Source organism: Perognathus longimembris, chromosome 2 (genome assembly GCF_023159225.1).
Source record: "Perognathus longimembris pacificus isolate PPM17 chromosome 2, ASM2315922v1, whole genome shotgun sequence".
NCBI classification, from domain to species: domain Eukaryota; kingdom Metazoa; phylum Chordata; class Mammalia; order Rodentia; family Heteromyidae; genus Perognathus; species Perognathus longimembris.
The window spans coordinates 44701744-44772119 of NC_063162.1; the positions used below are offsets into that span (position 1 = coordinate 44701744).

The window sequence follows — 70376 nt, forward strand, 5'->3', positions numbered from 1 at the left end:
GATTTAAGCTTTTAAGGAAAGGACCAGAACCCTTAACCTCAAGGGTGGGGAGAGAGTGGGTAAGACTGGCAGAGGTGTGAGAGGCTCTGGCCTTCAGGGAGTTGTAAAAGTCCCTGCTCCTCCTCAAAGACACAAATGAGAACTTTCAACACGGGTAAGATGTCTTTCTGGCTCTCAGTTATTCATGGGAGAGTAACTTGTGCTGGTTCTCAATTCCCCTTCTCTTTCCTCAACAAACACCTTAGCAGGGCATGCTCCCTTCCTATCAGGAAGCAGGCTCTCTTTTTACCCTTTCAGGTAGGGCACTGCCTCCTTCTCACCCCCCTGTCTTACTTTCTTGGGAGGAAGGGTTGCTGTAGAGCTCCCAGGCTAGGTCCAGCCTGGTCACCCTCTGCCTGTCTCTCTGTGAGCCTGTGTCCTAGGAGCTCTGGGCTGGCAAGGATGATGATATACCCAAAACCACCACCAGAGGCCCTACCCAGCACTGCCTGAGCTCACCACCTCTAGGCCAGGCAATTCATTATTGAATGCCGCCAACCCAGATTACTGTTTCCCAAACCCTGGCCTGGAAGAAGAAGAAAAAAGCTTGAGTAAAGCTGAGACGATTCAGAACGCAAGACAGACTCACAGCCACCTGTAGTCCCAGGCTGAGGAAAGGCCGTGCAGGAAGGAGCCCAGTCAGAACCGGGCTGAGAGTGTGTCTGGCTTGAGCCTGAGTGTGGGCATGGGCGTGCGCTGCCCGGGAGGAAGAGGCTCTGGGGACACAGCTGGACATCACCAGGCGCAAAGCAAGGGATCTCCATGACCGTCCGGGAAAAGGACTAAGCACTCTCCTTCCGAGAGGGGCCAGCAGCTGGGGGGTGGAGAGGGGGCTGAGCCCCACCCTCAACGCTCACCTGCCCTGCACGCGGCACTCCACAACTCCACTTCCTTATTCACTTCTTGCACACTCATTTGTACTTTTTTTAATACCTTCGCTGTTGATTCCAACCCTATCTCTCCACACTCTTCCTTCGTGACAATAAAAAGCCTCCTCCTCCTTCTATTATTATTGTTGTTGTTGTTATTATTGTTGTTGTTGTTATTGTTATTGTTATTACTAGCGGTGCCTTCCGGGTACTCGCGATAGACTCCCTCGTTCGGTCTCGGTCGCCCCTCCAGTGCTCAGGCTCCCACGTCCCTCTCTGTCCCCCTCTGCGCCCCGAGTCCGGAGCCTCACGCGAACTCATGAACAAATCTGCCCTCCGGGGTCTCCAGCCTCGGCCCCGCCCACGCCCCGCCCACGCCCCGCCCCTCCCGGAGGCCGGGCCGCCGCTTCGCTCCCATTGGCCGTCCCGACCGCGCCGGCTCCAGGGCCGCGGCCGTGATTGCGGCGCGCTGGTGTCAGTCTGTCAGTCGGAGCGGGGGCGCTGGTGGCCGGGCGGGCCGCCCAGCAGCCGCAGGTGGGGCCTGGAGCGGCGGCAGCGGGACCCAGCCGAAAAACCCCGCGCCTGGAGCCGCCAGGATGCCCGGCGGGGACTCGGAACAGGTGCGCTACTGCGCGCACTTCTCCTATCTGTGGCTCAAGTTCTCGCTCATCATCTACTCCACTGTGTTCTGGGTGAGTGACCCGGGCAGCGCCCGCGGGTGGGGGCGGGGGTGAAGCTCCCCCGAGTGCCCGGATGCCAGGCCCGGGGTCCGGTCCCGATCTGGCCGCCCAGAGGAGGGCGCGGAGAGTTGGCGCGCGCTCCGCGCCCCGTTCCCCGGGAATCCGGACTTTCCGGAGGCTTCAGCTGCGCGCGGATTCCCTCCCCAGAGCCGGCTACGCACCTGCACCGAGGACCTGGCGGGGCGGGCGGGGGGTCCGGGGTGCCTGCGGAGCCCGCTGCTCCTCGACCGGCGGCTGCGGGGGCTGTGATTTAGTGTGGGCTGCACCCACCATAGCTGCAGAGTTAGTCTCCGCATTTGTCTGTGAAGTGGTCAGGTTTGGTGCTTGAGGGTCACCTGGAATCCAGGTCTGGTCCCGGTTCTTACTTTCCCACGCTCCCGGGGAAGTTGAGCGCGCCCCGTGGTTTCCCCGTCGGTGGAAGGAGGCCGCGCGCGCCCTGGGCAGGATGCGATGCACTAGACCTGCCTCCGGTCCTTGGAGGTGGTCAGTTACTGTTTCTGCGGTCATCGGGCTCCTCTGTCTGGCTGAGGAGCAGGACGGCAAGTGCTCCCACACGAACCAGCTTTCCAGCTGCGTGAACTTGAGGAAGTCACTTCATCTCTCCGGACTACCCTTTCCTCATCTCTCATCTCCAAATGGAGAGAGATTATTTTTCACCTTTTAGGATGCATGTGGAGCTGGAATGGAGCAGGCTGAATATGCGGAGTGCTCAGGTGATAGCCATTCATATTATTCTAGCCTCCAATGGGAGCATGAGCCATGTGAGCTGCCTCTAGAGACTGAGTTTCTATACGAAATGTGGACACCTGTTTTTGTTGTTGTTTTAAAATGTAGTTTTATTGTTATTATTAAGGTGACGTACAGAGGGGTTACCATTTCATAAGTCAGGTAATGAATACATTTATTTTTGGATATCACCCCTTCCTTCCCTTTCCCTCAGCTTCCCCCTGCTTACATGTTATATAGTTCATATTCCACACAATGGATACTGAATACCATGACTGACTGCATTTATTCATTCTTCCTCCCAAGAAATGAGGACATCTTTCTGCTTGGTGGACTTCACTTTGCCTCTCTAGAGTAGCCTTTGCTCCAGTATATTACAAAGGCAGACTCTGCAGAGCTCCTAGGAAGGTCACTGGCACCTATACTCTTGGAAACCCTCCCTCCGTGTGTGTATGTGGACAGATCTCTTAAGCAAGCAGGAACTGCTGGACTTTTCCTAAGAACTGACTATTTATAGTCAGGCATATAGTTATATGCCTGGTAATTAGTTGATCCTGATTCTTGTCCTTCTCTGTTCAAGACTCACTGGGCTGTCTCAGGCAAGCCTGTGTACTCTCAAAGATCTCAAAACCCTGCACTGACATTTCCATCTAGCGAAGTCTAGATAAGCTCAGGGCCAGCTTACAACATAGTTCAGGTAATGTGGATGAGAAGTAAGCAATATGTTGTGGGGCTTGAAGATGGCAGAAGGTTGGATGTGGGGATAGGGTGGGTGATTTGAGCTGTAATTTAGTGGCTCTCCTCAGAAGTTACATCAGAACCAACCAAAGAGTTGTTGATTTTTTTTTTAATACTACAGATTCTTGCTGTGGCCTAGGTATGTGTATTTTCTTGTAAACTGTTTCTGCTGAGGTCCTCACAGGTCTTTTCAGTCCACGTCAATTCTTTGCTGGTTTTGTCTGGTCTGTATGTTCTTCCTGTGGGTCAGAGTTAAAAGAAAAGGCCAGAATTAAAAGGAAAGGTCACACTTGATGAAGTGGGAGGGTAGGAATTCCATTTCTGGCTGCACTGTGATCCTCTGGGGAAGTGTAACCACTGGGAAGTCTCTTCATCTCTCTTCCCTCACCCCTACTTATCATCTATGAAATGGATACAGGACATGTCCCTATCCTCTGCTTGCACTTCACTGAACTGGTTTTTAAAGTAACCACATGGAGCTGGGCTCTGGTGGCTCATGCCTGTAATCCTGGCTACTCAGGAATCTGAGATCTGAGGACCTCAGTTTGAAGCCAGTACAGGCACGCAAGTTTATGAGACTTTTAGCCCCAATTAACTACCTAAAACCCAGAAATAGAGCTGTGTTTCAAGTGGTAGAGCACTAGCCTTGAGCATAAAAACTCAGGGACAACACCCAGGCCCTGAGTTCAAGCCCCAGAACTGGCACACATACACACAATAAAGTAACTATATGGGAGAGAGGGGACAGGGAAAGTACTACTCAAAGGAAATTATGCAGCTAAGTACACCAAACTTGTCTTTTGCATCCACCAAAGAAGACTACTCTATGGCTTTTGCTTTGCTTCTCTTGGAGAAGAATAAGACTCAGAACTTGGACTTTCTTCTCTTTATTCAAATAATGTTTCCTTATTTCTGTCCCTGAAAGTATTTCTACTTAAAAAATCTCTTGGCTCATGCCAGGAACTCAGCCATCTGCCTACTCTGCCAGGGCAGCCCCAGGTGTCAGGGTTTGTCTGCAGGGTGGAGGCCCAGAGGAAAGTAATTTGTTCTGGATGAAATTTGCTGTTAATTAGAAACCATTTGCAGAAAAGCCCATTATCTTGGTGTCATTTCTAGCCTCTGGCAAGCAATGGGGTGGAGGCAAAGGTTAGGTCACTTGTTTTATAAGCCTGCTTTAAGCCTGGAGGGGCCTTAAAATTTACCATAGCTATGCATTCTAAGTAAGACCACTTTTCTTAAAAATTACTATGGAAGCTGGGTGCTGGTGACTCACTCCTGTAATCCTAACTGCTCAGGAGGCTGAAATCTGTGGATCGGGGTTAGAAGCTAACCCAGGCAGGAAAGTCTGTGAGATTTTTTTAAAATCTCTAATAAACTACAAAAAAGGCGGGGGGGGGGGGGGCAGAAAGCTAGAAATGGAATTGTGGCTCAGATGATACTTAGGGACAGCACCCAAGCCCTAAGTTCAAGCTCCAAGGACTGGAAAGTGCATGCACGTGCGTGCGTGTGTGTGCGCACGCGCACACACACACACAGATTACCACTGTTAGGAAATACATGCAATAACACACAATTTAAAAGGAGCAAGGCATGGTGAGGCATACCTGTAATCCCAGCACTCAAGAGGCTGAGCCAGGAGGGCCTCAAGTTCAAGGGCAACTTGAACTACATAGCAAGTCCATTAAAGAAAGAAAAAGGCAGGAGGGAGAATGGGGAAGAAACAGTGACCCTCTTCCTTTTCCATTTTCCTGTTTAGGAGCAATCTCTTTCCAGTTTCATGTAATCTTTTCCTGCACAATCCTAGGCAAAGGATGTCCTAGGTACAGACATGTATATGTAGCATATATTCTGGTTTTCCTCTACAGAATGTCACACAGTATGTGCAGGGCCCCCTACATTTCACTTAAATTTAAGTCCTTGTAACATTTGGGTATGTGCCAAGGGCACCAATTTCCATTTGATGGCCATCTAGACTTCACTGGAGGCTAGGTCACAGTTTATTTTTTATTTTTTATTTTTTTTTTGGCCAGTCCTGGGCCTTGGACTCAGTGCCTGAGCACGGTCCCTGGCTTCTTCCCGCTCAAGGCTAGCACTCTGCCACTTGAGCCACAGCGCCGCTTCTGGCCGTTTTCTGTATATGTGGTGCTGGGGAATCGAACCTAGGGCCTCGTGTATCCGAGGCAGGCTCTCTTGCCACTAGGCTATATCCCCAGCCCCTAGGTCACAGTTGATTTAACCCTGCCCCAGCTAGGCAATTCTGCAGTGCTTTTCAATCTTTTGCTACTACAGGGGATGCAACGGCATCTTTGAATGTGTCATTTGTATATGTGTATATATCTACAGGGTTATTCTTAGATGTGCAATAATTAGCTTAAGGGGTGTATGGGTGTATAAAATAGGCAGAAATATATTTAACATAGGTCTGTGTAGTTAGATGGGTTTTGGAAAGCTAACTGTACACCTGTGCAGTCAGCTCCCAGGTCAACCTTCCTACTCTCTTCAGTCACAACCCCCTCCCTGCGAAGCCAGTTGCTCTGGAACCCAGAGCAGTATAAATTAGCACTGCTTATTTTTGCAGGGATCAAACCCAGGGCTTGAGGCCCTGGCTCTTCTACTGAGCTACATGTGCCCCTAGCCCTTTAATTTTTAAAAAATATTTTTAATTTTTTTTTTTGGCCAGGCCTGGGTCTTGCACTCTGGGTCTGGGCACTGTCTCTGAGCTTCTTTTGCTCAAGGCCAGTTTACCACTTGAGCCCACTTCTGGTATTTTCTAAGTAGTTTATTGGAGATAGGAGTCTCATGGATTTTCCTGCTCTGGCTGTCTTCAAACCACTGTCCTCAGATCTCAGCCTCCTGAGTACCTAGAATTACAGGCATGAACCGCTGATTTTGATGTTGTTAAACTTAATGTATTTCTTTAAACTGACTTATTTTCCAAGCTTAAAGTTATTTTTAAAAGAAGGCATCTGGCTGGAAAGTGAAAGAGGCGCAGATAAGGAGGGGAGGGGAGGGGAGGGAATGGACAACAGCAGGAGGGGCGAGGGTTAGCAGAGCATGAATGAGGATACATATGGTTGTTGTAGTTTATTTGCATATATGAAGATAGAATGATGAAATTATTTTTAGAAGGGAGTGTGGGATGAAGGAGAGGGAGAGAGATTATGGTTGATCAGGATACATTGTATATATGTGTCTATGTACAATGTAACAACAGAGCCCCCTTGTAGGACTAATGTATGCCAATTAAAAGCAACACAGAAAAAAGAACTATCATTGCTGCCAATGGGAAAGCAGCCCCCCTCATCACAGACATCAGGGAAAGCAAGTGACTATACAATTCTGGCTAGCTGCCTGTAGGTGCTGAAGTTGGTGACCCAGAAGCACCCCCCCCCCCCCGTTCTGTTCAAAGGGCAGATTGGCCAATGCTTAAGTGGCTTTGAGACAACCTGGCACCACACCTGAGGCTGGCTCCTCTGTGGGACAGGAAGAGAAGAGGCTGGAAGGTAATGAAACAGGGAATGAATGTCAGTTGTTAGTGAACACCAGTCAGACTGTGAGTGATTTGGGGGCCTGGAATAGATGCATTCACGGTCGCTCTGTGGAGCCGGCCTGAGCTCCCAGGTCTCCTCCTCCTTGGTCCCTTCAAGTGCTTGGCACCCATAGTACCAAGAGCCTCCTCTTCCGGTTTGCAGGGTGAATCATTCTGACCCAGGCTCCCGCAGGGCTCAGGGAACACACCTCTAATTTTAGCCCTGCCCAGGGTGTCCCAGGGATCCGTTTACTTAACTGCTTTTCCTTTGCTGGCCTCTGGGCTCCTGGAGGTCAGGGGTGTGGCTCATTCTTATTCTCTGAATGCCAAGCTTGAGTTTGGACACCCAGTAGGTGCTCAGGGAGGGCTGATTGAATGAGGCTGATGGAATCTCACAGACATTGACAAGGCAGGGATCCGACCTGGCCAGAAGCAGAGCTGGGTGTGCAGCATTGGTGGGCAGATTTGCAGAGCTGGCAGATGTCACAACCACTTTCTCTCAAGGATGAAGGATGCCCAAGCCTGCTACCTTGGCAATGGGTAGTGTTTCCAGTCTGGGAAGGGCACTGGGGCTGGAAGTGTTGATTAATAAGGAAGAGAAGAACAGGGTGACGATAGGGGTGGGGTGGATGTGGAGGAAAGGGGGGCAGCGTAGGTGCTGCAGGTTAGGAGGGTTGGAGGTGGCAGGAACTCTTTTGCCCTCTCCATGGAAAGATCTGTTTGTACAGCATAGACTCTAAGCCTGGATTCAAAGTGCTCGAAGGAGCACTTCCAGGCCAAGCAACTTAGGCACCAAACTTCCATGTGCCTGCTCTGCCTTATCAGTAAAATGGATATTGAGTTTGCTCAGAGCCGTGCCTGGCACCAAGCAAACACCACTCTACTACCTAAAACGCTGGCATTTTCCTCCCTCCTTCTCTGTGCCAAATGTTCAAGAGCCTTATAGGAGAAAGAGACAGGTCCTTTAAGAGACCTCCAGACAGCCCTCTTGGACTACCTGAGAGAAAGGGAAGGTTTGCCCGAGAGCCCCAGAGCAATCAATGATCGATCAAGAGCAGGACCGGGATGACCTTCTCAGTCCCCAGCTCTCCCTGCCACCCGCATGTGGGGTAAGGGTGGGAGGCGCCTTCTCTGAAAGGAGCCAAGTGCCCCGCATGGCACGAGGTAAGATAAAACAGCAAAGGAAATATATTTTGTTTCTGGCAGAGTTTTTACTTTTGGAAAAAGAGCTCTGTCTTGTAGAAAATAATACATGCATCTGGTTAAGAGTGGGGGGAAAGCAAGCAATTTAGGATATCATGGTGAAAACAGAAAGTTGCCTTGCTCTGTCACTGGGAGAGAATTACAGCTACCTGTTGGTAAACTTCTTCCGGACATTTTGTAAGTGTGCATAGATGTTTTATTTCCTTTTTTTTTTTTTTCTTGGTTCATTGGGCAGGGCTGGCCATCTTCTTGTTCTAGGCAGACACTTCAAAGAGCAAGTAGTAAAATTCCAGCTGCAACTGCGGTGACCTAAAGAAGACAGCTGCACCTAATGGGCTGGTGGGGAGGGGTCTGCAGCCCAGGGACAGCTGAGGCACTCAGAGGGGCTCCTTCTGCCTAAGGCACAATAACAACCAGGCAAGGGGGATGGAGAGCCCTCCTTCCTCACCATGCCTTCATTTGTAGCACAGTAAATTAAGGCCCAGAGACAATTTCCTTATACTTTGCCTGTATTTCTAGGCACAAACCCTTCTTTTTTTGCAAAGAAGTGATTGGCTAGACCTGTGGGACTGGGCCCACACTGGGGCTTTTGGCCTTGGAGAAGCAGACAGAACCACCTGCCTTCCCACCCAACCTCCCAAGCTCTTCTCTCTGAGTGACTCACCATGCCACTCTGGGGTGGGGCTCACAGGTAACCAGATAAGAGCTTGATCATAAGTTTCTGAACCAGCCGGCTCTACTTGTCTGTGGGTGAGCCAGGACAGAGGGCATTGGGGGAAAAAAACCCAACCCTTCCCCAGAGAGAACTCTGGATGTGAGTGGGTTGGAATCCATGTCTTGTTCAGAGGCATCTTTTTAGGGTGGTTGGGATGGCTCAATTACTCATTCAGTCGACCAATAGTTGTTGGACACCTAATGTATGCCAGGTACTGTGGTAGCACAGAGAACAACAGAATAAGACAGGCTTTATGGACAAACCAGTTATGGGAAGATTTCCTGCTAAGAAAGGGGTTAGGGAGGGAGGAAGTAGGGAGAGCTTTGAGTTCCTACTTTAGATGGAATGGTTAAGGAAGGCCTTAATGAGGAGCTGACAGCTGAAGTGCTGAGAGACAAGGAACCAGCCATGGGAAAGGTCAGCTGAGAACATTGCAGGAGGAGGGGACCGTAAGAGCCCTGAGGTAGGCAGGCAGGCAAGGCTGGAGCCAATGAGGAATGTGAGGGACTGTATGTGGATAGAAAGGGCAGCGGGGTCCTAGTATATGAGGAGTTTGGGGTCCTAGTGCCTGGGAGGACAGGTTTACTGCCAGGACTGGCTATGGAGCCAGTGCTAGCTGCTTGGTGTGGCCTGCATGAGGGACACTTATCTGAACTACCTAACTTATCTGTGGATACCCAGGAGAACTGTGGGAAGCTCCTGCAAGATGAGAGGAACAAAAGCATGGGGCCCTCTCTAGGGCCACATACCTGGGGAGGACAGAGTGTTTCCTACATCTCAGGGGAACCAGGAACAAAAATGTGGTGGGGCCTCTGGAACCCACCTTATCAGAGGAGGGACTTTCCATGGGGATGTTCTGTCTGCCTAGAGCACAAGGTAGTGATTGTGCCCTCAAACTGAAGTCTGACCCCTTGGGGTACATAGGCCTTTTCCCAAGACTTGGGCCCTTCCTGCTCCTTAGTCTCTAGGGAGCTGAGAGGGCCATGGTTTAGCCACAGAGGCTGTGGGCACACAACAGTCATGTGGACCCAGGCACACTAAGACACGTGCTGTAAAGCACTTCTGGAAGCCCAGGCAATGGAGTCTGGCAGGACCATGGTGTGATACTATATGGCATCAGATACAGAACATCTGCTCAGCTCCAAACTATGCCTCTGGGCCAACTGAGGTGCCACAGGGAAGCCTAAGATGTCACCATCCCTGACCCTAGATGGTCAGTGCCCCAAGGCGACAAGTTGAAATTGGACAGCAATGGCCAATGTGAACTATGCTGCCCATCATGGCTGCCAGAAGCCTCAGGAAGATGGAGGGCTGAGCTGGGATAAGGGGAGGGGTGGAATCTTGCAGGCTGGGGGTTGGGCAGGCCAAGCCCAGGAGGGCCCAGCCCTGGTGGGCACCAGAAGGAGCAATTGTTGGGGAGAAAGAAAACAAATTCAGATAACTGGGTGGCTAGGAACAAGTCTGGGAGAACTCTACCTCAATTTTTTTTTTTTTTTTTTGTAAAGGGGAATAAGCCTTGTGCCTCCTGCAGGAGTAAGGCCTAGCCTGCTGGGCCCTGGACTGAGGGTCTCATGTGCTAGGTACCACGATGCAGATGCCAGGAGGGTTGCCATCTGGGATCCTCATATCAACTCTGTGAGCCAACAGGATGAGGACTTGGTCCTGTCTTCCAGGTACAGGGACCAAAGCCCTGAGAGGGGAAGTGACTTGTTTGAGGCCACCATTTGCCTATCTCTGACACAGAGCTACTTCACTGGGAAAATAGAGGGGTGTTTTGATTAAATTTTTTTTATAAAGGGACATCTTAGCTTGCAGGAAAGCAAATATTTGCCTGTTGGGCAGGATGAAAACAGCCTTGGCTCAGTCAGGCTTGTTTTTCCATGTTCGGAGCCTTCCTGCTTCCTGCCTGGGAGAGCCGGAACCATCACCGCCCAAGGCAGCTGGCCCGCCCTCCCAGAATGATCCCAGGCCTTCCCCACCCCTTACTCCTTACTCTTCCTATCTTCTTCTCCTCCCCTGCTGCGAGGTGCAGTGTGGGAACCCTTTGCAGTTGCTGGCCAGGGATCACGTCCATGCCAGGCACTGGGTGCTGGGTGCTGGGTTCATGGTCACACAGATCATACATAGATTGAAACAATTCTGTAGGGGCAGTGGAGTGGGACACTAGCCTCTGAGGCTTCTGAACTTCTGACACTAAAAGAACTTCTAGGCTAGGGGGACTCGAGTCCATGGCTGGCAGTCTCCTGTGCTGGGAAGTGTCACAAGGTCACACAATTATGTCCTCTTGTTAGAGCTGCTGACTCAGTGGTCCTGGCATTCATCCGAGGCCCATGTAACTGTCAGCTTCCCCCCAGGGGACACAGCAGTGGCCACAGCCATGGTAGTGCTTTCGGGAGAGGGAATTTTTCTCTCTGCAGCTGGATCCTGAATGATGTGCAGAACCTCTTCCTCTCCTCCCTCCACCCCCGCCCTGATGTTCTGGACAGTTTCTCTGGGCTGGAAAAGGTGGAGAGAGCACATACATGACCAGGACAGGCCCAGAAAAGACAGAACATTCCACCAGCTGTGGAAGAGGAGTGGAGTTGGAGATGCAGGGGAAGTTGGGGGCTCATCCAGGCAAGGAAGTGCTGGTGATGCGGTGGCTGGAAGCAGGGATGCGGGAGGCTCAGGAAGGCTGGGCTTCTCTGGAGGACCCGGATGTGTGGGGGCTGTGAAGCAAGAGTTCTATAATTTTGTTTTCCCGTTGATTATCTTTAAAATGGTCTTTCATTTGCTCTAAAGACAGTGTTTCTGTGTAGTTTGTGACTTGGAGAAGTTTCCATAGACTGAGATTGAGTCACAAACTTCAGGAGTGACCTATGATTAGTCTTCTCCCTTTAAATGATGTCTCAGTTTGAGAGCTATGCAAGGGTGTCATGCTGGAAGCCAGCTGGGTTCTCACCAGTGCCAACACTTGCAGGTTTTACCATGTAGGAGCCATGTGCAGGGTGGGGTCCATCTTTACCAGCAAGGTGGGAGCTGGCCTGGGGTCGCAGCAATGCGCTCTGGCCCCCAGGGACTGACTGGTTAGTGGAGGGTGAGGATTCATCTCTGACCTTGATGTCTCTGCACTGTAGTGGGGTGAATGGTAGGCCCCAACCTCAAGCACCTGCCTGTGTCTCCGAGCCCGTGAATGTGACTTTATTTGGGAAAAATCTCTTAAGTAGATAGAATTAAGTTCAAGCTGTAGAGGTGACATCATGGATTACCCGGGTATGCTCTAAATCCAACAAGTGTCTTTGGGTGTGTAAGGCAGCAGCTTTATGAGAGGGGCAGCGATCTGGAGGCAGGGGCAGACCAGCCAGGAATCCCCAGGAGCCAAGAGAAGCTGGAAGGCACAAGGAAGGGTGATCCCTGGAACCTTGGGCAGGGATGGGGGTTGGGGTGGGCCCCTGCCTTCTCAGACTCCCAGAGTCCAGGGAGAATGAGGCTGTTGTTATAAGTCACCTGAGCTGTTTCTTCCCTGCCAGGTTGCTTCACTAGGGAGGGGCTTGGCTGAACAGGGTCCCTAGTGTGTCTCTCCATTCCTGCCCTGCTCTGAACACTGAGGGGAAGGAGAGGCTAAGAGAGGAGTAGGTAGAAAGGAGGGAGGCTGGAGCCCTGCCCATGCCCCCCATATCCCTACCTACAGTCCCAGAGCCCCACCCACATATGCTCCCTAAGCAGGGGGCATACAGGCTTCATTGGGGTTTCTTCTCTACATGGCATGCTCAATAGAGAGGAGTTCTGACCGGGGGGGGGGGGGGGAATGCAAGTTAGCTCTTAGGAAGGAATAACTGGTTCTGAAAGCAACAGAGTGTAAACCACCCAACACACAGGGCTATAGAATATTTGGGGTTCTCTAATAACTGTCGTAATCAGAGTGTCAGCTTGTTACGATGGTCAGGTGGAGGGGTTTAACATGAAGCCTGGACTTGTAGCTTTCCTGGACAGCTAGGGTCCTGGCATACCTCTGGTCTACCCCTGCTGTGTGGAGAGATGGAAAATGAGCCCAAGGCCACAAATTAAGTAGCCTTGGTTCTAGAACCCTGGCCAACAGGACAGTGTCCAGGCTTCCCTGGCCTGGTGGGCACCCTCAGCCGTTGAGTGCTGACATCCAGCAGGAGTGTCAATGGCACTGCTACTGTGATGAATGTTCCCAGTAGGGCCAGCACTCAAGCAGCAAGAGCCCAGCTCATGCCTCTGCTTGGTTCTTGCCTGGCCTCTGACCTGGAGTGACTGCCATTTGCCTGGACTTGTGGTGGGTGGTGGCACCAGATGAGCCAGATTTGCCCCTGTCCCTTGAAGCTGGCACTGGTTGAGCTCTGGCAGGGTACTCTGACAGCTGCAAGCTGGGGTGATCTAGGCCTGGTCAATGGCTCCTGGGTGGCCCTGTAGAGACACTTGGCAGAATTTGGCTCAGGGATCCCAAGACAGGGGAGGGGATCAGCCTTCTGTAGGAGTGGAGGGTGGGCTTACAATACATCAGAGCATAAGCAAGATGAGCACAGCACTGGTTCTGGGACCATAGACCTGAGACAGGCTGAGACCGGTTTCTGTCAGTCCATTGCTGTGCTCCACTGAGATCTCCTCTGATGCTGGCCTCATATAGTATTGAACTTGACATGACTTTGCAGCTGTGAAACCCTTCTGTGCTGTCCCATGTGTTCTGATAGACCCTCCCACACATCTGCATTCTCCTCTGTTGTCTTTTTAAAGCTCTGGGTCTGTTCTGAGCCGAGCTGCTTTCTAGACATTCTTGGGTGGTGGCCCTGACCTTGCTCCATTGCTCTCAGAGAGGTGAGGTGACTCCATGACCTGCTTCAGGAGCGGAGTGGGATGTTGTTCTTCTGCAGAAAAGAATTCCATTCCATTTTCTTCCTTTCTCTTTCTATTCCTATCTTCTTCCTTGCCCTTCCCTCACTTCCTTTTCTGCTTTATTCCCTTCCCCTCTCTTCTTCGGTTCCTTCCTTTCTTCTTCCCTTATTTTATTTTAATTTAATGTTTAATTTAATTTGTGTGTGTGTGTGACAGGGTCTCATGATGTGATCCAGGTTGTTCTTGATCACACAATCCTTTTGTTGCTGCTGCTGCTACTTCTTCCTTCTTCTCTTTCTCTTTTGCCACCTTCTTCTTGCCAATATCAGGGCTTTAACTCAGGGCTTAGCTCTGTACACTTGAGCCACAACTCCAGCCTGGCATTTTGCTGGTTATTTTGAAGATGAAGTCTTGTAGACTTTTCTGTCAGGGATCACTTTGAACCAGGATCCTCTGGCTCTCGGCTTCTGAGTAGCTAGGATTACAGGCATCAGCCATCAGTACCATTCTGATTGGACTTTCTGGGTGCTGGAGTTACAGGTATGTGCCACTACACCCAGTCTGAGAACTTTTCTTCCTTAGAGATGTTGTTTGCTGGTTAATTCAATTGTTTAGTCATTTGTCAAACATTTTCTTGGCATATGGGGGCCTCTGATCTCCTCAGGTTCTGCTGGAGAGGAGCTACCCCACCCCCACCCTCCAGGAAGTGGGCTGACTGCTGCCCAGTGTGGGAAAGGAAGGGGCTTCCCAACGCTGAGTGTCAGAGGCCCCTTGGCCTAGGTCCCCTTGAGCTCCCTGAAGATGCAGGAAGGAGGAAGTGGAGCCAGCAGCATCATTGTCCCTCAGAACATGTTCTTTTCTTTTGGAGAGGATAGGCAGGGCGTGAGAACTCCCCTTATTGATGAGAGGATGGGGGTGGGGGTTCTAGTGGAGACAGCACTGGCCCGGGAGGCTGGAGAACTGGGTCACAGCTGCTGCTCAGGGGCTAATTCACTGTGAGACCTTGGGGAATGACAATCCCTCTCTGGGCAGCACAGTTCAATCTGCAAAGTGAAGGGGTTAGGTCAGGTCAGTGCCTAGCTATTCCTTATTCCTGGTAGATTAAATTCCAATATGTATATAATAGGTATAATGTATATTTGAGAAAACAATGAATACCTCAAAACAGTGAGTTCACAGATATTTTGGTTAGGGCAGGAACATATTTATTTTCAAAAAAGTCATTTAAAGAAAACTATCAGGTCAATAACAGCACAGGTAGCTGGCCCACACTGAGATGTGTGGAGAGATACATGGACGTTCCTAGTGGGTGTGCCTCCACTTGTCTAGGATCTTTGGGGCATAATCTATGCTCTTCTTATTGGAAGAAATTGACCATGCCTTTCCTGGATGTCAGTGGAGAGGGTGAAGGGCTGCCCAGAGTCGCACAGCTTCTAAGTGGTGGAGTGTCTCCAGCTGCCACCCTCTTTGCATCATCACAACAACCCAGCCCTCAGGTGGATGCACCAGGGTCTTTTCCTCCTCTCGCAGCACTGGGGTTTCACCATCAAGTTTGTTTGCACATTCTCATCCTAACTCCTTCCTTCCTTCCTTCCTTCCTTCCTTCCTTCCTTCCTTCCTTCCTTCCTTCCTTCCTTCCTTCCTTTCTCTCTCTCTGTCTCTCTCTCTGTCTGTCTCTCTCTGGTGCTGATCCTGGGGCTTGAACTCTGAGCCTGGGCACTGTCCTTGAACTTATTTTGTCCATGGCTAGCACTCTTTGGTTTTTTTGTTTGTTTGTTTGTTTTGCCAGTCCTAGGCCGTGAACTCAGGGCCTGAGCACTGTCCCTGGCTTCTTTTTTGCTCAAGGCTAGCACTCTGCCACTTGAGCCATAGCGCCACTTCTGGCCATTTTCTGTATATGTGGTGCTGAGGAATCGAACCCAGGGCCTCATGTATATGAGGCAAGCACTCTTGCCACTAGGCCATATTCCCAGCCCAATGGCTAGCACTCTTTCACTTGAACCATAGTGCCACTTCCAGCTTTTTGGTGATTAATATTGGAGATAAGAGTCTCACAGACTTTCATGCATGCCCAGGCTGGCTTTGAACCATGATCCTCAGATCTCAGCCTCCTGCATAGCTAGGATTACAGTGTCCACAGCATCCTAATTTTCTTAAAGCAGAGAAGGAAGGATCTAAGGGGCTAAGCCATCTTCCTCTGCTGTCCTCCCCTACCCTCCTCCTCTGCTGTTCTCTGGGTCTTTCCCATGCATAGTGAGGCACATGTTCTAAAGCTCTGGGCATCCTGTTTCCTGGTACTTCACTTGGATGTCTAATAGGTAGGCTCCCTTTGTAGCCCATATTTAGCTCCTGTTAGGAGTTGGTGAAATACCTGGTTTGAGCAATAATGCCAGTCCAGGCAAGGCCATCCATGTCAGGCCTCCTATATATCTCTGCCAGCCACCAGCAGGAAGACAGTTCAGATGCAACCAGGCTTGTTGGGAAATACCAGACTTGCTTTCTTAACTTGCTTGTGAAACACTCTAACAGAAAAGGCAAAAGAATGATGCTCTGGAGCAGTTCATTACCATCTAGAGTCAACTCTGACATCTGGCCATCACAGAGGAAGTAGAAGACACCAGAACAATTCACCTCATAAACTCAAGATTCCTTCCTTCCTTCCTTCCTTCCTTCCTTCCTTCCTTCCTTCCTTTCTTTCTTTCCTTCTTCTTTTTTTTTTTTTTTTTAGTACCAGGGTCTAGGGAACTCAGAGTTGTCTGTCTTAAACTGCTTTTTCCTTAAGGCTAGTGCTCTTCCACTTGAGCCACAGCTCCACTTTGGGCTTTTTTTTTGGGGGGGGGGTGGTAGTTTACGGAAGATAGGAGTCTCAGACTTTCTTGCCTGGGCTGGCTTTGAACTACAATCCTCAGATCACAGCCTCCCAACTAGCTAGGATTATAGACATGAGCCACTGGTGCCTGACATCGTATGCTTCTGAAAAAAAGTATCTTTCTTTAAAGAAATGTATCTCTGGATTTGTTTCTTAAAAATAACAACCCAGAATGCTCTTGGACATGACCATACCATTTTTATGCCTAAGAAAATGGCCAGTTCAGTAACAGTGCTTCAGTTGTCCCCAAAGGTCTCTTTTACATTGGAAAACAGTATTAAGTCCTTGCACTCCAGCCAGCTTCCTTTTGGCAGAAGGTTTCCAGGACTCCTCTGAACCCTGAATGTTACAGGTTTGGATACCTGAGGGGATGGGATTGTATGATGGTGCCCACCTGCACTATGCCTTATCTGCCTAGACCTACTGGGCCTGTCCTCCCCTGGAGAGGAACAGGAAGATAGCATATGTGGAAAGACTTCCCAGGCCAGAGAGCCATGTGGAGCTTGGGCCCCCATAGGAGCCACCTCTCTCACAGGCTGCCTCTCCCAATGGAAGCCCTTCTTCCTGGACCGCAGGCTCTACTGTCCATACTTGGCCCTATGCTAGGCACTGGGAGGAAATGCTCACCAAGAGCTGCAGGACCCAGGGCTACTGCTGGCTGCTTGGGCACAGACATGGCCACGCCAGGCCACTACCAGTGTGTAAGGCAGCCCCTCCTTGTCCTTTGCCTCAGATGACTATGTGGGCTGGGGCCTATCTTTCCTACCAGATTGATTACCAAGTTCTCCAAGAACTTTCCCAGTCCAAAGTTAGTCTGGGATGGGAGAAATGAACGTGGGGTCATGGGAACCGGGGCTTATAGGATTGGTTCAAGGGCTGAACTTTGAGGCCTGGACTTATGACTGATACTTCAAGGTGGAGCCATCTTATGAGACTGAGCCGTTGAACTTGCAGGATCTGACGCTACTACCAGGAAGGCAGTGTGAGAATGGAATCTACCTGTGGGCCAGCCAGCTGTGGCCACAGAGAGTCAGACTTGGGTGTTGGCATAGGTGGTGATCCCCACGTTTGCTTTGTGGTAGATACTTTACCTGCTCCAGGACACAGGGAAAAACTCTCAAATCACTTTTAGTTGTTTAGTTGGTTAGTTGGTTTTGAGACAGACTCTCAATGTGTAGCTCACTTTGGCCTTAGGTTGGTATAAAATCCAGGCTAGCTTCTCAGTAGATCCTCCTGCCTCTTCCTCCTGAGTGCTAGGATTGTAGTCATGACCTAACATGCCTGGCTACCTCCCCAGTCCTTAGGATTTAGTCCATAGGAAATTCACCCTTACATGGCCCCTTTACTCAATTCTAACCTCAGGATCTGGCTTATCCATCCCAAGGCTAACATTTTGGATTCTTTCCAAAGAGCTACTCTACCTAGTTACCTTGGAATGTACTGTGGGAGACTCTTAAAAACAGGTACATGAAGTCGTCCTTCCAGGCTTAGTCAAATAGTTCTCCCTTGTCTCCTAGGAGGAAGTAACCACTCTGCTCTTGTTTCAGTGTCCTGGTCAGTTACTTCCTAAGCCACGTCCACCAGCCTACCCATACTCCAGGCCCAAAGCCGATGCGGGGAAGATAGTCAGCAGACACCAAGACCCATGGACTGTGGGGGAGGCTCAAAGGTTATGGTTAAAACTCATGGGTGGCAAGAGAGACAGGGAGTCTGGAGAGGGATGGAGGGGAAACCAGGGAGAAGAGGGCATTGGGTGGAGATGATTTTGCTTTCAACTCCTCTTCTTCCCAGCAGGGTTTCCATGGTTTTCACATTCAACATGAGTCACTCTGTTCTTATGCCTACAGGGCTCTGTGCCAGAATGGGATCCCACAGAGCTCCTTCTTTGGGCTTAGCAGCATCTGAAGCTATGTCATTCCTCCAACTCATTCCACTAGGCAGATACAGGGGGCTGTCCAAGGGCCTAGGTGCGCAGAGTGAGACCCCAGTCCTCCTTCAGGTTCACTGAATGCTTCTTTCTTGGTCTCCCTGAAGGATGTAATTAATGGCTCTGTATCTTGTCTCCACACCCTGATCTGTTATCTTTTATGCTATTCCCACCTGGCTGCCTACATTCTGCCTGACTGACCGCGGGGATTCTAGCAGCTCAGCACACAGTCTTTCCTGTGTTGTGGTTGCTCCTGATTAGAAATTCCTCTCTGTGCTGGCTAGACTGCACAGCTCCCTCATGGCCTGGAATGTGCTGTGTATGTGAGTCTCTGCCTACAGGAGGGATTGAAAGCAGATGGATGGCCCACTGCTTCCTAGAGAGGCTTGTTTTTCAAAGGCCATGCTCCCACACAGAGGCCTAGCTCAAGGCCTTCTCAGACAGCCTCCAGAGCACTTCTAGGAGGTTCTCCCTAGCTGCCAGACAGCATAGGAAAGCTTGAGGGAGGTGAAGAGTGCCATTATTAAGGAAGACAGACAAACATGCCTGTAATCCTAGCACTCAGGAGGCTGAGACAGGTGGATCATGAGTTCGAGGCCATCCTTGGCTTAGCGAGACCCTGTTTATTTGTTTGTTTTTTAAGGTATCTGTAGAGAGGTCATACATCAAAAGGGCTAACCCACAACCCATGCTCATGGGGCAGCAGATTTGATTAAGAATGGTCAATTCTCCCCATCCTGAGTCTAGATTCAATATGGTTCCAAGCAAAGCTCAGTGCTTTGCTTTTCATGAAGGCTGATGTGGTGATTCTAAACTAGACATGGAAGAATGCAGATCTAGGACTGAGCAGGACACTTGCAAAGAAGACAGGAAGGGGGATGGGTTACAAGGCTATAGCCTCAACAGTAGTAGGAGGGTTTGCTAGAGACAGAAAGACCAATAGAAGACGTGAAGAGCTGGAAGCAGATGCAGGCCCTCATTTTAGTTATAAGTTATGTTAGTCAGCTTTCTATTCCTGTAATGTGCCTGAGACAATCAACGTTATGAAGAGGAAAGGTTTATTGGTGGATAGTGGCCCAGTTTTGGGATCTGGGGAGGCACCATATCATGTAAATGGCATGGGGAGGAATAAACACAACCAGAGTAGAATAAAGAAGGGGTGAGGGTCCCCTGTCTCCCTCAGGAGTACACTCCCCAGTGACCTATGCCCCTCCCACTAGGCCCCACCTCCCACAGGAGCTACCACCTCCCAGTAAACTCCAATTTGGGGAGCAATCCTTTACTATGTGGACTTTTGGAGAACACTTGGTACCCAAACTATAGCAAAGGTAGAGGAAAGGTGTGGACTTTTCCTCCATTCCAACTCAAAGGCTCCCTGATGGACATTTCCCACTTTTCCTCTGTCCTCCCTGCATCTTGCCCCATATCCAGTCTTGTGGTGACCCAGTGGTTATTAATACACAGTAGGAGATTGGTATGTGCCTTTAGGCTGAAAATAGACCTTTTGGGTCTCTGTGAAGTGTACACTTGCCTCTGCTGGGTGCTTCTTTTTTTTTTTTTTTTTTTTTTTGCTAGTCGTGGGCCTTGAACTCAGGGCCTGAGCACTGTCCCTGGCTTCCTTTTGCTCAAGGCTAGCAATCAGCCAACTTGAGCCACAGCACCACTTCTGGCCATTTTCTATGTATGTGGTGCTGAAGACTCGAACCCAGGGCTTCATGCATATGAGGCAAGCACTCTTGCCACTAGGCCATATTCCCAGCCCTCTTTTTTATTTTTGCCAGTCCTGGGGTTTGGACTTAGGGCCTGAGCACTGTCCCTGGCTTCTTTTTGCCAAGGCTAGCACTCAGCCACTTGAGCCACAGTGCCACTTCTGGCCGTTTTCTATATATGTGGTACTGAGGAATCGAACCCAGAGCTTCATGTATATGAGGCAGGCACTCTTGCCACTAGGCCATATTCCCAGCTCTGCTGGGTGCTTCTTGAAGGACACATAGGTGCTGACATATGGCACAGGGTCTCTGTTTCCTAGCAGCACTGAGGAGCTGGGCCTGACCCTGCCCAGGAGGGAGCTGAGTTCTGGCCTGCAGGACTCTGAGGGGACCCGGTTCATACTTGGGTAGACAGGACTCCTCTGCCTGGTTGTAAAGTCTGGGATCTGGGGCCCGACACAGGCTGCCAGCAGCACACTCTTCCTCTCTGTGGCCTCACAAGGGTATGCCATGTCCTCCTACTTCCAGGCCTGTTTAGCTGAAGCTGTCCTGCTTGACAAATGGGCCATTTGCTTCCTGCACTGGGCTGGGTGGCCTGCTGCCTGAGGAAGGGCTATAATTAGCAGAGAGAGAGAGGAGTGGATAGGGCTGTATGCTGGCATTGACAGATAGTCTTCTACTCATATGGATAAACTGATGTCATCAGAGATGTAAATACCATTTGGAAAGTTTGAAGTTCCTGGGGAGGTTTGTGCCAACACTCCCTGTGCCCTCAGTCCCTCTGAACCAGCCTATATTATGTGCAGAGAGGTATGTGAGGAAGACAGGTGATGGTATCTTTGGCTAATAGGACAATGTGGCCTACAGTGGCATAGGGCAGTGGCGGGGGATTGGCTGCCATGGCTCCATTGTGCCTTTTTTTGTGGTTTGTGTGGCCTGGAAATGTCTTGAGATTACGTAACAGAAATGGCAATGCCTTCTAATAGGGGAAATGAGATCAGAACTGGGGAAGTTTGGTTTTCTGCCAAGAGCTGGTCCTGCAGGGGTCCCAGGGCTCCAGGGAGCCTACAGAAAGAGAAGCCACCTCTTGCCTTTCTTCAGAGAGCCAAGGTCCATTCTGTGCCAACCAAACTGAGCGAGCTAGTGACAGCTCCAGAGCTTGAGGAGTAATGATTTCCAAAGGTGAGCATGTCAGGACAGGAAGGAGGGTGGGTGGGGGACATGTCATGGTCCTGTCATCACACTACAGGAGAGAGGACTCCTCTGAGGATGGGAGACCTGAAACTCTCCACAGCATAGAGGGTCAGCTCCAAAAACACTAAGATGGAATAGTTGTTTGAGGTCAGTGGCGGAGCGAGAACTTGCAAAAGTGCAAAACGCCATCTCTGCCACCCGCAAACTGCTGCGTCTTTGAATGTCCTCTTCATGCCAGGCCTGGGCTCTGACTTCTGTGCCTCGGGAAGTCTTAGATTACCCAAGACCCCCATAGATCATCTTTAGTATGAACTGGAGGGCTCTCTGGCTTCATTCGGGGTTGGGGTTTAGTTGAGTTGACAATTCCTGCTAGGTGGAATAATTCAGATGTGGGCATTTTACGATTTTTTCTTTTGAAGCAGGCTTTGAAGTGGCAGTACTCCTGCATCAGCCTCCTGAGTGCTGGGATTACAGGCATACACCACTTTGCCCTGTTGACATTTGGCTGAGCCCACAGTTCTAGAGATCACAGATGAAGTTAGACTTTAACAATTACTTTACCATGCTCTAGGTTTGGAATTTGCCTAACCAGGTAAACTAGACAGCCTCTGGTTAATCTTATTTCTCAAAGGTAGATTTTTTTTTTTTGCCAGTCCTGGGGCTTGGGGACTCAGGGCCTGAGCACTGTCCCTGGCTTCTTTTTGCTCAAGGCTATTACTCTACCTCTTGAGTCACAGCTCCATCTCCAGCTTTTTCTGTTTATGTGGTACTAAGGAATTGAACCCAGGGCATGATGCATGCTAGGCAAGCACTGTACCACTAAGCCACATTGCCAGCCTGGTAGATTTTTTTTGAGGTTTCCATTTACTGACTGAAGTTTCTCTGTGTGTGTGTGCGTGCGCGTGTGCACACGTGCGCACATGTGCATCCACTTCTTGCACATTTTTAAGTGCACCACAGGGTTACCATCCCTCTATTTGTAGTTTCCCGATATGGCCAGATTGTCAACACATGGATGGCTGCAGAGTCTGTTGTGCTCTAAGCTCATCCCATCCCACAGGTGCACAGAGGTGTTCCTTCTAGTCTCTGTTAATGAATGATCTTTTCCCACCAGGAGGGACAGCACAGCCTTAACATACAGCCAGCACCAGGCCCAGGGGAGCTGGCTTCCTGGTTGTCCTCTGTCAGTGTGTTTCTGTATCGTGGGTTCTATTTGTGATTTGCCCCTGTCACTTGGCAGTGCTCAGGAGGAAGCAGACACTGTTCTTCTTGGTCCTCCTTGGCTTTCTGTAGATGCCCAGGAGATTTGTGGGGAAACCATGCTCCTGGGAGCCTATTAGCATCTGTGGAAGGCTTGGGTAGATGTCCAAGTGAGGTGGACCACTCTGTCCCCAGTGGAGCATATAGGACATGTGCCCCTGGCACACCATGCTGTCCCCCAACACCCCCCCCACTGGGCCTTAGCCCAGCACTGGCTTCTGGATGCAATCCATCCTGCATTCAGCTCAGTGAAGTCCAGTGGCTGAATGACCTTTCCCCATCTTCCAGGAAGCTGGCATCCTTGGGCTGCTAGTAGGAGGCCAGGGAAAGAACATGTGACTCAAACCCTGGGATCTGTGGAAAGTCCAGCCCTTGTTTGTTATCAGACTACAAACAGACTGTGCTTCTGTGCTTCCGCAGCACCAGGACTGCCAGGTGCTGGAGATGCCCACCAGGTCTGGAAAGCCCTGCTGGCCTGAGCTGAGCTTCCCAGGGGGAAGACAACAAAATCCCAGAGCAATTCAGTCATATGCTAAACGCTCAGAAATGCAAAGGGGAGTGGGGTGCCAGTAGCTCCTGCCTGTAATCCTAGGTACTCAGGATTCGAATTTGAAGCCAGCCTGGGCAGGAATGTCCATGAGACTCTTATCTCCAATCAACTACTCAGAAAAGCTAGAAGTGGCACTGTGGCTCCAGTGGCACTAGTGGTAGAGCAAAAGAAACTCAGAGACAGCACCCAGGCTGAGTTCAAGCCCCAGCCCCAGCAAAAACATAAATAAATAAAATAAAAATGCAAAGAAGGAAAATCAAACAGGAAAAAGGACTGAGGCATTTCACTGAAAGGGTCTCCCCTTCCCCGCTATACCTCCAGCCACACTTGAGTGTTACACTGTGTAGCCCAGGCTGGTCTGCAATTCAGATCCTCTTGCTTCTGCCTCCAGAGAGCTAGGATTACCTTAAATAATATGCTTTAAATAAGGTGGCCCCCAAAGGCCTCTGAGCAAAGACAGAGGAGGTGGAGGAGTGAGCCACCTGGATGTCAGTAGTGACCCTCAGTAGTGAGAATGCGAAGGCCCTATGGTGAACACATGTGCTTGCGACAGCTGTGAGGAGCCTAGCTTTGCTTTTCTGCTCAAGGCTAGCGCTCTCCCACTTGAGCCACAGCTCCACTTCGGACGTTTTGGTGGTTAATTGCACATAAGAGTCTCGCTGATTTTCCTACCCAGGTTGGCTTCAACCCATGATCTTTAGATCTCAGCTAGCATCACAGGCATGAGCTACCAACACCCCTGGCTATGTAGTGTGTTTTTTGCTGATAGAAAAGTTGATAAGGAAATTCTCCTTAAAATTCCCTTTCAAGGGCTGAGAATATGGCCTAGTGGCAAGAGTGCTTGCCTCCTATACATGAAGCTCTGGGTTCGATTCCCTAGCACAATGTATACAGAAAATGGCCAGAAGTGGCGCTGTGGCTCAAGTGGCAGAGTCCTGGCCTTGAGCAAAAAGAAGCCAGGGACAGTGCTCAGGCCCTGAGTCCAAGGCCCAGGACTGGCAAAAAAAAAAAAAAAAAAAAAAAAAAAAAAAAAATTCCCCTTCAGTTCCTCCTGTTCTACTCTTAGCTTCCCTGATGTCATCCTGAAAGTCAGTTCCTTGTGCCACATGAAATGTCTCTTCTCCCTCCCTGCAGCTTCCTCAGGTAACCTGCCTGTGTGACCCACACATTGGGGTATGTGGCTTCTCAGCTTTGTCACCTAAGAAGAGCCTCTCACAACACTGTGGGGGTGAGCAGGGCCGAAGTGGGCAAGGCCACACCCGTTTTTCAAATGAGAACACAGACTCATGGGGTCAGTGCCTGTCTCCAAAGCAAGGCACATGGCAGAGCTGTGACTCAAACCCTGTTCTTGGGCCTTTTCCCTGACTGCCAGCACTATCCTCTAAAGCAAGAGGAGATATAGGACTGTGTCAGTTCCCATGTGCTACTGTAACAGGAAGCGCCACAGATTGAGAGACTTAGGCCACAGCACGCTTTTACTTGCTCACAGTTCAAGTCTATGGTCAAGGTACTGAAAGCTGGTCTCTTCTGAGGTTTCTCCTTGGCTGGTAGATGGCGTCTTCTCCCTGGTCTTCATGTATTTCTTCTTACAAGAACACCAGCCATATTGGACCAGAGCCACCTTGATGATCTCATTTTAACTTAACTACCACTTTAAAGGCCCTAACTCCAAATAGTCACATTTTGAGGTAACGGGGGTGGGGGGGGTGCGGGGGGTAGTGGGTAGCACTTAGCAGAGGATTTTTCTGGAACACAGTCTGGCCCATGACAGAGTCCCTCATGCATGGACCCCCTGGGGGGGAGCCTCCCAATGGCAGCTGCCAGAGTCCTAGATGATTTTTTTGTATATGTGTGGGTAGCACTGGGGCTTAAATTTATTGCCTTGTGGGGCTGGGGATATAGCCTAGTGGCAAGAGTGCCTGCCTCGGATACACGAGGCCCTAGGTTCGATTCCCCAGCACCACATATACAGAAAACGGCCAGAAGGGGCGCTGTGGCTCAAGTGGCAGAGTGCTAGCCTTGAGAGCGGGAAGAAGCCAGGGACAGTGCTCAGGCCCTGAGTCCAAGGCCCAGGACTGGCCAAAAAAAAAAAAAAAAAAAAAAAAAAAAAAAAAAAAAATTTATTGCCTTGTGCTTACCAGGCAGGTTCTCTGCCACTTAAGTCACACTCCCAGCCCTCTTTGGTGTAGTTATTTTTTCAGATAGGGTCATATACAGATGCATGTGTGTGTGTTTTATATTATTTATTTATTTATGTATTTATTTATTTGTTTTTGCCTAAACTGGCCTGGATCAATATCTTCCTACTCATTCCTCCCCCCATATGCCACCATATGGCTGGAATGACAGGTATATGCCACCAGGCCCAGCTTACTGATGAGATGGGGGGTCTTGGTAATTTTCTGCCCAGGCTGTACTCAAACCACTGTCCTCCAGATCTCTACTTCCGGATTTGCCAGGATGACAAGTGTGAGCCAGCATGCCTGGCTAGATGAACTCCTTGAGGAAGATCTGTGGTGACCTGCCACCCCTTATCTCACTCTCTGCCCTCTGTTGTAGCTGATCGGGGGTTTGGTCCTGTCTGTGGGGATCTACGCAGAGGTTGAGCGACAGAAGTACAAAACGTTGGAAAGTGCCTTCCTGGCCCCAGCCATCATCCTCATCCTCCTTGGAGTTGTCATGTTCATCGTCTCCTTTATTGGGGTGCTGGCGTCCCTCCGGGACAACCTGTGCCTTCTCCAGGCGGTGAGTCAGTGGTGCCTAACCCCCTGCGGGAGGGAGGTGGCTATGGGGGCCTTGGGCCCTGATCAGCTTGGGTCCTGCACTCTTTCTCACAACCCAATTCCTCTGGGTGTTTTCTAGATCGTGGAGGGAGCACAGCCTCCACATTTGCATATGCAAGATAATTTGAATACTGTTTTTTCTCACCATAACTGTTTATCGGGGCTTCTGGCTGCCATTGGAGAAAGCACACTCAGAAGAGCAACCATCAGCTCCTATAGCCAGCAAACTGCTGGGTTCAGATGGTGTCTGCTAGACAAAGCTGGGTCATCTTTCTTGGTGGTGCTCAATGCAGCTTCGGTGATGGGATGGAGCCCAGGGCTTTGCATGCTGGGCTGCTTGGAGAGTGAACCCCACTGACTTTCCTCCCAGCCCTCCTTAATGCTTTTCATCTTAGGGCATCTGTTCTGGAAATGTTGGTCACTCTCAGGACCCTATGGGCCTGGCCAGGTCTTGTGTCCATCCTGGGGTCAGAGGGTACAGTCATCCCAATTTGTACCCGTATACTGAAGGTGAGGGGCTGGGGTGCCATGTGCCCAGATCCACTCCATTCTCCCCTGTATCCTGCCTTCCTTGTCTCTCTTCATCCAAGAAACCCTTACAGTCCAACCCAATCCAGCTTCCATCCTCAGAATGTATGGATGATACTTGCTCAAGTGCGCGCACGCATGTGTGTGTGTGTGTGTGTGTGTGTGAGAGAGAGAGAGAGAGAGAGAGAGAGAATATCCTGGGGCTTGAACTCAAGGCCTAGGCACTGTCACTGAGCTTTGTTGTACAAGACTAGAGCTCTGCCACTCTACCACAGGTCCACTTCCAGTTTTTTGGTGGTTAATTGGAGATAAGAATCTCCAAGAAAAAAAAAAAAAAGAATCTCCCAGACTTTCTTGCCCAGGCTGGCTTCAAACCTTGATCCTCAGATCTCAGCCTTCTGAGGAGCTAGGATTACAGGCATGACCCATCTGTGCTGGACTGACTCTCAAACTCCAGCTTAGTTGCCTTGATTAAGGAAGAACTTAACCCAGCGGGCGGGTGTCTCAGATCTCAGCCTCCTGAGTAGCTAGGGTTACGGGCATGAGCCATGTGTACACAGGCTGATGCTTGCTCTTCTGTAAAGGGCTGGAGTGGGTCCCCTCTAAGCTTAGGTGTGCCCCTCCCACACTCGGGGCTGCCTGCAAAGCCACTTCTGCATGTTTTGGAACACTACCAGCTAGCCCATCAGGAAGGCCTGTCCCCTCTGGCTGTGCTGGAGCAGGCTCAGCTCTCCAATTGCTGGTGGAGGAAGGGCAGCTGTCCACCCAGGCCTTGGCAAGGACCCCTGGGACAAACGTGGGTAATAGTGGCTGAGTCACTCTTTCTGCCCCTTGGCTCTGGAGACAGGCTTTCTGAGACCCAGCTGTCCACGTCCTGTATCCTCAAGGAGGAAAGGCAGCTGGCCCAGAGCCGGCCACAGAAGCTACTCTCCTGATAGTGCCTGACCTGTGCTCATGCCCCCTGCCCTCCTTAACCCTCTCCAGGCCAACCTCCGAATTTTGTTTTCCAGTTCATGTACGTCCTTGGCATCTGCCTCATCATGGAGCTCATTGGTGGCGTGGTGGCCTTGATCTTCCGGAACCAGGTAAGTTCATCATTGGCCACTTGTGCACTGAGCACCCACGATGTGAGCAGGTGGACAGTCTCCCCTGGGGCTTGCACCTTGCACTGATCAAGTGAACCAGCATAGAAGATGGTGAGGCAGGATGACCTTGAGGATGGTGAGGGACAGTAAAAGGGCTAGCTGGCCAGGGTGCAGGCAGAGGGGACCGCTGAGCAGTGTGGATGGAGCTGCGTGGCTGGCAGTATTCTGGGGAAAGGGATGGAAGATGGGTTGCCTGACTAACTCAGGATTCACTTCGGTTCTGTAGTCCACAGGTTAGGAGCTCAGAGTGCTTTTGAAAGGCAGTACAAGCCTGTGGAAAGTTCCATATGGAGAAGGGATATGATCCCATGTATACTTCATTCTGTGGAGAACGGGTGGTAGGGGAGCGGGGGCAACATAGGAGGGCAGCTGGGCAGTGGTGGTGGCCCAGGAAGAAGAGACAGCAGCTTGGGGGTCAAAGTGGAGACAGTCAGCCTGGGCTGAGATGGTAGGATATGGTGTATGCCTTGGACTATGTGCTGGGTGCAGGAACAAGGGAAGAGACAGGATGAGAGGGCATTGCTACAGCAGGCTTTGTACCATGAGGTCTCAACCATGCTGGAAAGATTCCCCAACTCCTTTATTGCAGTCTATATGTGTGTATTTTCCTTAAGGATAGTGACTCCTAGCTCATGGAGTTTTGGTGGTGATAGTCTGAAAGAATGACTGCAGCCAGGTACAGTGGCTTGTGCCTGTAATCCAGCTAGTTGGGAAGTAGGGATAGGGGATCTCATTTCAAGAACAGCCTGGGCAAAACGTCGAAGATGTGTTGGGTATTGATGGTGCATACTGGTGGTCCCAGCTACTTGGAAGGTGGAGATGGGAGACTCAAAGCCCAAGGTCAGCCCTGGCAAAGTTAGTACACTAGCCAAAAAACAAACTAAATGACTAGGGATGTGGCTCAAATGGCAGAGGGCTGTCCTAGCCCAAACTTCCCCAAGAAGCTAATGTTGGGGTGGAGTTGACTTCTCCCCGGGCTCCATCTTTTCTCCTGTTATCCTTGTCTTCCTTCCTCTTGTTTGGGGGTTAGTGATGGGTTTGGGGCAGGGCCTAAGTGCTGAAGCCCAGGCTTCTCTCTCCCCCTCCCCGCCCGCCCCCCCCCCCCCCCCCCCCCCCCCCGCTCAGTGTCAACCCCGAGTATCCAGCCAGCATGGCTCCTGACCTTGCAGTTGCTTTGGGGACCGACCGTTAGGGTTATTTATGGTCAACTCATCTTTCTCATCACAAGTTGAGTCCAAGGCAGTGTGGCTGTCCCAGTGTCTGGGTTGGCCAGAGCCATCAGACAATCTGACATCTGGTCTCTGCCTTGCTCTTCATGGGTGTGAGCAGGTGGAAGCAAGGGCAGGGCTTGCTCTGCTTGGGTCTCCTGTCGTGGGACCTAAGCAGACCCAGGTCTGCTTCCTGTTGGGTGAGTCCCAGCGGAGGGATGGTTCCTATCATATCAATGGAGTCCTAGCTACTTCAGTCTGAGAATTGAAGTTGGAAGTCATCCCAGGCAGAAAAGTCCATGAGACTTTTATCAACAGTTAACCACCAAAAAACTCAAACTAGAGCTGTGCCTTGAGTGGTAGAGCACTAGCCTTAAGCAAAAAAAGCCAGACCACACTGAGGAGAAACCTTCCATTAGCCTCTGAGCAGGGCTGGGGCTGGGGGTGGGGGTGGGGGACAGTTGTCAGGCTAGAGTGAAGTGGCTTTTCTAAGTCTGGGTATGTGGGGGAGCAGAGTTTGCTCTGGGGCTGGGATGGGGCCCCACCTAGATCAGAGGGCAGGGGACATGGGGCAGGGGGTGACTTAACATCACTCTGCGAAGAAGACCTGAGCAGCCCATGCCTGTCCAAGGCCTCCCAATACCCACTGTCATCCCAGTCTCATCTGGGGGCATCTGAGACTATGGGGATGATAGAAATGAGCACAGCTGGGCAGGGGCCCCAGTGGCCTGGGGCTATAGCTGCTCCATCTGTCTTGTCTCCTGGGCCTCCTTCCCTCTGCCTCCACCAGCAGGACAGGTGGGGGCAGGGCGGCCTCTTTGTCAGTCTCAGGAGGACATCACAGTCCCAGGGAGCCCCAGCCTGGTATCCTCTCCTGGCGCTGGCACTAGCTGGCTCTGGGCCACCTTGAGGTCAGGAGAAAACAGGTGGCACTGTAGCCTCCTTGGCTGAGCACCTGTGCACATCCATCTTTCTCCGGAACCAGGCTGCCAGCGAGCGGTTCTCTGTGTAGAGAAGGCCTGACTGGACCACCAGGTGTGCCCTCTATCTGGAACTGCTTGAGACTGCAGGACCCTCCACAGGTGCTGACCTAGTGTGAGGAAGACGCTGGAAAGTATTTCCAAGGGGCCTTTCTGCTCTGCCTCATGGATTCTCTTTGCCTCTTGAGATAGCACACTGTACCTCTGTCAGGGCTCGGCCCACAGGGACAAGCTCCCCACTTCCTAGAGGACTGAGCAGCCTCACGGTGATGTCTCAGCACAGGCCCGAGGAAGGAGGAAGGCTGACACCCTTCTCCGAGTCCTGACGCCTCACTGGACTTGGGGATGGCTGTGCTGCCAGAGGCCCGGCTTGCCAACCCCGGGTCTCAACTGCCAAGGAAGCAATGGAGGCTTTCGGGCAGCCTGCAGGGGCCAGAGGACCCCCCCCCCCCAGACTCCCTCTAGCCCCTGGGATCCCCCCTTCTTCAAGTCCTCGTCCACTGCAAACAAGACCTCTCCCAGCAGGGCATGGCGAGGCCTCAGAGTGGGAAAAATGGGATCTAAAAGCAGCGAGTAGAGTGGAGCGCTCTGCCTTGTCTGTGGGTTCTGAGAGCAGCTGCTCGCCCCGTGGCAAGCCCGTTGCTGTGGGCTTGCTCATGGCTTCCTGAGCTCAGCCTGGCCATGCCACCATGCCCAGCCTGGCCAGTGCTGTGCCTGGTGGTATTCTGGGCCACTCTGGAACTGCCTCTGCCAGTGTGACCTGGCTTACAGCTGTTCCTTTTTCCCGCTGTGCCTCACTTGGGCCCCTCACATCCCCAAGTGGAGCTGGGCAGGGGGATCCTGGCAGATACTTCACTGTCAGAAAATGGCACAGCCTGGCCACCTCGTGGGACTTTGTCACTCAGCCCTGCCCCCTTCAGTGGCTGTGTCAGAGCACAGGAGCCACCATGTCCTGCTTATCTCCCCAGAAAACACGCACGTGCTCATACAACACACATGTGCACATGCACAATGTACACATGTAGTGCTGAAGTGCCAGACTTTGAAGTCGGGCCCTACTTTACCACGCAAACCCCACTTTACCATGCAAACCTGAGATAAGCAGGCCCTGTGAGCAAACCCAGGACAAGCCCATTAGGGCCCAGTCGGTCAAGAACTCTAACCACTGGGAATGCTTAACTCTGACTGCCCCCAGAGTGCCTCGAGCCCTGAGCCAATCACATTTGTACCTGTGTCCTAATCTTGCTTGCTTAAACACCTAATTGTTGTAACTCTGTTTTTTGCCTTTTTAAGCCCTGTGTAATCGCAGCTCGGGGCTCCCTCCTAACCTCCTAACCTAACTGTGTCGGTGGGTAGGACGAGGCCCGAGTTGCAGCTTGCTTAAATAAAGCCTTGCCTTGCTTTTGCATTTCGGAATGTCTGAGTCTCGGTGGCCTTCTTGGTGGTCGTCTCGCAACTTGGCACAACAGTGCCACACTCCTAAGAGACAGTGCGACCCATGCCCCCGGCCCCTTTAGCCAGGCAGCTGCTGCCCATGGCCCAGGACTGTGTCTCTTCCTCCAGGGGTTCTGTTCCAAGAGGCTTCGGCCTCCATCAGTAAGGATGATTCCCACCCAGGCCTAACCTGGAGTCTATACCTGCCCATCACCAGTCTTGAGAAGTGGTATGGTATGGGGAGAGACTGGGGTTCCCCGAGGGAGGCAGGGCTGCCCTCCCTGGCCCAGGGCCCCTCTGAGGAAAATGACTCAGAGAGGGCCGGGAGTTGGGAGGACTGGGGCCCTGGCTATCCTCCCTCAGTGCTCTGAGCTCATTCCCAGCCCCTCCTTGGGTGGCAGACTGACCCTGCCCTGGTGTCCTGGTCTTGAGGTGACCCAGCCACACTCCCACCAGCAGGCTGCCCCTTCATCACCCAGAGGTGCAGGCAGCCATGCTTGGGAATGGGCTGCAGCTGTGGAGGACAGCAGGACTGAGCCAGGCAGCCCCTGACTCTGGTCAGGCTGAGTGGCTGGCAGGCAGCAGGTTCCCTCAGCCTCTGCCCTGGTGTCCAGGCCCAGGCCTATGCAGGGCTGTGGCCCAGTGAGCTCAGTGCGCCTCGTAGAGCCTACATAGGAGCTCAGCCTGGGTCTCCCTTCTGGTACAGAGTCACTCCCACATTCTCAGTCTCCCAGCAGTGTGGATCTTGGAGGAGCTTTAGTTATTGCTTGTGTAAGTTCTCAGGGGCCTTAAGATTTTGATCTTCCTACCTTTGACCTGTGTGGCTGAGATTACAGATGTGAGCCATCATGTCTGGCTTATTTGTTGAGATGGTGGTCTCAACTAACTTTTTCTCCAGGCTGGTCTCAAACTGCAGTCCTCTTGATGACCAACTTCCTAGAATCTGGAACTAAATATGTGAGTGTCCGGGCCTGGACTTGGCTAAACACTGTTGTAGCTTTAATTGGCTTGAGCTTCACACAACACCACTGTGAGACAGAGCATTTGCCTCCTGGTTTTGCAGGTTGGACCATGAGGCATGGTGGGCTGTGGGAGTTTGTCCTTGACCTTGATGCTTCTCACCTCTCTTAGCCTTTGATCCTCCCATCTGGTCTGGCCTCCAGAGCTGTTTGACAAATGGGGAATGGCAGCTCAGAGGGGAAGTTCAGGGACCGGAAGAGGAGGGGGGACTGCCATCTCAGTGCATCCATGGCGCTTGCCCTCTGGGCCCTGTCTGGCTCCTCTCTTTGGCACCAGAGCCAAGAATGTCCCTTTGTCCCCAGTCTCTGCCAGTCCTTGGCCTCTGCTCTGAAAGCTCTGATTGTCCCTGAGAGCCTGGAGCTGGGCTGCCCGCACTGCTGCCCCCGCCCTTCCTGCTGTGGGGCCTTTGTGCCTCCATCGCAGCACAACAGCCGGGCTGTTGATCCAGAAAGGCCAGCGTGACTGCGAGAGGGCAGCTGGCCAGTGCTCTCCCCAGTGGGGCTCATCCCTGCCTGCTGGCCTATGGGTCAGGGCGCTGAGAGGGAGAGTGTTCCATGCAGGAAGTCAGGGGACTTGAATTCCAGGCCTGCTAGGCATCTGCCTTCCCTGCCCTGCCTCTTACTCCTAGCTCCACAGCTCTGCAGTTCTGCATTCCCTGCAGCCTCCATTTTCTCTTCCATCAAGAAGGCCAGGTGGCTGGGGCCTGGGGATATGGCCTAGTGGCTAGAGTGCTTGCCTCATATACATGAGGCCCTAGGTTCAATTCCCCAGCACCACATATACAAAAAATGGCCAGAAGTGGCGCTGTGGCTCAAGTGGCAGAGTGCTAGCCTTGAGCAAGAAGAAGCCAGGGACAGTGCTCAGGCCCTGAGTCCAAGCCCCAGGACTGGCCAAAAAAAAAAAAAAAAAGAAGAAGGCCAGGTGGTACATACCTGTAATCCCAGCTATAAGGGAGGATCATGGTTGCAGGCCAACCTAGGTTAAATAAGTTAGTGAGACCTTATCTACAAAACAAGCCAGGTCTGGTGATATATACCTATAATCCCAACTACATGGGAGGCAGACATAGTCTAGATCCCCCTGGGCCAGTACTTGAAAAATAAAGCAAAAGGAGTTGGTGCGTGAGTGTGTGTGTGTGTGTGTGTGTGTGTGTGTGTGTGTGTGTGAAAATGCCTTGCAAGCATAAGACCTTTAGTTCCAATCTCAGTATCCCCAAAGTGGGGCGGGATGGTGTGGGGTGGGTAGATAGTGGAAGAGTGATGGAAGAGTGGTCTAGAGCACAAAAGGGAAGATTCCAACCCAAGCCTGTCCCTGGTGGGAGAGAGCACAGGTCAGGAACCAGGAGGAAGCTGCCCTGAGCCAGGGGCCGCAGGCAGGCCTGGGCAGTGATGTGTAAGGGAAATGGGCCAAATTGCTGCGGCTGGGACCCAGCAGCAGGATGCCAGCATGCACTGTGCACTGAGCACTGGAGGCTTGGGAGGGTGTGTGAGCAGGTCCTGTGTTAGGGCAGAGAGTGGAGGGAGAGGCTGCATGCAGGCGAGCGTGCCATAGCAGGCTGGACCGTCAGCTGTGTCTAGCTGGCCTCTGATTTCTCCTCAATAGACCATTGACTTCCTGAACCAGAACATTCGAAGAGGAATCGAGAACTACTATGATGATCTGGACTTCAAAAACATCATGGACTTCGTTCAGAAGCAGGTGAGGGGTCCAGGGGGCTTGGGGTGGGCCTTGTGCCTGCAGGACCTTGCCCCTCATTGGGGCCCTGCTTGAGGGTGGGAGGCGAAGGGTCAGGAAGCAAGTGGCAGCTGAGCTGGGAGTCAGGTTGAGTCATGGCTGATCTCGCCAGGATGGGGAATCCCAAGTCCAAAGTCACAGCCCATCTCTGCCCCTTTCCTGTGCCTGGCCTAGCTGCCCTACCTTACCTGTCCTGGTTACAGTCCCGCCCCCCCCCCCCCAAGCTTATCCAGAGCAAGGGCAGTGCCCCAGGGAGGGTCCTCCTCGTGGGTCGGGCTGGCTTCCCTCAGCACCAAGTCTGCCTTGCCCAGCCCCCAGGTGCCAGGAGCTGCCTCTGTCCCCCCAAGCTCTTCCACAACCATCTTCATGAGTTCCAGGCTTAGGGTCTGATTCCACCTGCATGGAGGTGGGGGCAGGGGGATACCAGTGCTACCCAAGTATTGCCCCGAGGATTTTAAACTCCATCCCCCAGAGCATGGCAGGCAGGGTGGGGCCATCTTGTGCTCTCCAGGGTGAAGACAGACTGTGTGGTTGGCCCAGTCATCCTTGGCAGCTCCTCCTGGGGTGGGCTCTGGGGGCTCAGCAGGCTCCCCTTTGCTGCCTTTGGTGGGGCTCAGCTTTTACCATCTCGGCGCCCTTGGCTCCCAGTCTCTGCAGACAGAACAGGTGCAGGCCAGGGATGGGGGGGCGGGGGACTGTTGCAGATGCTGGCTGGTAGAGCAGAGTAGATGTTTGCATTGGAAGCAGCCTATAGCTGATGGGGGATTTCACTTCTCTGGGATGGGGACCAAGTGACTAATGTTCTCTGGACATTTGTATCTCCTTGTAATCCTGGCTCAGCTGTGCAGAGCTGCACAGTGCCCCTCCTGATGTACAGATAAGAATCTGAAGCCCAGAGAGGCCGATCCATTTGCCTCCTGGTGTGCAGCTGGGCATGTGGTGGGAGGATTTGAGCATGGGTCTGTCTGGTCATAAAGCAAATGCCCCTTGAATGCAGACAGGCATTGATGGGTAAGAGGCACCGTGGGGACTCCGGGAAAGGGGCTTGTTTCTGCCCCTGCTGGACTTTCTGCTCCTGGAGTTCAGCCCCAGCTCCCCACTTCCTGTGCCTCGGGGCCTTTGCACATTTCCTCTGCTTCCTCCCCACCTCAGGCTTCCAGTCTTGCTCACTGTGCTCCAGACATGCTCGCTGCCTTTGAGCTGGCAGCTGAAATACACAGGTCCTTTGCACGTGCTGTCTGGCTTTTTCTCCCTAGAGCAGTCTTTGGTGGCCTACCAGCCAAAGCGCCCCCCCCATTCCTTTCTCCCTCTTCCCATGTCTAGGGACCCAGCACCTCCTTTCTAAGCATTTTCATGTAGTGCTCATTCAGCCTCTCTGCTGCCTTGCTCACTACTGTCATCCGGAGCACAGGGTGAGGCACAGCATGTGTCACCACCTCCACAGAGCTTTGTGCTGCCTGCCTCTGGAAGCTAGAGCTGGGCAGGGAAAAGAGCAGAGCTAAGACAGCATGGGCCAGGGGCCTGGGTCCCCAAGGTCAGCGTGAAGCAGTGGTCAGCTCTCACAGGACCCAGAGTCTATAAAGTCTGTTGCCCCTAGTTGTCCCCTGCCCCAGGGGTCAGGAAGATGGAGAAGGGGCGCCAGTGGTCAGGGAAGCGCCATTGCTGCCCACCATGTCCCAGGAAACAGCAGCAACTCCTCTCTCCTGTCTCCCACTGTTTTCCTCCTCAGTTCAAGTGCTGTGGTGGGGAGGACTACCGAGACTGGAGCAAAAACCAGTACCACGACTGCAGCGCACCCGGACCCCTGGCCTGTGGGGTGCCCTATACCTGCTGCCTCAGGAACAAGGTAACTGGGGGGCTCGGGGCGCTGCTGGCTATGGGGGAGGGGGTAGGCAGAGGCAAAGCCTTCTGGAGCTCAGGAAGCTTCTGGCTGCTTGGATGTGTTAACTCAGACCTTACTCGGGTCTAGGAGGTGGGAGCTATAACTGGACCTACTTTACAGATGAGGAGGCAGGACACTTCACCAAGTGTCTTGCTTGGGGTTGGCAGGGCTGGTGGCAAGGCAGGCAGCTGGTGCAGAGCCACATGCTGGAGCCCTGGGGCAGCCAGCAGAGGGGCCCCGTCGGCCCTGTGCTTGGTCTCTGGTGGTGTTGGCTTTGAGGTCCCAGCAAGCATCTGCCGCTTGGAAGAAGGGATCTGGTGAGGTAAACACAGCCTCCACCTCTCCCCAGCACCAGCCTCCTGATGGTCACCTCCCCTGTCATGTGGCCCACTGTGCAGGGAGCTCATTGTTCACCCAGCTGAGTGTGGAATGAGTGTGTGCTGTGCAGACATGGCTTGGTTCTGGGTTGTGGCAGAGCAGGAAGTTTTGTGATTGCTCCTGCCCAGGGCAGTCATGGAGTCTCTGATGTCTGCACCACTCTGCCCTCTGCCCGAGCAGAGCAGATATGGGCAGGGGCCTCACCCTGGAGCTGGGAGCCCTGCCAAGCTGAGTGTGCTGGCCTGAGAGTGACTCTGCAATCTCAGCTGCTGTGGTAGGGTGCTGTTCTGGGCCACAGTACTGCTGGGGGGGAGGGGCGGTACAGATTTCCAGAGACCTGCAGTGGGAGATCCTGAGCATCCCCAGGGCCAGGTGTAGGAAGATCAGGAGAGGTCCTGGTTGCCTGGAGTGAGGAAGTCCTTCCACACACCAAGCCCTGATATTCAAATGACCCAGTGATGAGAGGGCCCAAGCCCCTCCCCTCTGCTTCCCATTCTTCTCTTCCTAACCCTGGGGCAGGGGCTATAAGCTTTGTCAACCCAGCCATGATGTGTGCTGGCACATGCCAGGCTCTCAGCATGTGACTCCTGCACTGTGTCCAGAGCTGCCATGTAGCAGGTTCACCTCACGCCTTTGTAGAAGAAAATGAGGACCTGTTCCTTTATTGTCCCCCTCTGTTGTGCAGAGAAGGGGAGACAATGACCCAGGAAGTGATGCCTGATCTCATGCCTTCCCTGGGTCTCCCCACTTGTTACTGCCTTTGTGACACCCTGGAAGGCTCACAAGCTGTACCCTAAATCTACCTTTACCTTATGGATGGGGCTGACACCTTACAGGACCCAGGGGGAGATAAGAGGAGCCTCTGCTAGTTTTTCCCTGGGCTCACCTGAGACGGAACTTGTTGAGAGTGTGTTTAGGCCTGGCCACAGGTGTCCTTGTGCCTGAATCAACCTAACCAGCATCTGGCAGCACCCCTATCCTCTCAGCCCCATAGCTCTCCATCCAGGAAGGAGTTTTCTCAGCTCCTTCTGATGGGCAGTCCACTGTGGCAAGGGCAGGAAGCATAGCCAGGAGCCCAGCTGTGCCCTCAGGTAAACCACACCTGGGACTCTGCCAGCTGTGGTCCCTCCTCAGAGCCAGTGGAGTGGAGTGATCGCTCCAGCCCTGACAGGGGGCCGTGTCAGCAGAGAGTGAATGTCTTGAGAGGGTAGGGGGTCCCAGCTGGAGGCTGGCAGTGCCTGCCTCTCTGGGCTCCTGGACTACTGCCTCCCACAGTGCCTTGCTGGGCTTTTGGTGCCTGCTCAGAGGCAGGCTCAATCTGGGTTTGATTCCCTAGCAATAAAAAATGCTGCCTGCATGGGAATCTTGGGGGGTACCCATACTAGACAGTGCAACGGTGGCCTCTGCTTTCTCATCTGCTCACTGGGCAGTCGGCAACAATACGTTTCTTTTTCAGACAGATGTTGTCAACACCATGTGCGGCTACAAAACTATTGACAAGGAGGTAAAGTCTTCCTGCCCCAACCCCAGAGAGGGGTGAATCTGCCAGGGTATGCTTAGCACCAGTGCTGGGCCTGCCCACCAGCAGCCAGACCTGTGCAGGGCCAGCTGCATTTTGTACTTAAGAAGCATGTACATCTCTCTGCATGGGATCCAGGATTTTCCAGAGGGAAGAAAGTCCTGGGGGGGGTCTGGTAGGGTGGGGGTCGGTGCTGGTTCTACTTCCTGGACTAGAAAAGAAGCTGAGGCAACAGTGGGAAGAGAGTTAAAAATGATGGTGGGACTCAGACAAGACCACCATGTCTCTGAGCAGTGGTTTATAAAGTGGAGAACCTGGTCCAGCCTTAGAGGCATCCTACCCAGACCTTACTAGAAATGTACAGTTAGCTCAAAGCCTAGTGCACACACATACTCACACACAGAGACACACACGCATGCACATGCATATGCACTCGCATATGCATACACATGGACACACACTGGGGGCTGGGCCTGGTGGGTGATCTTTGCTGCAGCTCTGAGATTTAGACCTGCACGCTTCTCAACCCACTCGAGCCATTCTGTGCTATAAATCCTCAATGCCCCATTGATCCATGTTGCCAGTGCTCACTAGGAGCAGTGTTAGAAGAGCCATGGTCTAGGGCCACCTTCCCAGACCCCATGTAGTGAATGGACCCAGCACAGTTGAGGGGCTGGGCTGGGCAGGCAAGGGGCCTGGCGAGCTGATGGTGCCCTCCTGCACAGCGCCTCAGTGTGCAGAATGTGATCCACGTGCGGGGATGCACCAACGCCGTGCTCATCTGGTTTATGGACAACTACACCATCATGGCGGGCCTCCTGCTTGGCATCCTACTCCCTCAGGTGGGCAGCTGTGCTGAGAAGGCAGGGGGTGGGGGGCTGAGGGCTGGAGGGACAGGGGGAATGGCACTGTTGGCTTCACTTACTCTGTGACCTCTGTCTCTGGTCTTCTCCATGAGGAGAGTGTGGTCATCATGTCCATTTTACAGAGGAGGAAACTGAGGCTCAGCAAGCAGGTCCTGTTCACAAGCTGAGATGGTGGCAGGAGTCCCAATATGGGGGCAGTTCCTGGCTGGTGGTACATGGGGAGATCTTGGGTCTCCTGTGAGGGTCAGAGGCGGCCTGCACTGTGGGGGCTTCCTAGGGCTCCCTCTTCTGGGCGGCTTGGGTTTTCAGGATCTGGAGACTACTGGGGAGGGCCATCCTGATGCCCAGCAGGCCCTCACAGGCTCTGCTTCCTCTCCTCAGTTCCTGGGGGTGCTGCTGACGCTCCTCTACATCACCCGCGTGGAGGACATCATCACAGAGTACTCTGTCACCGATGGGCTCCTGGGCCCCGGCGGCAAGCCCAGTGTAGAGGCCTCCGGCACCGGATGCTGCTTGTGCTACCCCAACTAGGGTGTGGACTGGGACAGTGGCTCCAGAAGGACCCGGAAGGACACTGCAGCAGGACAGGCCCTTGCTGAGGCCCCTCCGCTCAAGCTCAGCACAGACCAAAGCCCAGGCCCGGTGCACCTGTGTGAGACGACCTGCAGTGGGCGACCTGAGCCTCCCAACAGGGCTTCTTCTTGGTCCCACATTACGGGGCCTTGGAAAAAAGGGTGTCCCTGCCCCCGGGCCTGGGTCATGGAAAAGGGGAGCTCAAGGCTCAGTTCAGTCCTTTTTTTTTTTTTTTTTTCTGACAGTGCCTTGACTGGTAGTTGTGTTCCTTCATGGACAGTTTTGCAGTGATTTATTAAGTAGGGGTGGGGGGAGAGTGTGTTTGGCCCCTGGGTCCAGAAGGCCAGGGTGCAGCCCCTGGGCCCCAGAACCCCAGCCACACCTGTGGCCAGGTTGGGCCATTTCCCAGCTTCCCAGGTGTCTTGAACCCCCTTCCAGGGTTGCTTTGCTGACCCATTTTCTATACAAGTTTTGTAACATTCATGTTTTGTACACAGTTAATAGTAGTTTGGGTGGCTCAAAGCTGGACGTGTTTTTCCACGCCCCACTTTTGCCTGTCCCTCCAAGTCAGCTCACTAAACAATAAAGAGATGATTTTTATTTTTGGTCTTTCATTCATCCTATTTTGTTGGGAAAGGGTGAGCAAAGCATTGACTGGAGTTGACTCAAGGATTGAAGGATCACCCTGGGATGATAAGGTACAATTTGGAACACTGAGGCGGGGGACACCTCAGAGCTGTGGGCAGAGATGATAACATCTGTTTTGAAAAACTGAGGTGTATGTGTGGCATGAGATACCACTTCTGGGAAGTAGGAGAGCCAAGGATCTGGAAAAGAGCTGTGCCCAGAAATCCATCCATGAGTCTAGAAATGGATGGCATCTGTGAGCTGCTGGTATTCAGGCTGGTGCCAAGCAAAGCTTTGTGCTGATTGCCCCCTGCTGGAGATGGCAGGCACTGTGGGAATTGGTTCAACTGTGCTCCCTTGCTCCTGAACTTAATTTCTAGATATTCCCTGAGATTCTTAGTAGCCAAGACAACAGAAATAAAATAAGAGAAGCCCCAAAGCTGAAGAACTCCATCTTCAGATGGAAACTGCTCCTGACTATGAGAAGTTAAGTGTCCAGGTACCTAGTGTGACCTGTGTGCACACTGCAGTGTCACAGGAAGGGCAGAGGGGTGGGATTCCAAAAGATGGAATAATGCCACAGGGGCAAACAAGACCATGTACATTTTGGGTCAGGGACACATTTACACCCTTAGCATAGATGCCTACTCCTCTAACCCTCACAGCTGATACAGTTCTTATTCTCTCCATTTTACTAATGGGGAAACTGACACACAGAATGGTCCAGCAACTTACCATGGCCTAAAGCTGGTCACAGAGCCCCTCTACTTCCTCTACCCTTGCCATTGTCTTGTGTACACCCATTATTAGGTAAGGAAGATCAGGGACACTGATTAGCCTGTCTAGTTCCCATTTTGACCTGGACAGAAGGCCAGCCTCAGGCTCTGGCTGGTTGATAGCCTCATAGATCTGTGGCTTTGGCTGTTCTCCCAGGATTCTCTCTGAGCCTAGAGTGGGGAGGACAGCTACCTTTGAGGGCGTCAAGTGGCCGAGGGAGCCTGGACCTGAGTTTACATGTACTAACACTACAGCCTTGTCCTGAACCCCTTCCCCTGTTCACAGGTCCCTTTGTGGATCCAGTCCATGGTTCATCACACCAGTAGGATCACCTACTCCAATCCTTTTATATTCTCCCCATCTTCTTTGGGCTTCACTTCAACTGTATGTATTGAGGAACTTATTTTACAATGACCCATTTTGAAGATGATGGAAACTGAGGCCAGACCAACTAATTAAGTCATATGCCAAAGGACTCTGCTGGAAATCCCAGGATCTGGGTCTTGCCAAGTCTTTGCTCTGGGCATCATCTGGAAATATGGAGCGGTTGGTTGTGTCTTGGGGTCCTGGCTTCCCACACCCATAGGCCTGAGAACCTAGGAAGACAAGACTCATGGAAATGAGCAGGGCTGACCTGGCAGCACATGAACACTAGGGGGTGCTACTTGCCCGGTGCTTAGAGTCCAGCCTCTGCAACTGCTTCCTCAGAGTCTAAGCCCCAGCTGGTCTATAGCTCCTACCTAGAACTCTATAAAGAGCTGACCACAAGGTGCTAAAGTAAAAAAAAAAAAAAAAATTCTGTAAGACCCACAGCTCACACCTGTAATCCTAGTTATTCAGGATGCTGAGATCATGAGACTCTTATCTCCAATTAACTCTACAGAAGTGGAGCTGTTGCTCAAGTGGTAGAGTGCCAGCCTTGGGAGAAAAAGCTAACGGACAGCACCCCGGCTCTGAGATCAAGCCACAGTATGGGCACAGAAATAAAAATACTGTAGGTATCTACATAGACAAGGTGCTGAATAACTAGTTGTTGCCTGAAAGATGATGTGAAGTACACCGATGAATCATTTCCACTCTCTCTGTCTGGGTATAGACAACAGCAATGAAAGCAAGGTCATACTGTTGGTTACTACTGTAGCTCAGTCATGCTGTGCCTGATACTGTTTAGCACGTTTTATTCTTTAAGTTGTCAGCCAGAGGCAGAAGCTTTATTACAATTTTGCAGATGAGGACCTAGGGGCTTAAGAGAAGCCAGGTGACTTGCTTAAGTAGTACAATTAGGAGAACAAATGGAAGAACCAGAACTTTAGCCACTCTGCATGTGAGTGGCTCCAAAAGCCATCTTTTTTAAAGTTCTTTGCCACCTCCTTGTCCCATCCTGGATTGAAGTCCTTTTTTAGCCAGCTTGCTTTAGTGATGGTAGTATGTAACCACCAGAGGGCACCCTTGGCCATTGGGCAACCCCAGAGAGCAGGCTTGGAAGGAGGCTGGGAGTGCAGCCTTAGATGGCCAGGATGCCTGGGTGCTGGAGGCTGGTGGCTCACCTGTAACAGCAGGATGGCCTTCCTTGGCCAGGTCTGGAAGATTCCAAGTCCCTTCCGGAGCTCAGCACCCACCTCTTCCTACACCCTTGCCTTACACAGAGCAGGACCCCCTGGTGGGTAACAATGATAAAAAGAGGTGCTATATGTTGGATGTGAGGTACACCCCAGCCCCAAAGGCTCAGCTGGTAGGTCCAATCATTGCATTTTCATATACACATGTAAAATGTATTCCATCAGCTTCAGCCCATCTGTCATTCTTCCTCACTTCCCACATCTAAAGGCAATTTCAATGGTTTCACTGTTTTGTTTTCATAGCTGCATATAGAGTACTTCTGCCATATTCCACCTCCCCTTCCTGCTAGTACTCACCCCCCAACAGAGTCAGATTTACTCTCCGTCATTCATCCTTTTTCAGTGCATATTAATTGTACCAATTCACCATGGTATTTCACATGTGTATAAATTATATTTTAATCAGAATATATCTCTGTTGCTCTCTTTCCCTGTCCCTGCCACCTCTGAATTGTTTTGTTTTGTTTTTTTGGCCAGTCCTGGGGCTTGAACTCAGGGCCTGAGCACTGTCCCTGGCTTCCTTTTGCTCAAGCCTAGCACTCTACTACTTGAGCCACAGCTCCACTTCTGGCTTTTCTTTATATATATGTGGTGTTGAGAAACTCAACCCAGGGCTACATGTATATGAGGCAAGCACTCTGCCACTCGGCCATGGTCCTAGCCCCCTCTGAATTGTTCAACAGCTTTCTGTGGGAGGCCTTTTGCTGTCACCATACATAGATGCACTGTATTTCAATATTATTCACCCTCCATCATTCTCTTTCCCTCAAGTGCCCCTAAGAGTCCCATAGTTGTGTGTGTATATATGTATATATAAGCATATGCATATCTGTATATCATTATATATCATTAAAGTCTATATTACACACATGAGTGAAAACTTGTGGTATTTGGCTCTTTGAGCTTACCTCAATCACTTTGAGGATCTCCAGCTCCATCTACTTCTTCATTTTTCTCTCTCTCTCTTTCACTTTTCTTTTTCTTTCTTTCTTTCTTTTTTTCTTCCTTCTTTCCTTCCTTCTTTCCTTCCTTCCTTCCTTCCTTCCTTCCTTCCTTCCTTCCTTCCTCCCTTCTTTCTTCCTTCCTTCCCTTCCTCCTTCCTTCTTTTTTGTTGGTTGTGGGGCTTGAACTCTGGGCCTGGATGCTGTCCCTGAGTTCTTCAGTTCAAGGCTAGTGCTCTACCACTTGAACCACTTCTGGTTTTCTGGTGGCTAATTGGAGATAAGAGTCTCATGGACTTTCCTGCCCTGGATGGCTTTGAACCATGATCCTCAGCTCTCGGCCTCCTGAGTAGCTAGGATTACAAGTGTGAGCCACCAGTGCCCAGTGGCTTCATTTTTCTTTATGGCTGAATAGTAGTCCATGGTGTGTACATTTCATATTTTCTTTATGCATTCATTGGTTGTTGGGCATGTTGGCTGATTCCACCATTTGACCATTGTAAACAGATCTGCAATAAACATGGCTGTGCTGTTATCTTTCTTATCTATTGATTCACATTCCTTCAGATAAATGCCTAAGAGTGGTAAGGCATGTTTTTGGTCAGTCGTGTGGCCTGAACTCAGGGTCTGGGAGCTGTTCCTGAGCATTTCTGTTCAAGGCTAGTGCTCTGCCACTGTGAGCCACAGTGCCACTTCTGATTTTCTGGTGGTTAATTGGAGATAAGAGTCTCACAGACTTTCCTGCCCAAGCAGGCTTTGAAACATAATCCTCAGAGCTCAGCCTCCTGAGTAGCTAGGATTACAGACGTGAGCCACTGACACCCAGCTGTTTTTTTTAAAGAACCTCCATACTGATGTCCATAGTGGTTGCACTAATTTACATTCCCACCAACTGTGTACAAGGGTGTCCTTTCCCTGCATCTTCATCAGAATTTGTTGCTTGTTTTCTTCACCAAGGTTGGCCTTCCACACTGGAATAGGTGCAGCCTCATGAATCGCTGTACTGAGATTAAGGCTTGTAGGGCATGTGGGCTTTTCCTGTAAACTAGGACTGGCCAAGTCAGTCAGCAGGACCATCTATTTCACCATGTAATGGAATCTTTAGATTCCTCTCTCTCTACAAAGAGCTGGGATGGGCTTGAAATGCCCATGCCTCTAGCCCTGCTTTATACTGGTTATTTTGGAGATGAAGTCTCACAGACTTCTTCTCAGACTGGCTTCAAATTAAGATCCTCTGGATCTTAGTCTCCTGAGTATACAGGGTTACAGATGTGAGCTACTAATGTCCAGTTTAGCTTTTTGAAGAACTACCAACCTTCCACAGTAGCCATCTTCTTTTACATTTCCACTCAGAAATGCACAAGAGCCCAGTGCTGGTGGCTTATACTTGTAATCCCAGCTACTCAGGAAGCTGAGATCTGAGGTTCCGTTTAAAGCCAGCCCAGGCACGAAAGCCCATAAGACTTGTATCTCCAATTAACCACCAGAAAACAAAAAAAATGACACTGTGGCTCAAAGTGGTAGAGCACTAGCTTTGAGCAAAAGAGCTCAGGGACAGTGCTCAGGCCCTGAGTTCAAGCCTCACAATGAACAAAAACAAACAACAACAACAACAACAAAGGAAATGCACAAGAGTCCCAGTTTTCTCCACATCTTCACCTGTACTTTTGTTATTTTCCTTTTCTTGTTGGTAGATATCCTAATAGTATTCTAATAGTATCTCTGATTTGCCTTTCCCTAAGGACTGGAGATGTTGGGCATCTCCTCACAGTTGATTGGCCACAAAAGAATGTCTTTCCAAGCCCTTTGCCCACTTTTCAATTGGATCATTTTGTTATTGCTGTAGTTATTGTTGAGTTGTAGGAGTTCTTCACATAAGATCATATTCTCATTCTCTCTCTCTCTCTCTCTCTCTCTCTCTCTCTCTCTCTCTCTCTCTCTCTCTCTCTCTCTCTCTCTTTTGCTTTTTGGCCAGTCCTGGTGCTTGGACTCAGAGCCTGAGCACTGTCCCTGGCTTCCTTTTTGCTCAAGGCTAGCACTCTACCACTTGAGCCACAGTGCCACTTCCAGCCTTTTCTGTTTATGTTGTGCTGAGGAATCGAACCCAGGGCTTCATGCATGCAAGGTGAGCACTCTTCCGCTAAGCCATATTCTCAGCCCCCAGATCACATTCTCTTATCTGATACATGATTAGCAAATACCTTCGTCTTTTCAGTGGCTGTCTTTTCGTTCATTTGATGGCAGTCTTTGATAAACAGATTTTAAGTCTGATGAGTTGTGTTTTGTCTATTTTGTTGTTGTCATCATCTGTGCTTTTGGTGTCATGTCCAAGAAACTATTTTTAGATCCAAAGTCATGTGTTTTCTTCTTAGAGTTTTATAGTCTAATCTTTCCTATTTAGGTCCTTCATCCTTTCTGAATTAATTTTTGTATATGCCATAAAGTAAGGATTCAACTTATTCTTTTGTATGTGGTTATGTTACTATCAGTTGGCTGGGGCCCATTTGCCACAGATAGGAATTTGCTCTCTCTGAAAAGGAATCAGGGGTAGGCGAGGAGCTCTTCCAGCATTGCCAATGTTGGGCTCTTGAGTGCCCAAGGCCTAGGGGCTGGACTGGCAGACAGGGGGACAACTCTAAAGCCCAGACCTATTGCTTCAGGCTATAGATTCAGAATGGAGACTTGATGCTCTGGGTTTTAATAACCACCAACAGCTCTTGCCCTTGGCAACTTTTAGGAAATGCAGGCTCTGCTTTACTACTTTTGATTTTCTCAGTTCACCTTCTCCGAACTTCTTAGACAGCATCTGCCTAGACCACCGGCAGCTTAGATCTCTTAATGGGAGGTGGGATTGGGAGGAAAAGGCATTCCCAAGCATCTGATTAGTGGCCCACTGAAGACTGAGGGCAGAAATGACGTGTTGAGGCCTGGGCTTGGGGAGAGAGTCAAATGGGAACAGAAGATTCCAGAGTGCAGAGTGGTGATTCTTTGGTCATCCAGGTCTTAACTTTAGCTATGCCCCTTAGCAAGCACTCCTCCCTCAACTTTCCCACTTTTCCTAAATGTCCTCTAGGGAGGCTGGGGAGGGGCTAAAGCCTCCTTTTGGAGCTAAGGGTGTGGCTCAGGGGATAGAGTCTGATAATATTCCTCAGTTTTCTTTTCTTTCTTTCTTTTTTGTTGGTCATGGGGCTTTAACTCGGGGCCTGGGCACTGTCCCTGAGCTCTTTTGCTCAAGGCTAGTACTTTACCACTTTTAGCCATAGCACCACTTCTGGTTTTCTGGAGATAAGAGTCTCTCAGACTTTCCTGCCTGGCCAAACTTTGAAACAAGATCCTCAGATCTCAGCTTCCAGAGTAGGTAGGATTACAGAAATAAGCCAGTAACACTCAGCTCCATTTGCTTTTTTAACTTTGCATGGAGATGGGATTCTGTGACACAGATAGGATTCTTTGCTCTTTTGAATGTTGAAGCTGTCTTGTAGAAGTACAGAGTCTATAGCTGTGGCTTGTCATTTAAGGTGTTAAGTTTTGAGAAAATATTTAAGTGTTATGTACATTGTTGACTTTAAAGGGTTGAACTGCAGCATGAATAACACATTTATATGAAGCAAGGCTCCAATTTTTTTAAAATTCAGTATTAATAGGGGTGAAGGTGTAGCTTAATGGTAGGGTATTTGCCTAGCATGTGTGAAGCCCTGGGTTTGATACTCAGGATGGCAATAAATAAATAGATAGAGAGAGAGAGTAAATATCAACATTTATGAAGCTTTGCCCCCTGCCCTACCCCAACTTGATGGCTTGCCTGTCAATTCCAGATAGAGAATCCAGGAGTGTGGGGGACCCATTTACCTTATGGGTTGGCCTTGGGGTTGCCTGGAGCAGTGTGAGCCTGGGCTCCTGGAATGGGCAAGAGACACAGGTGGGAAAGATGAAGAGGAATTCGAAAGTGCTCTGAACAAAGTCCCCTGAGCTCACAGAAGACGGCAGGTGCCTCAAGTGAGGCAGGCAGGGCAGACTGCCTCAGTTTCCCCTCCTTGCCCTCCCTGCTCAGTATCTCCCTGCTGACCCCTCACCTAGGTAAGCTATGGCAAAGGCACAGGCTCTGGCAGGAGAATTGAATTCTGCACCCAGGTGGTCCTCTCTCGGTGTGACCATAACCAAGTTACCATCCTCCCCTTCCCACATTCCAGCCTCTGTTTCCGCATCTAAAAGGAATATTCTGGATAGCACTTTGTAATAATTCCTTCTGGCCATAATTTGTAGGTTCTGTTTGTAGACTACAGACTGACATAAAGTACACTCAGACTTAACTTTGTTTGGTCTAAACTGCGAAACAAAATATTTTTTCCAATTTGTTGTGAATATATCTTACTTACAAATTTGATTTTCTAGCTTCTCTCAAACAATTCTGAGTCTTCATTGTTGTGGGGTGGTGGTCAGCAGCTGGCCTTCCGGATCAGGTGACCTCTTTGGTGACCTCTCCAGTGACCACTCCAGGTGACCACTGTCTCCACTTGACCACTTCCTCCACACACTTCAGCTGTGGTCTCCATACAGACAGAAAGCCCTGGCTTCCCTGGCAGGGTCATTTCAGCTGTATTTTGTGACCAGTCAGGCAGCCCCAGATGGGACAGGAGAGAGGAATGGTGGTGTTTCAGTGGCCTGAGTTTACACGAAGGGAAGCTGACCAAGACAGGATAGGGAGTTACGGGACCTCGTGGACTTGGGTCCTGGGTATCATGTAGGAGACACAGCAGAGTCAGTAGTTCCCCTGACCTCTCCCCTGGGGTCCTTTCCCCACTGTCCAAGAGCAGATACGCTGGGGCAAGCACCCTCCCCTACTGACAGCTTTACAGATGCCTCCCCACCCCCGCCCCAGTGGTTCAATCATTGTCAGAAGCACAAGGTCAGGCCACAGCTGGCTGCCCCCTGCAGAGGAGGCTGGGGGTGTGTGGGGTGAGGGGTTGGGGGAGGGTTTGTCTTCTATCCCCACAGTTTTAGATCCCACCATCCCCAGCTCTAGTTATTCCCAGTAGGGTCCCCAGTCAGTGATGTTGAGGGATGATATCAGATCTGGTGACAAGCTGGCACAGGAAAAGTTCCAGGGCTGTGGGAGTTGAGTCAGGCCTGGCTGCCGATAGCCGTGTCACCCTGAGTATGACATGCATAGAACCTTGGTGTCTCACCCATTAAATGTAGTAATAATAATGATGATGATAATTATAATAATAACAATAAAATGATAATTATTATTATTAATAATAATTGGATGTTACAGGACAGGACTGAGGAGCTCTCAGTGTAAGTCCACTTCCTTTCCCTCCCCTTGGGCCTCAGGGAACTGGTTCTGGGATTCAGCACCAAGCTGCTGTCCTGGGTGTGTTACAGGGAGGCAAAATAGTCTAGAAATGAGTGCCTGGAGTTATGATCTACTTCTGCTTTGTCTTTGGTTTCTGAGGCAGGGACCTTGCCTGTAGCGCTCCATGCTCCTACCCTACCTCCTGAATGCTGGAATTCTGTACCTGCAGCACCATGCTAGGTAGTTTTTCAGAGAGCAATTAGAAAGTTGCTTCTATTACCTGATGGTTAACCCCTTGGTGTCATCACAGTTGTCAAAGATGTCTCCATGCGGCTCCCTCGGTCCTCACAGCCTTGTACAAGAAGGTATGTGTGAAAGACAGAGGAGCTGCTCAGGCGAATGCAGACAGTGGCCGGTTCAGGTCTAGCCTTGGGGCAAAGCTCTGTCTTTTGACTATTCATTTAACAGGAGTGCGGGGGTCCCAAGGCTGTGGGCGGGCTTGCTCCTGTCTAGAATGTGGCATCCTTCTTTCCCACACGGAATACTCATGTAGAATCACATCCTTCTCCTTCTGGAAGGCTAGCTGAAGTGCCCCCACCTCCAGCAAGTCTTCCTCCACTGCATCTTCCATGGAGATACTTTTTTTTCCATGTGCTCTATAACTACTGGGTTACTCCAACCCCGGATTCTACACTTCCCAAGTCCCTGGGGTTCCTTACTTGCCCATCTAGAAACTTCTCTCCCATGTAGAAGGATAGATGACAAACACCCAGAGAGGGGGACCACCCATGCTAGATTGGCCTCAACTCCAACCACTGCCCACAAGTTGCCCTCCTACTGCCCCTTCTGGCCTCAGCCCATAAAGGACAATCTAGAGGTTCTAATAAGCACAGATACAACCCTGGAGCAGTGCATATCTAAAGCTGTGCAGAACACATCCACTCTCGCCTTATAGTTCTACTTTTCAGACATTGTCCTCAACTAATAAAACAATATATAGTCAGGCTCCTGTATCCACAGGTTCATCATTGGAAGGCTCAAGCAACGTGGATTGAGAATATTCAGAATAATACACTGCATGCATACTAAACATATGCTGACTTTGTTTTGTTATTAGTCTCTGAACTATGCTGTTTCACTGCTATTTACATGACATTCATATTGTATCAGGTATTATAAGTATACAACAGAAATTTAAAGTATACAACAGAAGATGCAAAGGTTATATGACTAAGTCACTCTAAGCCTGGCTCCAGTGGCTCATGCCTATAATCCTAGCTACTCAAGAGACTGAGATCTAAGGATTGTGGTTCAAAGCCAGTCCTGGGAAGAAACATCCATGAGACTCTTATCTCCAATAAACTACTCAGGAAAAGCCAGAAGGGATGCAGGGGCTCAAATGGTAGAGCTAGCCTTGAGCACAGAGAGGCTAGGCCCTGAGTTTAAGCCCCAGGCCTGACTTGAGCAGATGCTGTCCTGAAAGCAATACACCATGCATGCTAGGGATAACAGCATGTATAAAAATATTCATCTATATGTATCAAAACATTTTTTAGTGAAGGGAAAAATTGGGTAAAATAAAATTAGAATAGACAATTTTCTATACTGTACCTCTATACAGAACATGTAGCAACTAAAATGATAAAGTAGATCGGTATTTTATTATCTATGAAATATATGCATGGTAGCTAGCCTAGTGAAGCATCCTTAAAGTTTCAGAACTTGGAAGGCTGAGACAGAAGGGTCTTGAGTTGGAGACCAACCTGGGCTATCTAGAAAGACCCTGTCTAATAGACAAAGAAAAAATAAGGAAAGAAAGAGAGAGAGAGAAGAAAGAAAAGGAGGAAGGGAAGAAGGAAGGAAGAAAGAAAAAGGAAGGAAGTATTCATTCTATTTGATATAAAAACATCTTAAGGGGCTAGGGATATGGCCTAGTGGCAAGAGTGCCTGCCTCATATACATGAGGCCCTGGGTTCGATTCCCAGCACCACATATACAGAAAATGGCCAGAAGTGGCGCTGTGGCTCAAGTGGCAGAGTGCTAGCCTTGAGCAAAAAAAAAAGAAGTCAGGGACAGTGCTCAGGCCCTGAGTCCAAGCCCCAGGACTGGCCAAAAAAATTTTTTTTTAAAAACCCAAAAAACAAAAAACATCTTAAGACAAAAAGTACAGGTTGATTTCTCTCCATCTATACAAGCATACATACCTAGCTTGCTAGATTGGCAGGTAAAAATTTTGCATATAATCTGTCATACAGCTCTCCCTGGACATCATGACTAACAGTCAATGTAAATATTTTGCTAAACTTAGCATGGTGATATACACCTGTAACTCAGAAGGCTGAGGTAGGAGGATTGTGAGTTCAAGGACAGTCTGGGCAAAGTTAGTGAGACTGTATATTAAAAGGAGAAAAGCAAAACAAAAGCGCTGAGGGTATGGTTCAAGTGGTGGAAGCTGAGGCCCAAGGTTCAATCCCTAGTACTGAAAAAAAAAAATCATCATCATCATCATCATCATCATCATCATCATCATCGTTATTATTGCTAATCTATACTTTTTTGTGCGGGAAATTGAAGATACAAGACAGATCTTTGTTTTAAAGCTGAGGGCCATAGTCTGTGTTGCAAGGCTTCTCTGTACCACCTTTAGGACACTGACTATGGTCAGATGAGGCCAGGTGAGAGCGAGGGCCAGGCAAAAAGCAGAGGCAGCACAGCTGGCTCCAGCCCACCTTCAGTCAAATCTCAGTCCAGGCTGAACCACATTGGGCCTGGTTCTTGGCCTGTGTCAGGCATTCAGTTTCCACGAGGGACCTTGTCAGGCCAGGTGACTATCCCACTCCAGCCTGCACCTGCTCCATTAATCTTCTCTGTCCCAACTAGGGTGACAGAGCCCCTTCTGTCTATTGATCTAAGAGGGGGGTGTGCGGGCCTGGAATGGGCTGGTGCTCTGTGCTCTGTACCTGCCGTTGCTCAGCAGCTGGAGCTGGAGCCCTCGTGGGGGGCTGGGTTTGTCAGTGCTGATGGATGAGCAGCAGTAGGAGGAAGGCATTCTCTCCTACCACCAGATCCCCTGGACGGGGCTGGATAGCTAGCAAAGAGGCCATGTCCTTCCTACAAGTGTCCATGAGCCACACACAGCCCCTCACCCAACACACATCTATACAACTACCCTCTCACTTCAATCTCCTCTGATCCCCAAAATGCAGGCACATGAGGTCCAAACATCCCTTAGCAACCATGAGGAATGGGTTCCAGAACTTTGATACCTAACTCTGATTCCCTTATACAGAATGGTTTAATATTCATACATAACATACACACATCCTCTCATGTACAATAAATCACCTTTAGATAGCTGACAATACCCAATGCACTGTGGAGTCTAGGTAAATAGTTGTTATACTGTATTGTTTAGGGAATAACAACTACAAGTTAGTCTGTACATGAGCCATAGGGGTGCAATTTATTGTTTTTATTTTAGTTTGTACTAGTACTGGGGCTCGAACTCAGGGCTTAGATGCTGTCCCTGAGCTTTTTTAGAATCAAGGTTGGTGCTCTACCACTTGAACCACAGCTCCACCTCTGGCTTTTTGTTGGTTCATTGGAGATGAGTCTTATAGACTTTTCTGCCTGGGCTAGCTCCAAACTGCAATCCTCACATCTTTGCCTCCTGAATAACTACGATTACTAGTGTAAGCCGCTAGTACCTGGCTATTACCTGTTTTTCATATTTTCAGTTTGTGGTTGGTTGACTCCATGGATGTGAAACATGATTATGCCTAGACTTTATTTTTGTAGATAAGAAAATGAAAGCAGAAAAAAAATGAAAGCAGTTAACATAGCAATCAAAATAAGGAAGCGCTCTGGACAGAGATGGGAAAATGTAATATACACCATGTATATAGAAGCACAGTATGATGAAAGTACAGTGTAGTTTAATTTCGTGGATATATTCCTGAGAGGCTGCCCACCAAATGTTGATAATGATTGAGCTGAGAATTAACCAACCTTTGGGCTCAGACTCCATGCTCCTGTCACTGCCTGTCATTGTCTCTTTGCCCCAAGGTTCCTCTCCCCTTCAGGTGCTCTACTGGAACTTATCCCCTGACCTGGCTTGGGCCACCTTTGCTATTCTGGAAACATTTTCCTCCTATAAACACAAGCTGTCTGCCTGCTGCTATGAGTTTATGTCACTCTGATCATCTACTTCTGAGAGCCCCAGAGGCTACAGTGTGGTCCCTTGCCCTTCCCATATGAAATGAGGCCTCTCTTCTCATCCCTGGTGTGTATGTGCACATGCACGCTCTCTCTCTCTCTCTCTCTCTCTCTCTCTCTCACACACAGAGCAACTTTGTAGTCATATTTTCTAGGTAGTAAATGGTTTAAAAGACTATATATGTGTGTGTGTGTGTGTGTGTGTGTTGTGTGTGTGACATATACATACGGATGATAGATAGATAGATAGATAGATAGATAGATAGATAGATAGATAGATAGATAGATAGATAGATGGGGGACTTGAAGCACTGGTAGCTCATGCTTGTAATCTTAGCAACTTGGGAGGTTGAAACTTGGAGAACCACAGTTCAAAGCCTGGGCAGAAAAGTCCATGAGAGTCGATCTCCAACTACCCAGCAAAATGCTTGACTAGAAGCATGGCTCAGGTGCTTGTAGAGTGCCAACTGTGAATGAAAAACCCAAGTGAGAGCAGGAGGCCCTGAGTTCATACCCCAGGACCAGCACAAAATGAAGTTAATTAAGTAAAATAAATAGGAGAGTTTAGTATCTTTGGAATTTGGTATGTGTAAAGGTTCTGGAACCAATCCCTGGAGTATATTGCAAGATTACTATATCATACAATCTATATTTATCTTTATAAGGGCTTTATGAGGGACATGCTATATTGATTCCTCTTTCACAATAACATTAGAGAGAGATGAAGGCAGGACCCACAGCAGGGCTAAAGCTCAGCACCCTGGGCCAGATGAGGACAATGCCTGGGGTAGCTTGGACAGGTAGCTGACCCTTACACCCATCACAGAGGAGAGGCTGAGCTATTCAGGGATTTGTTTTTTGTTTTGTTTTAAGATGGTGTCACTATGTAGTCTGGCTCAAACTCAAAATCTTCCTATCTCAGCCTCCCAAGTACTGGAATTACAGGTGTGCATACCATATCTGACTTTTTTTTCTTTTTTTTTTTTTGGTCATGGGACTTGAACTCAGGTCCTGGGAGTTGTCCTTGAGCTCTTTCACTCAGGCTAGTGCTCTACCACTTTGAGCCACAGCTCTACTTCCAGGTTCCTGGTAGTTAATTGGAAATTTAAGTCTCATGGATTGGACTTTCCTTACCGGTCTGGCTTTGAACTATGATCCTCAGACCTCAGCCTCCTGAGTAGCTAAGATTACAGATGTGAGCCACTGGCACCAGGCTCTTGATATGCTTTAAAATCTTACATACACCTCCTTCTCAGGCTGATGTGGCCCCAGGTTCAGCAACAGTCTCTGTCACCTGTCACTATCAGTCATTAGGGCTAGATGTGTTGAAGTGACTCTTAGAGGTTGTTGGAAGCAGCTGTTTTCTGTCCTTCTGGCTGTACCTCCTCCCTGGAGTTCCAGGCTGTCACCTACCCTGGCCCCAGGGGCCTGAAGATTCCTAATCTATTTGTTCTGTCCCTAGAGAAGCGGGGAACATTTCTTTCCTGCACCCCTCTGTGGCTTATTCTCCAAAGGCAAGGTACTGGGAGGAGGTCCAGCTGCTAAACACACATTCCTCTCCCCTCTCCTCCTTACTCTGGTTCCAGAGTCTGTCATTATACACCAGGTCTGACAGCAAGTTCACAGACCCACAGGTGCAAAAGTGGCAGGAAGAAGCCCAAAGAGCAGAGAAAAACAGGCCTTTGCGTTCCTTCCATTCCATTTTATTTAAAAACAACAACAACAAAAAATAAAAAAGAAAAAGAAGAAAAACAACAACAACAACAAAAAAACCCTGGGCATCTGTGGCTCACGCTTATGATCCTAGCTACTCAGGAGGCTGAAATCTGATCATGGCGCTGTGGCTCAGAGTTGTAGAACACTAACCTTGAGCTGAAGAGCTCAGGGAAACCTCCCAGGTCCAGAGATTAAGCCCCACGACCTACAAAAACAAAACAAAACAAAACAAAACAAACCCAAACAACCAGGAGTGGTGCTGTGACTCAATTGGAAGAGCACTAGCCTTGAGCACAGAGAGGCTCAGGGATAGCACCTAGGCCTGAGTTCTGGCCCACAACCAACAGAGAGAGAGAGAGAGAGAGAGAGAGAGAGAGAGAGAGAGAGAGAGAGAGAGAGAGGAAAAGGAGGGAGGGAGGGGGGAGGGAGGGAGGGAGAAAAAATACCATTAAGCCCGGGGGAGGCAGGAAGATGGAAAGTTGGAGGCTAGCTTGGCCTATGGAGTGAGATCTTGTCTCAAAAACTCCAAATCAAACCAATTAACGACAAACACACAAACCCCCATGCTCACAACAACCACTGCTGAACATTACTATGAGCTAAGCATACAAGAGACACAGAGTGAGCTGGGCACTACCCCTGCCTTCAAGCTGTGATCCTAGACCAGATCTACTTTCTCCAGTGGGGACAGAGGAGTGGCCATCAACTCTGAGTGGGGGAGTCCAGCCTGAAAGGCCCCGCAGTGGACACTGACCCTGCCTTGCCACTAACTCCCAAGGATCCTGGGCCAGTCTCTTCCTTGCCCTGGGCTCTCCCTTTCTCCTTGTTGTAAAGCCAAAGGTTGGAATCCAGAGGCCCCAGAGACCATTTCCAGCTGGGCCAGAGGCAGTTTTGTTTAAAGCTTCAGAGTCTTTTTAGTGACTTCTGCCTTTTTGCTACTTTTTTGTTTTTTTAAGCAGCAAGTAAGAGGAAGCCAAGGGGGTGGGGGGTCTCTAAAGAAATTCCCAGACTGGTCTGTTGCTTTTTGTGTGTGGGGAGAGGGATGGGCAAGTGCTTGGTGGGGGGGGGGGGCGCAGAGGAGAAGGACAGGGATGGAGTGAGGAGGGGGGAGGGAGGGTGCAGGGAGGACACAGAAGAATGAAATAAAGGCCAATGCAACAAAAGGAAGTAAAAAGTGAGTGACAAGTTTGAGACTGCAGGCCCTGGGCTGACTAGGCCTTTAGGCTGAAGAATGGACACAAATGAGCTGGATTTTCATGCTTGGTGGGCAGTGAATGGAAGAGCATCTTTTAAAACCCTATCAGGAACTCTTTGGATTGTCATTAGATCTAGAGAGAGGCAAAGACAGAGGGAGGAGACTGCTGAATTTGCCCCCCTGGGTGGGGGGCTTCAGGCTCTTGCCTTGCCTGAGCTGGGCATGCCTGGGCCCCTTTAAGGTTTCGGTAAATTAGAAATTATTTGTCATTTCAAGGGTCCTTGGGATTTGGTGGGGGGCTCCCTTTGCTCTTGGTGGTGACCCCCACACTGGAGCTAGGAGGCATGAAGCAGAAGCTTAGTGTGTGTTAGAGGCATCCAACTTCTTGTAAGATAACCACCTACCTAGGTTTGCTGGGGACAGGTGATTTACAATACCAATGCGAGGAAGTTCCAGATGAGCCAGGATGTTTGGTTGGAATACTTTAGGGCAAGTAGCTGGTGGGGATGAGGGTGGACAGTAGTGCGTTGCTCAAGGTTGGTCCCTGGAGCCTTGGAAGCTGCCTTCTGCAAGTGCTAACTAAGACTCCAAGGTGGGAGATTCTTTATTTGAACATTAAAAAAAAAAAAAAAAAAAAGGAGGTAGCACTAAGGCTCAGGTTGTAGAGTGCTAGCTTTGAGCATAAGGAGCTCCAGGACAGCACCCAGGCCCAGGGTTTAAGCCCCAGGACCAGACACACACACACACACACACACACACACACACACACACACACACCCCACCACCACCACTACCACCACCACCACCACCAGCAACAACAACAACACAACAACAACAATAATAACATGTTTATTAGCTGGGTGCTGATTACTGGCTCAGGCCTATAATCCAAGCTAGTAGCTTGGATCTCAGGAGACTGAGACTTAGGGATCCTGGTTCAAAGCCATGGACAGAAAAGCCTGGGAGAGTCTTAACCTCCAATTAATCACAGATAAAGCTGAAAGTGGTGCTGTAGCTCAAGTGGTAAAGCAAGAGTGCTAGCCTTGAGCAAAAAGGAGCTCAGAGACAGTACTCAGGCCCAGACCCAGGCCCAGCAAAAGAGAGAGAGAGAGAGAGAGAGAGAGAGAGAGAGACAGAAGAAGAAGAAGAAGAAGAAGAAGAAGAAGAAGAAGAAGAAGAAGAAGAAGAAGAAGAAGAAGAAGGACAATTGGAGGTTTTTGCATATGAATAAATATTAGGTCATATTATAGAACTGTTCATTTCATTAGGCATAAAAATGACTTCATGCTTATGTTTTCAGAAATGTCTTTATCGGGATTCCTGAGGGTGGGGAGGAGTGGGAGGGGGAAGGGCAGAGGAGCAGATGATGTATATATGAATATATCACAATGAAGTCCACTAAAAATGGTAAAAGAAAAAAGGGAAGAGATAGAGATAAGAAAGATTAAAAGGGTGTGTTGATTTGATCAAAGTGTGTTAAATACATGAATGAAAATATCACAAAGAATATCCTTTGTACAGTATGTAAATAAACTTTGATAAAATAAACTAAATCTCAAAAAATGTCTTTATTGTTAAAAATGGATGGTAATGTAGCAGTGTGGGAGATCATAGAGGTTGGGGGTATCCATGCAGCTTGAGGAGGTGCATATGGATGAAAAGAGGTTGCTTGTGAATTGATGGGATTTTCTCTACATCCTGGTGCCCTCCACCCCTTCCCACTGCTTCCCACCAGTGGCCACTCAGCGACTGGATTGTAAATTATTCTGCCCTACTTACTCTTGCATATATTGGCAAATATCTACAATGAAAATCTAAAAGAAGGAAAAGGAAAGCCTAATGGGCAGCAAAGAGCAATGGGGATGAGGGATGAACAGTAGCTCTGGGTCAAGAGAGCCTGGGTTCAAGCCCAATGCCTCCTCACTGGGTGCAATGTCACTAAACTGGCTCCCTACCTCAGTTTCATCATTTGCAAAATGAAAATGATCATTCTGGTCTCATCCATTAATAAGCACAAAGCACTGGCATTTGGATACAGAAAGTACTCTACAACAGTAAGGAAAGAAGATGAGCAATTTGATGGAGGACATGCCTTTTCAGCCAGAACCCCTCAGAGGTTTGGTCCTGGGTGGGGGTGGTCTCCTGGAACAAACCTCTCCTGAGAGCAGATCAGCTGATTGGAACTTGGTCCTCACTTCCATGAGGAACCTGGATGGGTCCCCTCCCTTCCTTGCAGTCTGCTTAGAACCAACCCCTTCTCTTCTGCCTCTGTGTGGGAGAGCCCCTGCTGCCTCCTCCAGGAAGTCCCAGCACTCTGCTATGCCTTCCGACTTTCATTGGTGTCTGTCAATCAACAAGAAGCTACAAGATGGTAGTTCTTCTGAAGTCTCACTAACAAAGAAGCTCAAAAACATACTAGTTCACATTGGGGGACACAACATAGCCAGAGAAGCAAGCAGGTGTGTGTATGTGTGTATGTGTGTGTGCGTGTGTGCGTGTATATACAACTCTCACAGCCTAAGGTGAAGGGGGCTGGGTTTTCCCACTGGGGGGCTCATGGTGGGGCATCAAGCATGACTGAGAGCTGACACTGAAGGCTGCTAGCACCTGAAGCTCGGTTAACTGCTGAGGGTCACATTTTCAGTGCCAGAGGAAGACAAGGCACATGCTTCCCTTTTGGAGGGTAGGGGTGGGGGTGCTGCATCAAGGCACCTGGACACCAGGCCAAACCTCTCAGAGGTTTGATACCTGTCAACCTCTGGACAGGACCATGGCCATTGAAGATGATGCAGTGGTCACTTTACACAGGCACTGGAGCTTGCTGCTTTTATTTCATTTGATTCTGCTAATTACACTATGAGAGAGGCAACATCATTGTTATGAGAATGGCAACATTATGCTTTTATAGTTGAGAAACAGAAGACCAGAGACTCATAGGCTGAATGTTATACAATTGGGAAGGCCGAGCTTAAATTTGAACCCCAGGCTGTCTGTTTTCACATCAGTGCACTCAGCTGCTACACTCTAGTATGAAGCATACGCTGGGTCAAAAAGGATCCTGCTTAATCTGGCTTCAAATCTCTATCCTTAGACCTCAGCCTCCTGAATAGCTAGGATTACAGGTATGAGCCACCAGCCCTGGCTTCCTGATGCTCTCATCTCCAAAATACCAGAAGTGGAGCTGAGGCTCAAGTGGTAGAGTTCTAGCCTTGAGCCAAAAAGCTAAGGGAGAGTGTTCAGGCTCCAAGTTCAACCCCTAGTACCAGTACACAAAACCACAGAAAGGATATCACACAACTGTCTGGGATTTGCTTCAAAATAATCCATGAAGAAGTTGCTGGGAGAAATGAATAGGGATATACACAAAATGTGATTGATTCTGATGGATAATTCTTGTCCTTAGGGAGGATGTCCAAAAATTCAATATGCTATTTTCTCTAGATATCTTCTATAGTGAATTTGACTGGCTCTGGGCCTTACCTTGGCTGTACCATTACAGGTGGACCTTCAGCATGTTTTGAAACCTCTATGTCTTCTTTTCCACATTGGTCCTTGCCCCATCTATCCCCAACTTACTGCAGGATGAGATACTGCTCAGGGGACCAGATGGTCCCTGGGGCCATTAGGACATAGATGTCCCTATTTCTAAGGGCTGTGGAAGGTCCCTTCTACCTGAAGATCATTCTTTTCTCTCCCATTCTCCAGGAAAAAAATATATTTGCTAGAGCTGTCTATGTATTTGGTCTGTGTTGAGACTCTTGGAGTTGAGTGTGTGTGTGTGTGTGTGTGTGTGTGTGTGTGTGTGTGTGTATGTGTGTGTGTTTCTGCTCATTCCACCTGTGGAGGTCCCCTCTTCAATTCCCAGTCGCCACCTGTTCATTTCTCGTTCAAAAGGGGCCTAAGGGCCCCAGGCAGAAGGGTGGTACTCAGGCCTTGGGGGAGGCAAATGAGGCTCTGGGCCTCCCAAACACTGGGGATGATAAATAGGGTCCGAGTCTTTCAGGCTTCATTATAGAGTCACCATGGGTTTGCCCAAACCATGGCAACCGATTCAAGCAATGATTAACCTAATAAAGCAAAGGCAAAGGGGAAAAAGATGCATTCAAGACCCCAAGTCAGGCCCTGGTTCTCTAGAGACAGTAAATTTCCTTCAGTGAGTATGGTGTCCAAGCCCCAGACGTCCTAAATCTCTGCCTCAGGAGTGGGGGCAGGGAGGCCTGTGAAAGACATAAATGGATATCCATGATCAGCTTGGGAGAGGGGGAGGGCTCAAAAGCACATTTGGGGAGCTCGGGCTTGGGCATTCCTTGGAAGCTAACCCATGAACAAGGGACGAGGAGACAGCTATTTTAGTCTCTGGAGCCAAAGAACCTGACTTTCTCTGTGTGTCTGTCTTTCTATCTATCTGCCTGTCTGCCTCTCTCTCTCTCTCTCTCTCTCTCTCTCTCTCTCTCTCTCTCCTCTCTCTCTCTCTCTCTTTCTCTATCTGGTATATTTAGCCTTGAGGAGAGGTAGAGGGGTGTGTGTGTGTGTTTGTGTGTATGTGTGTGTGTCTATGTGTGTCCCTGTGTTGGTCTGTCTGTCTCTGGATAGTAGAAAGCAGGTGATTTTTGTTACTGAGAATGTGAGAGAGCAGCCTGAGGGACAACCCAGTGATCTTGGCCTCCCAGTATCCATCCCCTGCATAATCTGGACCCCTTGACAGTGGGCAGGATTTAGTGATTTTGTTTGCTTTAGTGAATAGAATGTGGCGGAAGGGATAGGTTGTCACTTTGGAGATTAGATTAAAAAGAAAAGACTATGGTTCATGTCCTGGGTGCCCCCCCTCTTGTTTGCTTGCTCCTGTTGAGGGGAGCCAGTTGCCATATTGTGAGCTGTCGTAGGGAGAGACTGCATAACCAGGACGCAAAGACAGCTTCTGGCCAAAAGCCAGTGAGGAACTGAGACCCACATTCCATAGCCCTTGGAGGACTCAAATGTTGCCAGTCACATATATGTACTTGCAAGTGGCCCCTCCGCTAGTCAAGTTATCAGATGGACCACATTCATTGCTGACACCCTGCCTGCAGCCTCCTGAAACACTTTAAGCTGGAGGCACCCACCCCAGCCATAAGCCAGGTATATATTCCTGGTACACAGAAGACCCACAAAAGCAAGTTCCTTCTATGTAATGATTAAGTGTTGGGTGATTTGCTTTGCAGCTATAGATAACTTGTATAGCAGGTGCAGTAGAGCCGATGATGATGTTAGGATCGCAATCCTCAGTTTGTCTCCATAGCAATCAAGTTGGGGGCTTTTTGTCAGGCCCCTCCCCTGGTTAGTGTGGAAAAATTATTCTGGCCCACGGTTCCTTTGCTCATCATCAGTAGGAATAAGATTGGGTACTAGTGGGATCTGCCTCAAGTTGCTGACAGGTACACAAAGTGCAGGATACATCTGTCATCTCACCTGAATCCTCATCAAACTCTGGGAGATAGGTGTGGTTTTCATCATTATTCTAGCTGGAGAAACTGAAGCTTGGGGAGGCAAAGTCACTTACTTGTCTTGAGTTGAATTATGCAGTACTGGAGGAGCGCAGATGCAGGGGGAGCACGGGACTAACCTGTTTTTCTGCAGTCAGATGTGGCATCTCCAAAAAAACAAATTCATAAGCAGCCAACGACAGGCTACTTTGGTGCAAAGGAAATATGAGTCAGGATGAATCCTATGTGTCTATATAAATCATTCATTGATTCATTCATTTATTCAACTAACTCTCATTGATCTTTATGTGCTAGGCAAATAGACCCAACATCCCACTTTGGGGCATTCATCCAAAATACTTGAAAAAGGGCATGTTGGAGACCTATACGCATTTCCAGCAGCCAAGATGGAGAAGCAACCTGTGTGTCTATTGGTGGATGGACAGATAAGGAAAATATGCTGTGTATGCACAGAGGAAGATCCTACAACAGCATGGGCAGAACCAGAGCTGGTTATGCTAAGTGAAATAAGCCAGGCACAGAAAGACAAATGCCATGTGATCTAACTTATACATGGAACTAAACAAGTCCATCTCATTGAATCAAGGAGGAAAAATCTGGTTGCCAGGGGATGGGGTGGGAGAGGTGGATGGGGGAAGGGGAGGTGTTGAAGAAAGGGCAGTCATCTTTGTGCCATGACTACAGTTAAATTCTGAAACAGATTTTTAACATCTGTACTGCAAAAATAACCCAGTGAGGTGAAAGGCATATGAATTAGTTACAATGTATACATACACAGACAAAGATCACCTTGTGCTCCATAAATATACATAATTACTATTTGTCAACTAAATTAATTCTATACATTTCTAAACAAATAATTTCAATGCCTCTCACTCATTTTGTCAATCCACATGCTCATTAATTCATCCTGAAAATGTGTGTGGTTCAGAATGTGTGATCCCTGTTTTGCTCAATGGATATGTGAAGATGGTCAGAGCCCTCCCCCTCCCCCTTCAAAGAGCTCAGAGGCCATTGGAGGGTGAGGATGCCTAAACAGATCATTACAAGGGTACTTGGAAGTGCTTGGAAAGCTACAGGCTCAGGATATTAAGGGAACAGGGAGAGGAGAAAATAGTACAGAAAGCACTTCTAGGAAGAGACTATGGGTATGTTGGATGCATACTTGCATACAAAGGAAATATAAGTCAGGATGAATCATGTATCTCTTGGAGGTTTGGGGAGGAGAAAAAAGAAGAGAGAGAGAGAGAATTTAAACAGAACAGTGGTGATGGACATCTAAGAGTGTGTGAAAGGAAAACCAACCAGGCCAGTATTTCTGAAGGGTAAATATCAAGGCACTGTTGAAAGAGGCTGGTGGGCCATAAATAAGCAGATGTGATTTGTCACAAATTATATACTAGACATCTGATACTGGTGATGCTTCTCAGGGAGATTAGGAGCAACAGGCAGTGTTAACTTGGAGATTGAAGAGAGGAATTCCATTTTGGACATCACATTTAAGGCACCAAGGGCTCATTAGACATACCACTTTGGAGCTCAGAAAAGGCAGATCTAAGCTAGGGAGAGGTTGTTACTAGAATAGCATAGGTGATCTCTGGCTTTTGTGCCAGTTTACAACTCAGAGGAATGCAGAGCAAATTCGAATGTACAAATTTCCCTTTTTTCTTAAAAAAAAAGGTGGGGGGAGACTAGGAGAAGAGTTTGAGACAAAGATGTTAAATACATAGGTACCATTTAAAGAGACCAGTAAGTATATTTAATTAGTAAAATATGGCTCAATTAAGTTGCTACTAGTTATTGTCCCAACTTCACAAATGAGTAGATTAAGCCTTAGAGAGATAAAAGGGTTTTAATGGAAAACATCAGGATTTAAGAATTTAAGGGCAACATCACGATTTGAACTCATGTGTGTGATTCTAAAGTTGCTGACCTTAACCAGTCTACTATTCAGTGTGTGCATCTTCTTTTTGCTTTTGCTCTTGGAATTAGTGGGGACAAAATCTTTTCTATTGTAACCCAGAGAACAAAACCCATTGAGGATTCACTTTCAAACTAGTTCTCTTAGCTAGGGCTGCTGTGGCCTCAACTTGCAGCACTGTTCCCTACAGACTTCCTGGATGCTGTCAGAAACTCCTAAGCTGATCACTGGATCTCAGCTCCATCATTTCACAAAAATGACTCCAGTTTGCACACACACACACACACACACACACACACACACACACACACACACACGGCTTGCTAGGATTGTTACCCAGCCAGCCAGTAGCCACAAAGTCCATGCTTTCCACCATCACACCTTAGAAACTGACAGTCCTCTGAGTTTTCATGTCCACGAGGACCTCTTTAGAACTACAGCCTGGAAATTTGGTAGAAGGTATGAATAGGTTATTTTCCTTGTCAAGATGCTTCTCCAGACATGTCTAAGGCTAAATCAACCAGCCGTTTCAGCACCATGGTCAGGGGTGTGCCTAAGTCTTTCAGATCCAGAGGACCTGCCAGACTGAGTTACCCAGCAGGCAGCTAGCTGCTCAGTCACCCTTGACACCCCGTTCCCAGAAGCAGAGACCACAAACCGAACCTTGGAAGTTGAGCCCACAGGAGTAATCCAAACCACAGTGTTCTGAAGAACTGGCTAAAGTCACAGAACTTACAACTATAGACTGGCCCAGCTGCCGTCTTTGGGTGCTAAGCAAACTGCACCAAATTGCTGGCTTAGAGCCAGGGTCCCAGTCTTAACTTGCCACAATTCAAGTGACACAGAGCTCTGGGCAAATCACTTACATCTAGAACTTTGGTCTCTGTTTCCACAAATGTGGCTACTCCATAAATGGATATCCTATCTGTTTCCATAAATGGTGCCCATCCCAGGAGGGCACCTGAGTTAAGAAGGGTCTAGCCTTAAGTGGCTCACTGTGGGTGCACCTGGCCTGGGGAAGGAAAATAGGCAGGTAAGGTTCTAGCACTTGTCTGCAGAAATTTAAGGAGGGGAAGGGGGAAAGGGGAAAGGGAGGGTGCAAACGAGCGATCACATTTACAGGTGTTTAATGTGTGCTCTATTCCCAATGGAATCCCTCAGCTGGTCCCTTCTCTGTTAGCATTTCCCTCGTCTCAGGTCCTCAGCTCCTCCCACTAGCAGGGACCTGAGGCTAGGGAAATGCTAACACTGTCCGTAGTGGAGACTTTGGGGGCACTCTGCATTGTTTCTGATCCTGAAGAGGCTGTAACGCCATTCACCACAAGCACAAATCTAGTGAAAAAGTTTTAGGAATTTCTCCCAGCTTCTGTTTTGAATTGACTGAGGCTCAGAGACTCGTCCAAGGTCTCACAGCTCCCAAGTCCTTGGGGGAAGGGGGCAGGGGGGCCCTCCCCCTGCCTTTGTGCCAGCCCAGTGGCCTGGCTCACAGACATTAGCATTCCAATGGCCCCAGGGCCTTTTGTCCCCCAACCACGGCTGGCTAGGGGGTGGGGTGGGGTGGGGTGGGGGCAGGGCACCATAAATCTACCTGCTTGTGTGTGGGGACAAGGTGGAGGAGGGGGTGTGCAAGATTCATGTGCTGCATGCAGGGTGGGCAGACAAAGGCAAAGGCTTTTGCCCCGGCTTGAGATCCTGCTGCAGTTTTTGGATATTAGGTGCTGACGGCGACCTCAGATTGCAGAAACTTCCATAGCCAGAGAAGCTGAGCGCGCAGGACCGAGCAGCCTGAGTGGTTTCTAAAAGCCACTGAAGGATCGTAAAACGCCGGCGGTGGGGAAGTTCGGGGATGAGGGGGCGGTGCTGCTGCGTTAGTAGGACTAGCCAGTCATAGAAATGAGTTGAAGCCTTACTGGCTCAAGAGCTCTTTGCGAATAGAAGCATGGAAACGGTGCCCACTTGGGCGCTTTGCCCACTGTGGTGAGCTTCCTTACACAATAATGAAGCTCACTGGGGGGCATGGAGCCCTTAATTTCGCAGTGATGAAATCAAGTCTTAAACAATTGTCTGCCTCTTCCTGACTTGGAGAGTTAGACTGATAGCTCCCGAGTCCAATCCACGGTAGCCCAGTAGCCAAGTGGGTAAAACTATGTGTGAGTTTTAATTCGCGGGGCGGAGGACCAGTCTGTGCACTGGGTGACTAATAGCTCCTTAATGAGCGCCCTAGAAAGCAGCAGTGGGTGTCCCACCGCTCTTTGACTTGGCAGCTATGGAGATGGGGAATTCAGCCTACAAAAACACTTGTCCAACTTGGGGGGGGGGTCGTTTGCACCATGGGAGTTTACACACACACACACACACACACACACACACACAGATGAACCTGCTCTGGAAAGATCCTCCCGCTTCAGAAATTCATCTCGAAACTTTTAGCTGGCTCAAATGGCCACCCCTTTGAGCCTCCTGCTCCCATCCTCCATGTCTCTCCTATCTCCACACAGCACCAATGTAACTTCGTCCTTGAATAATTTTTGGTTATATCAAGGTTACTGTCCTTGGATGGTGGAGAACGTCCAGCCTTTTATGTCTGCCTATTTCCCTCCCCCCAATGCCCAGCAAGTAGCCAAAGGTTACTTGATCTGTGTCACACAGAACTGTTGACACCTGCCCCTGAGCTGTGCCCCAGGTGGAACGCTGGCAGTTGCAGAGCTCACCAATAACCCATTAATCTCCTCTTCACAGATTAAAGCCACAAAATGAAACAGCGCTCACTTGATTCAGATTCACTTGTTTGCCAGTGTCCCCTTCCTGCCCCGAAACCCTGTCCCTGATAAAGGAGATGTAGCTGCTCAGAGCTCCCTTTAGGGACCAGGGAGTAAGGGACAGGAAGTGTTCCATGCACAGGAGAGACAGAGAGGGACTAACTAACCCCTTGATCTCCACTCTCCGACACCCAGTCCTTGCTCTCAGTTGGGTTGGCTGATGTCTTTTCCGGGTCTAGAGACCACCCAGGATTTCAACTGGTAGACCGGGTTCCTGCCTTTCATTTCTCTATACCTGAGTTGGTTAGCAGACTGTCATCGGGTCCTTATACCTCAGATCGGCGTCCCTGAGTCAATGGAGGGAACCGGTTCTATTCCACCTCGAGTGAAAAAGATTTATTTCTTAATAAATTTTTAACTAAGGCTGTGCATGTCTGAAAGGTGCAGAGATTCCAGCTGGATCTACCACCTTCTCTGCTGCCAGCTGCTAAATGGCTTGAATGAAGGCACCACAATCCAGTCCTTGGTGCCTAAGATGCTCTGGGTCTCTAAGCACAGTGGGCGGATTACTGGGATGCCCAGCCCCTCCCCCCTCCCCAGTGAGCATTCCAAGGACTCTACAGCTGAGTTATTACTTTCTCCCTTCTTCAAGTGGGAACTGGCTCTAAGGCCAGGCCAATGGGGTGGGGGACAGCGCCCACAGCAGGGTCAGTCACCTCAGATGGAGATTTATTTTAAACCTCTGCATGGCATAAGACAGTCACTGCTCCACAAGGAAAAGAAGAGGGTTAAGTCAGTGAGTCCTTAAGACACTGTTAGCTCTCCCAGTACAATCCTCCTGGCCTCCAGTCCTACACTCAAAGGACCCCAGAACCACCTCAAATGAGTTCTCACCGCTCCCCCCTCCTCCCCCACACCTTGTCCCGTTCTCAGCCCTGGAGTGGCTGCAATTCTCCCTGTCTCCCACACACAACTGAGCCTCTTGCTGAGATACTCCACCTTTTATTGGTTTAAAACCTCCTTCACCCATCCCTAATAATCTTATGTACAGAATATAGAACTTCTGCCAGTCACGAAACATCACCAATAAATACAAATGTATAAAACAGGGGAGAGGCATATAATTTACCATAACACATTTCATTCTGAAAGACATTATATCATTTACAAACTGATTTCCGGCTTGCTTGCTTGCTTTCTTTTAAAGAGACACACAGCACACATTTCAGACTCCGGGTGTGCACAGGTGCAGGGGAGCTGGGGCCTGCTCCTCTCTGTCCAGGCCTTCCCAGTTCGCAGCCTGCTCTCCCGGAGCGCACTGGCTCGTGAAAGTGCAGGAGGATAAGGCGCAGGATCACCCGCGTGGATTAAGGCAGAATGGAGTGGCTGGAAACCCTGGATTTGATACCGAGTAGAAGACAAGGTCAGTAATGTCTTTGGGGCGGGGCAGAGGAACAAGCGCTACGTCCAAACATTGGATGCCGTCTCCTTGGGGGAGGAGTGGTAAGAAACACACCCAATGGCAGACAGACAGACTTGAATGAGAGCAGGGCGACAGGAAACTGGACGTCTCCGGTGGTGTAGTGCTACTAGCTCGCCCGTCTTTGGACGAGATTTGGGGGGTGGTTTTGCCGAGAAGCCTGAAATACGCACACTGTGCAATGCCAGGAGTTTTGTGAGAGGGTCACGAGTCCTCCCGGAATCTGGACCGTCGGGGCAGCTGCCAGTGAGGAGCAGAGGAACAAGAACACTTAAGGGCCGCCGCAGCCGCCCACCCCCGACGGCTTTAAAGTTCTCCCTCTCTTTGGGCACTCATGGCCCAGAGATCTATAAGCCCTTCACAAGAAGTCAGAGAAAGCCAGGGCGCCAGGGTGCGAGCAGGTCGGGGAGGTGGGCACCAGAAGCCCGGGGCGCTCCTCCAGAGAGGCGATGGGACTCAGGCTTCCAGCCTGGGAAATTGGGGAGTAGAGGGAACCCCAGTCTCCTGGGGAGCCATCATCAGAAGCGCTTAGCTCCGCACAGGGAGGCGCCGGGGGCTCTGACCCATAGAAGCTGTGGTCGGCTATGCGCAGCGTCTGAGTCAGGGCCCAGATGTAGTTGTGGGCGAAGCGCAGCGTCTCGATCTTGGTGAGCTTAGCGTCGTCTGGGAAGGTGGGCAGGACGCCGCGCAGCGCGTCGAGAGCCGAGTTGAGGTTGTGCATGCGATTGCGCTCGCGGTCGTTGGCCTTCTTGCGCCGGCTCCGTCGCTGCTTGCTCAGCGCCAACTCGCTCTTGGGTCGGCTGCGTCCTCCGCGCCGCGCGCGGAGCTTCCGCGACGCCCCTCGACAGCTGCTGCTTTCCGCTTCCCCGCCGTCCCTCAACGTGCGTGTTGGGGGGCTAGATGCATCGGACCCGGCACTGGGGACTTTGTTATCTGGGGCTCCCGGGATGGGTTGCTCGATCTTGTGGGTCACTTGGATAGGGGGTACACCCAAGGGATGAGGAGCCATCCTGCGGCGGGGAAGGAGGGAAGAATGGTAAATGTGGGTCAGGCACCGGCAGTAGTCCCTGATTCTGAGGTCAAGAGGAGAGACACAAACCCAACGACAGCATCGAGCAAGAGCCACCCCGCTCCAGATCTGAGTGCCCACTGTCTTCCGTTTATCCCTCGGCCACCTCCAAATGTTACCTAGTTCTCCAAGCGCAAAGGAATGGCGAGCAGTGGGTCTCGAGGAGAGAGGGTTGCTGAGTTAGTCTACTCCGCGATCCCAAGCTCTGCCAAGCCGCCGGCGCCCCCGCCTGGGGGCAGTGACTCCAGCCCCAGGGAAGGAGAGACGCGCGACGGGGGTCCCTGGCTTCCCGGTGGCTCTCTTGGCTTGATGCTAAAGACCGCGCGGATTTCTTGAGCTACAAGTCGTGTGCCCCTTTGGCACGCTTTATCTGCTCGGGCCCGAGTCTGGAGCGTGCCTGCCGGGCTGCTGCCTGCGCCGCTGGCCAATCAGCGCTGGGGCCCGGGGGCCGCGCCACGCGAGCCTGCTCCTCCCCCGCGGGGCACAGCTGGATTCCGGACAAAGAGCGGGGTCGGGGGAGGGGAGCGCCGCTCTGTTGGCTCTCTCCCCGGGCTCAGTCCCAGCAACTCTCAGTTCTTCAAAGAACTTCCTTTGGCTCCGACCTGGCCGCCCCGAACCGCTTGCCTCTTTCCTCCTCTCCGTGGTCTTCCCAGCCCGGCTCCTGGTAGCTGGAAGGAGGGTTTGGGGAGCTTGTAGGGAAGGCTCGCTCCTGGGGGTCAGGCTAGGGAATGTAGTACCAGAGAGGTGGCTTGCTCCAAATCAGCCGTGGCGGATCAAGGAGCCAGGGGTCCTGGGAGTAGCCTGCAGGAGTGCCAGTACTGATCAGGTTAGATTAGTGTGGAGCCAACGGACTCTACCCGGAAGGGGGGGAAGACAGAGGAGATTGCTGAGAGAGATCCTTGCTTGAGTCGCTTCTATTCAGAGACCGTTTCCAGCAGGTGTTCACCCCCCAGACAGCCGCTTAAAACCCTGCCCATTCCCCACTCCACAGTGAGGGTGGCTGTGGTGAGATTCCACTAGGGATTTTGCACCACCACCGTTCTCGGACAGTGTCCCAGCGTTGAGGCTGGGGCCTGGGTGAGCCCGTCTGGGGGTGTGAGGAGGTCAGGAGAGGGGCAGAAGTTCACTGGCTCTGGAACGCCTATGGTGTGTTAGCAGCTGCTGGCAGGGGTCGGGTCTGTCTTTTTTCCCCGTTGCTCGTTTTCTCGTCCAATCACAGGCAGGAACGGGGGTCCAGCCCCCTGTCTCAGCATCATTCAGGAATAGCTGGCCAGCACGAGCCAGGGATTCTCCAAGACCCCTAGTTTGCCCCCGTTTGCGCAGACAGGAAATGTTTTCAAAAGTGAGGCTGAAAAAACAAACATAAAAAACATGACCGTTTTCTTTTTCTTCTCTCTACCTCCCCCCCCCCCCAGTCCCCGCCTCGGTCGCCCCGTGGTCTTCTGCTTCCGGTCACTCAGGGTGAGGGGTTGTGGCTTCCGCTGCTCCCCCTTGTCCGGGATGAGTCTGGGGCAGGAAGCCAGGCTGGGAGGTAAGGATAAGCAGTCTTCATGTTCTAGCGGGGCCCAGAGGGAGGGACCAGGTCCAGCCCTGGGACTGAGGGGCTGGGGTGAGGGGACGTGGTTCGAGGTCGGCTGCTCGGCTTCAGCGACTGCCTCTCCCGGTGCAGATTGCTTGGGAGGTGAATTTCTCTTCTAAGCAGAGGGTGCTAGGCTTGTGAAGGATGGGGTGTGTGTGTCCCTGTGATTGAGTGGGGGTGGGGGCGGGGACCATGTGCCCTCTTAGGGATCCTCTTGAATGGGGGTGCTGCCCTGTGGATTCCAGCTGCTCTGCTCTAGGCCGAGAGTAATTTCCTGGCCCTGAAGAAATTGTTAGGTCAAGGTCAGGATAGACTAAAACACCTTTCTTTGCACCGGACTCTTGATCTCATTTGGTTATAGCTCTTCTCATAGGTCATGACTTACTTCAACCTTGCTTCTAATCCTGAGAATGGGAGCACTAGGCCCTCTTTACAGATGGAGAAGTCAAGGCTCAGAGAGGAAAAGTGACTCTCTCTGGATCACACACCAAGTTCTATCAGAGCCAAACAGTATTCAACACCCATCTCTCTTTGTCCCAGATTCTTCACCACCACCCCCTGCACCAACTGCCTCTTCCTTGATTTGAGGGGAAAATTGGAGATCTCAAAATGCTGAAAACAGAGGGAGTCTGTGGGAAATAACCAGATCAGAATTAGAAAAGAAGTAGTGGCCACTTTCCCTGGTTCACTCAGGCTCCATCTTATTATTTTACTGTTCCACACCTCAGCTTTGCTTTATTTA

At 50.2% G+C, this 70376-nt stretch overlaps 2 protein-coding genes across 2 annotated transcripts; one reads left to right on the plus strand and one right to left on the minus strand.

Moving 5' to 3' along the window:
* The first annotated feature begins 1396 nt into the window (after window positions 1-1396).
* On the plus strand, window positions 1397-39554 carry Tspan15 (tetraspanin 15). Its single transcript, XM_048338918.1, has 8 exons — window positions 1397-1600; window positions 25464-25649; window positions 27226-27300; window positions 33605-33700; window positions 35466-35582; window positions 37453-37500; window positions 38241-38357; window positions 38763-39554. The coding sequence occupies exons 1-8, from the start codon at window positions 1505-1507 to the stop codon at window positions 38910-38912; spliced, it is 885 nt and encodes a 294-aa protein (XP_048194875.1). The 5' UTR covers window positions 1397-1504; the 3' UTR covers window positions 38913-39554.
* Window positions 39555-67344: 27790 nt separating this feature from the next.
* Window positions 67345-67995, minus strand: Neurog3 (neurogenin 3). Its single transcript, XM_048335649.1, has one exon. The coding sequence runs from the start codon at window positions 67993-67995 to the stop codon at window positions 67345-67347; it is 651 nt and encodes a 216-aa protein (XP_048191606.1).
* Window positions 67996-70376: the final 2381 nt, after the last annotated feature.

Coding starts and splice junctions, on each gene's coding strand:
- Tspan15 (XM_048338918.1), top strand. CDS start 1,505: ATGCCCGGCGGGGACTCGGAACAGGTGCGCTACTGCGCGCACTTCTCC. Junction 35,583..37,452: donor CCTGCTGCCTCAGGAACAAG/GTAACTGGGGGG, acceptor TTTCTTTTTCAG/ACAGATGTTGTCAACACCAT. Junction 37,501..38,240: donor ACAAAACTATTGACAAGGAG/GTAAAGTCTTCC, acceptor CCTCCTGCACAG/CGCCTCAGTGTGCAGAATGT.
- Neurog3 (XM_048335649.1), bottom strand. CDS start 67,995: ATGGCTCCTCATCCCTTGGGTGTACCCCCTATCCAAGTGACCCACAAG.